The sequence below is a fragment of the Protopterus annectens genome, chromosome 3.part1 (genome assembly GCF_019279795.1).
Source record: "Protopterus annectens isolate FY-2018-M chromosome 3.part1, PAN1.0, whole genome shotgun sequence".
Classification (NCBI taxonomy): Eukaryota; Metazoa; Chordata; order Ceratodontiformes; family Protopteridae; genus Protopterus; species Protopterus annectens.
This window is the reverse complement of record NC_056732.1, coordinates 531,885,538-531,957,626: the sequence shown is the minus strand read 5'-3', so window position 1 is coordinate 531,957,626 and position 72,089 is coordinate 531,885,538.

Genomic DNA, 72,089 nt, shown 5'->3' with positions numbered 1-72,089 from the left:
TTCAAGGTTAACAGGAATGCTTTAGGTAAAACAGAAGGAATTATCGCAGCATGAAAATCTGGTTGCGATAATACGTAAGTACCCCTACTTTATACCATCAATATTATCTCTTAGACACTAATACATCTGCCCCCCCTGTACTGCCCCTCTCTCTTTACTGTCCATCCAAAACCACCCACAACTCTTAAATGTTTAGTCCAGTATCTAATGCTCATAATGACGTTGCTCCTTAAACTAAAGGCCACCTCTGTAGCTGTAGACTATCATCAGACTACCTAAAAATGGCCACAGAAGTCATAACCTTCCCTGTGTCTATACTAATTAATAAGTCCATAGCAGAAAGATATGCCTCATCGCTGTGAAAAAAATCCTACATCATACCACTGCAGAAAGGTGGCACATCTACAGAGTTTAATAACTACAGACCGATAGTGATTCTCTCCACCCTCTCCAATATATTGGAGAAGTGCATCCATATGCAGTTGATGCAATACCTAACCTCAAATAACCTGCTCTCAGAAACACAACATGGCTTTAGGCCCCAACACAGCACCACTACTGCTCTACTACATTTTACCAATATAATAAACCAACGTAGAAACAGTGGTCTGCTTGTGTTCACCATGTTCTTAGGCTTTCCAAAGGCATTTGATATGTCCTGCACCAGCAACTACTCATTCAGCTCTCCTCAACAGATCTTTCACAAAACTCCTTGTCATGGTTACATAGTTACCTATCTGGAAGGCAATAAGCCATTAAATGGCAATAAACCTACTCATCCTTTCAACCAGTTACTACAGGTGTCCCTGAGGGCTCTATCCTGTGCCCTCTTCTATTTAATATGTTTATTAATGAACTTCACACCTCCACTCACCATGCTAGTTTAATTCAGTGCACAGATGACTCAACATTAATACGTGCAGCCTCAACAATAAATAAGACATTACCCAAAAATCTTTCTCCTCTGTAGAAACCTGGCTCAAAGTCTCAAACCTCCTACTTAACCCCAAGAAAACTAAGATAATGCTTTTCACCTCAAAACGTTGCCAAAATCAAAAGCAATCTTTCACCACAAAGCCAGCAAATAATACTGTCATTGAAACTGTAACTCACAGTAAACTTCTAGGTGTTATAACAAATGACAGTCTCAAATAAGACCACCATATACTGTAAACCGTTAAATCTACAAACCAGAAACTAGACTTCCTTTATAGCAGCACTGGATTCCTTACAGATACTGCAAGGACAACTGTAGCCACCACCTTCTTATTGCCAACTCTCTTATATGCCACTCCTATCCAAGCAAACTTAAATGATACTAAAAGAAGGACACTCACCTCCTGCTACAATAAAATAACTAAATTTGCCACCAATCTCCTTCATAGTACCCACCATTGTCATTGCTTAAAGGAATTAAACTGTCTTGAACTGCACAACTACATAACATATTCACAACTAACTACAGCACACAAACTCATTTATTATCCAGGAAAAATGCCCTACACCAAAAAACATATTACTGCCCTATTGTCCAGCAAGGTGTCACTCTTCTTCTGTACATTAAGAAGAGGTTGAGGCTTGGTGTTCATTTAAGTAGTTTATTGTATACAAATACATCAGGATGGACAGCAGGAACATTAAACTTAAACTATCTGACTGACTACATATTTGCATGCTCACACTCTAGCTGCTCATGCAAAATGGCACTCTAGCTTGCACATGCTCAGTAAGTCCTGGTCCTGCACATACTCATCACCAGGTTAAGACTGTGTTCTCACCATAAGATACTCACCAAATACTCTCCTTAAACAGAATACTCTCAGCCTCTCACTGAAATGACAAAACACTTTTTATACATAACTGCTGCCTGTACAATCCACTAAGTTGCACGTGGGCTTTTTCTGTATTAACTTCTACTTCTATATAATCTTAGATTGCATAAATGCAACTACTGCATGTGTATAAATCTAAATAGAAAAGTAGCTACTCTGTGTTTATCTGCTACTAAGTATAATACAATGTAAACAAATGGAGCTTTTCTCCTGGACCTCTGCTAAAAATAGGTATTACTCAGTCTGACCTTCTTGGTAATCAAAGATAAATAAATGGATGAATAAATAAGTAAATCAATCAATCAATCAATCCCCCCGCCTGACTTTTTCTTCCAGTTAAGGCAAAATCAGAGGTGCTCTGCAAAATCAGGATCAATTGAGACACAGAGCTTTGTCCTCTGCCCGAGCACATGCACACATATGCACCTACACACACACACACACACACACACACACACACACACACACACACACACACACACACACACACACACACCAAATGCACTGCACATTTAATCATCACATCCACATGGCAATTTCTTCAACAGTAGACAGCACCATTTTTAAAGACCATGTCATTGCTGAATTACAGGTATTACTGGTCTTTTGACTGGGACAATTCCCAAGAAGTCTGTCTGTCATTTGTTCTACATTAAAGCCAATAAAAGAGAATAAACTGGAGCTGTCAAATTGGAGCAGCATAGTGGACCCAGATTTAGAACGTCATCTTTAGAAGTTGTGAGGTATGAGTGTGACACTTTTCTTTTGTAAGAATACTGCACCACTGCAGAGCCAAAAATCTAACTAGCATTCCCAGTGGTGGCAGAAGTTCAGGAGCAGTGCCCAGAGTAATTTAATTAGTATTTTTTCACTATACTTTCATCAATAATGCAATTATGTAATAATAATAATAATAATAATAATAATAATAATAATAATACAATAGTTATGGGTCATTGCTGCAGCTGTACTGCCAGCTTTGCACTATGGCCAGTATGAATTAAAATTGACTCTGTGTACAGCAACAGCAATCAGCATGCAACTAAGTGGAAGTATATAGCTTTAGGGTATAAGTATATGCACTTTATTATCATTAAAAAAAACATTTTAAAATAAAAAGTTGTCAACTAACTGAAAGAATTCCAGCACTGTATGACTTTGACATGTTTAATATCTTTGAGACTACTGGAAACTGTGAATAACGCACTGAAGAACATTAACTTTCAGGGGACAGGCCATTATCAACTGACAATATGAATAGGCAGGTATTCCTTATTCTGGTCAAAGGAGTATTTGCAGCCAGGCATTGGCTGTGGGCATACTGCAATGGCTTATACCTTTTTAGAGGTAGCAAATAGACCGCTGGCAGGGCTACACCTGTCACAAGAAATTAAGTAGTGCAGGTTACCATAATGTTGCCTTTTATAATAAAACAACAATGGCAACACTTTGCTAGTAATAGTCTTTTCCTTCTTCAGTTTTGTGTTACAGAATGGGAAAAGATCGATTTAAACTGCAGCATCTGTCATAGGAGTCTGATGTCCCATTAACACATATGTTACTTCTGTCCTTAATTAAGTTATTACCTAATTTCAAATAAGTAAACAACTGCATTTTGTTAAAGATTTCAACTTTCTTCCTATTTTATCTATCTTTGCAGATATTGAACAGTATGGGGCACCTTGGCTGCATCCATCCATGCCAGCCAGTGAGTGGTTCCTCTGGGTCTACCTTGTCAGGGGAAAAGTAGTGTCTCCTCCATGAAGGCAGTCTGAGGTGCAACTGATGTCAAGAGGGCTATTGAGAGGCAGTTGGAGTCCATGCAAAAATCTCCTGCTATGGGTTAAGACTAACGGGACTACTAGGCTCCAACCATTAACCCTCAAGAGGACACTCCCTCAGTACTGGGGTCTGCCTGCCCAGCTACACCTGGTGTGAGTGAGGCTCTCTGAGTCAGTATGATAGTTGTAACAGTCTCATATCCCCACCTCATCATTTCTGTACCCACCCTATTGGGCCACAGCTATTCCACCATCACCATGTAACCATTCTCTGTTTGCCTGGCTTTTCTTGCATTTGTGAACCAGACCTATTGAGTGTTCTCGTACCCCTGTCTCACTTGTCTATTTATGCTTCTTGTCAAAATCATCTTTCCCTTATCTGTCATACCTTTCTCTGTTTCTTCCTATTCTTCACCCTCTTCCCTTATATATTAAATAACAAAAGAGTCAATTATTCCAACTTACCTGTCCATCTCCCTTTCTGCACTTATAAATGTAATAAGCTGGTGTCCATCAATGAACATCTGCAGAATAAGGCTGCTGGCAAACTGGGGCTGACCACAGCCACTGGTTCTCTGATCAATGACATGCAGCATCTATAAATGAAGTCTCACTATATTAAAGTGGTGCTTAATTGTGAACTTTAGCAATTTATGAGGATACATCAAAACATACAAAGATACATCAAAGTAAATGCAAAATAAATAAATGCACACACACACACACACACACACACACACACACACACACACACACACACACACACACACACACACGTACGCACACGCACGCATGCACGCACGCACTCACACACACACGCATGCGCACACACACACACACACACACACACACACACACACACACACACACACATACATACACATGCACAGACGAACACACACGCGCACACACGCACACACACATACATTCACATCTTACTGCATGTTTCTTTGCCACATTTATTCACTTTCATCGCTGTACACTTTGCTTGGCCAGTTCTTTGATGGTTGCATATATCCAAAAAACAATGTTGCTGATTTTCACCTATTACTTTAGCATATTGGCAAAATGGCACTTTTTACTCATTTGCTTTACACTCGAACAGTGTGGGATTGTAAATACCATCCACTGTGTTTACACAAAGAGGGTTATTTCCTTACATATGCATGTTAACAGAACATATACAGTGGTTAAATATGAGGAAAACTGAAGGTTTATAAAATAAGACTGAACAAGTATCAATTTTTATATTGTAGCATTTTTGTGGAGTCGTGACATAGTAAAATATGTAAGGATTAACAAAGATGAAAAGACTCTTTTGATCACTGAATTTCTCAGTTGAAAGGAATTCAGTAAACTACTTAGGAAATGTTCCTTGGTTTATTTAATGCCAGTAGTAACACTTGGTTTATAGTATATAACTTCCTTAACAAAATGGGAAGGAGATACGTTTTTTGGTTCCTTTGCTCAAAGTTCACTTAAAATTATATCAGCTAGACTATATATTTGCACTTGTCTCAACCACTCCTAGTTTTGTAGAAGTGACCCATATCATGGCTAACCCAAAATCAGTTGGAATTACTAAAGGAGGGTGTCAAAGGAAAAATATACTTTAAAAATGATCAATACACAGTACGTTCAAGTTAAGGCACTTTAATCTTGCAGCAAGGAGACAAAAACGTGCTAATACAGAGTTTGTCTGACTAGAATCAGGAAATGCAAGCATTTTTATACATTTTCTAATAAGACATTGCCTACCAAGCTGACGTAGTAAATCACAAGTTTTAACATCATCATTTCGTAGTGATTGTTTTTGTAAATTTCTGCTTGTACTATCAATTTTTGTGAGAAACTTCCTAAGAAAAACAACGTGGCCTTGGCTACCACCGGTTAGATATATGCAATGTTACCATTCAAGGTACTATGGCTAATTTGAGCACAAAGCAAGTATAGATTGCAGTTCATTTCTCCAACAGTCCTTTGTCTGTTTTATCTCTTCCTTCTGCAGCTGTGCGTGTTCTCATACTTCGAACAGAGCTAATTGTTCAAAATCATTACATTATAGAATATGGCATTGTTCATTCATTGCTTCCTGACCTAGCAGATAATCACCTGCTTCTCAAGTACATTTCCAAAAGGCATAAACATGAATTTTGCTGTGCTAGCAGTTACTAGGTCAGAGGGCACCTTGCAAGTTTCAGAAAGCACACTGCAGTTTCAAAAGCATCTTTTAGTCTCATATAAAACTAAGCTGTATATAAAGTAGTGCATATAAAATAGAATGAAAAACATGTTAACTCATTCAGTTTCTAATTAACATTAAGCACACATATTAATACATATTTTTCTGACATTTCCCCCTGTTAATACTTTTTAATTCTATTTTCAAAAGGATAAACAGTTTGCTTCTTCTCCTAACCTCTTCCATTCAAGATTTGCAGTTAAGAGAGTCATTCAGTTTAAACTTATGAAAGTGTTTCACTTTTCAACAACTCTTCAATTTCAGTACTTTGATACAAAGTCTCAGAAACTGACATGTCTATAAAACCTTTGATTAACTTTTTCATGCAGGGAATACCACAATAAATGCATGCTCTTAATAGGAGTAATCCTACACAAATGGCAGTCAGGATGTTCATTAGGATGGAACCCCACCCCCCAAACAGATTCTGGAAAAAGTCCATCAGTGGGTTTGGGCCTGGTTTGGTCATGGTCGACACTTGCTGGATCTCCTCAACATGGTCATTTATCTCATGCTGGTTGTCAGGAATATACGAACAGCATTCTTCTTTGATTAAAGTGCACGTACCACCTCTCGCCGCTAGGGTGAAGTTGAGAGCCATGCGGTTCTGAAGCACCACAGTTCTCATAGCATTCAGTTCAACAGTCACTAATTCGAGAGCAGAAAAAGTTGCATTGCTCATAACTTCAAGAAGTTTAGACAGTTTTCTCAGCTCCCAAATCGATTTCACTGCTGCATATGCAGGGGCTATGCCTGCCCACGATATAATGGTGTCACTCAAGTCCATGTGTGTCAGTTTATCTTTGTTTTTTATGGAGTTATGGTTTCTCCACCCTGCTTTGATTCGTCCCACTGGATTCTCAGGTCTCTTAATTGGACTTCTAGGTTTACTGCTGACCTCTCTGATGTTTCAAATTTTTCCTTGAGGCAAAGCTGCAGTGTGTCATATGGCCGGAACCAGGTAACCCAAAAAACAACTGCCGGACCAATTCTCAGGTAGCCATTTATATGCTTTTTTCCCACAAACAAAATAACAATTCTCTACATTACAGATATATTATTGATATAAGCTTGCCCTGCATGAAACATTTTCTTATCAATAATAGAAAGCTGCTTTAAAAGAACAGGATTATGTTGTATCTCGTCAACATTTCTATGCATCTTCTCAAAATATGCATCATAGTTTGTATCACAAATAGTTTTAGTCTTACTGGCTTTAATATAACATTTATAAGAAACAGTCACATGGCAATTGCTCCAACCCACCTGAATAGTGTCATTCTTGTAAAAAAACATACAATCCCTTTTTGTGTGACAGGTAGGTACAATGCTATTTTATCTTGTGATTTCACAGGTGTAGTATCAAAAATCAAGTTTTCCCAGGTCTCATTGACCCCTAGGGGGACAGCAGTCATTAATAATCCCCCGTATGCTGTTGGTATAGCTGTGCAAATCCAGCAGTTCGAAACATTAAAAGTCTCAGCATACACATATTTAATTGCTTGGTAAGTGTTAAAGTTTGGATGCTAGTCTATGAGTAATGCATCATGTTTGTTCAGCTCAACTCGTGTGGCTGGGAAAAGGAAAGGCCACAGCAAAAAGATCAATGTTATCAGTATAGCTATCAGAATAATCATGCAAATTTTCTGAGGTTGTTCTGCATCTCTGTTTACTCTATACCTGGTCATTTTGTTCTCGTTGTACAACAGTAACAAGGTTTTTGTCCAGTTCAAAGTTCTTAACCAGTTTGCAATGTGTCAGATGAATCCAGGACGCTTGCTCTGCGATCTTGACTGCAGTGGGTGTCGACAGTAGTACCTGGTATGGTCCTTCCCACTTCGGAGAACTCCAGTTCTTTTTCTTCACAACCTTCACCCAGACCCACATGCCTGGGGCTATTGCTGCTTCCGATGGTCTGGTTTGTTCTTTATCTGAAACAGAATTTAACTGAAAAAGTTTGTTATTCAAAAATCGCCTCATGTACTCTGCAAGTGAACTGTCAGCCTCCTGCTCTGCAGGCATGAGAGGTTTCCACTGAGGTGTATAATATGCCCTCCCAAACAGAATTTCAAAAGGAGTTAACCCTTTTACATTTGGAACAGTTCTCATGCTCAACAGTGCCAGAGGTAGACAGTGCACCCAGTTCTTTTGTGTCTCACTAATCAATTTCCTAAGTTTGTTTTTCAAAACCCCATTGTGCCTCTCTACTAATCCTGCAGATTGGGGGTGGTATGTGCAATCATTTTTCAGAGAAATCCCGAAATAACGGCTTATTTTTTGTATAGTTTGATTTACAAAGTGTGTGCCATTGTCACTATAAATCTAGTATGCCAAATCTAGGAATAATTTCTTTAATGAGGACTTTTGCAACAGTAGCTGCATCTGGATTTTTAGTTGGACAAGCTTCCACCCATTTGGAAAACATATCTATAATGACAAGGCAGTACTTCTTATTTTCGCATTTGTTCAGCTCTATAAAATCCATACAGATAGTATGGAACAGATACGGTGGTGTAGGGAAACTCCCTTGCTTAGGTTTTAATGCCCCTTGTGCATGATGCTTGTTACAAACATGGCATGCTGCACAAAATTTTTTTGTGTAGTTTGTAAATCCATACGTCGTAAACACTCGATTCACTAACTGTACCATCCCCCCTGTTGAGACATGGCACTGCCCATGGCTCAACAAAGCTGCATATTTAAACAAATTAGATGGCAAAATCGGTTTCCTCTCTTTGGAGATGTACAGTCCTTTCTCAAGGATTGCTCCTCGTTTTATCCACTTTTGTTTTTCTACATTTGTAGTAAGTGTCTGCATTGTTGTCTAAAATCTCAGATGGTTGTAATTCCTCACTCAAAAGAAATACTTCTGAAGCTGAAGCTGCTTGTTTTGCAGCTGTATCAGCCCTCGCATTACCTTTTGAAATTCTATCCTGTTGCTTGGTATGAGCTACACATTTGCAAATAGCTACTTTCTGAAGTAACTGAATAGAGTCTAACAAATCTAAAATAAATTGCGCATGGTTAATTGGTTTACCAGTAGATGTTATCATTCCTCTATTTTTCCACTGCTGTGCAAAAACATGTACAGTAGAAAAAGCATACTGGCTGTCAGTAAAAATATTCACTCGTTTACCTTTTGCCAAGGTACATGCCCTTGTTAAAGCAATCAATTCTGCTGCTTGTGCAGATAAGTTGTGTGGTAAAGACTTTGCTTCTAAAATCTCAGTATCAGAAACTACTGCATACCCCACCAGATTCTGTCCTGTAGGACCCCTCCTGCACGAGCCGTCCACATAGTATGTCACCTCGGCATCATCCAAGGGAACATCTGTAAGATCTTTTCTAGGTAGTGTCTTTTGCTCAATCTCCTGCAGGCAGCAGTGTGGTTTGCCATCTGCAGGGGTTGGGAGCAAGGTTGACGGATTCAAAGTTGTGCATCGTTCTATTGTCATATGAGGTTGGCTCAACAGTATAGTCATACAGGAAAGATGTCTAGCAGGAGAAAGATATGCTACTTTTTCTTGCAGTAAAATAATCGCGACTGCATGAGGCACTCTCAATGTGAGAGGGTGGAACAACACTACTGAGGCTGAAGCCTGCACTGCCATTGCAGCTGCGACTATTGCTTGTACACAGTGGGGCAGGGATCACACCACTGGGTCTAGCTGTGATGAATAGTAAGCTATGGAGTGTTGTTTGTACCCATGCTGTTGTGTTAACACTGATGTCATATAACCTTGCTTACAATCTACAGTTTGGAAAAATTGTTTATGATAGTTTGGTAATCCTAAAATTAATGAAGAAGCTATCAGTTGTTTCAATTTGCAGAAAGCTGATTCTGCTTCTGGTGTCCACTGTAATAAATCTTGTGCTGCCATAGGCCTTTTGAATATCAAGTTGGTCAGTGGAGCAGATTCCAAGGCATAGTTTGGAATCCAACTCCGACAAAAGTTAGTAGTACCCAGGAAGGACATCATTTCCTTCTTGGTAGTTGGTTTGGGTGCTTGTAATATTGCTATTTTTCTGTCTTCATCTAATATTCTGCCTTCTTTGGATATTACATATCCCTGGTATTTTACCTGTTTTTTCCAAAGTTGCAGTTTGTTCTTGTTTACCTTGTGTCCTTGAGTGGCTAAAAATTGTAGTAATGCTATGGTGTCCTTTCTGCAGTCTTGCTGGGTGGGGGCTGCCAGCAGAATGTCGTCTACATAAAGTAAAATCTGACTGCCTTTTGGTGGGATAAATCCCGCCAGGTTACTTGCCATTTCCTGTGCGAATATTGTTGGACTTTCACAATATCCCTGTGGTAGTCGCGTATATGTATACCTTTTCCCCTGAAAAGTAAATGCAAACCAATGTTGGCTGTCAGGGTGTATCGGTATTGAGAAAAATGCATTGCTAATATCTACCACAGAAAAATACTTTTGTTGAGGTTTCAAATAATTTAATGAAGTGTGTGGATCTGGCACCATAGGTGCCCTAGGTATAACTGTGTCATTTACAGCTTGTAAATCTTGGACCATACGCCATTCTCCGTTTGCTTTCCTAACAGGAAATAAGGGTGTATTACATGGTGAATCAGGAGATTCTATCAAGACTCCTTCCTTAAGTAAGGCTGCTATTATAGGTTTGATTCCTATTTCTGCATCCTTTCTCAAGGGATACTGTCTCTTTTTAGGTCTAAATGCTGATTTTGGCATGATAGTAACTGGTCCTGCTGTACAAATAAGTCCTACATCTGATTTCCCTGTTGACCAGAGAGTCTCTGGTATGTCTCGTAAGGCTTTTTCCTCTTCCTCTAGTAAGAGTGCTACTCAGCTGTTCTCACTTGCCTGCGAGTGTACAGCTGGGTGTGTCTGTGTTATCCAATTCAGTTTCTGCTTTTGTACTCCCTGTTCGGAAAGTTCTAATTCTGTCTGCTTTTCCCACTTTGTGACTTTTTCTCCTAGGTCTGCCCACTTCACATTTTTATTTTTAGTCAAACTCACATGTGGTAATCGATTAGATTTGTAAAGTGCTAAGAATTCCTGGGGCAATGAACAGCTCACTACACTGTTTCCTTCTGTGTCCCAGTACAAATTTCATAATACTAATCTGTTAGCATGGTTCATAAACAGTTCTTGCTCATATTCTTTATCAGGTCCTGGTTTGCTGCAGTAATATAGAGTGCAATGCAACAAATGCTGTTTATCAGTGTCAAGGGAGGGGGATTTACTGATGGCTACATTCATCAGTTCTTCGGTTACTGCCCCTGGACCAGTCGTAACTAGGTCCTGGCTGTACCAATAAAATGTTTCACCCTCCGGTCGCACTACAAAAGTATCCATTTGTCGCTGTGCTTCCATACCCTGCATAGTTGGAACTATGGGTATGCCAAATATCTGCATTAGGTCTCTGCCCAAGAGATTCACTGGGCATTTTGCAGAAACAACAATTTTGCTTTTCTGGGTCATCTCTGAAACTGGGTCAGTTATCGTTATGTTGTGGGAGAGTGGCTCTCGATACAGCTGTCCATTACCTGCTTTCACTAATATGTAGTCAAGTGATTCTGAATTTTCTGGTAGTTTGGAAGGATGTATCAGGGTCCGTGAAGCCCCTGAGTCACACAGGAATTTAACTTCCCTCCCCTCTACCAGAAGTGTAACTTCCAGTTTTGTGTCTGCTAAGTAGAGCTCTAGGCTCAATAAGGCTAAGTCCAAATTTTCATTTTCTTCATTATCTGTGATTTCATGCACATCCTCTATTTCTTCTTTCATGTCCTCTACCCCTTCTGCTACATTTGCACTTGTCGTTTCTTGTTTATTCCCATCCAGTGATTCTTGACTATCATATAGTCAGTCCTCACCCTCCTTGTCTTCTGTGGTTACCTTTTTATTTTGCCTGCAATTCCTTGCTAAATGTCCATTTTTCCCGCATTTAAAACATCCACCCCTTTTCTTTCTCTCTTCAAAGTCTTCTGATCGTTTATCAGATTGTTTGTTTCCCTGGGCATTTTTCTTACCCTTCTTCCCAGTTTGTACTACAAAGACTTCTGATCCATTTTCTACTGCAAATACTTGAGTTTTCTTTTTCTTTTTGCTATTAAAATGCCTTTTGGCATGTCTTGCATATTCAAGTAATGACTGTAATCTACTTGTACGATGATCTACCATGTGCTTTGTAATAAAGCTGCTAATGGGTGCAATACTGCCTTTCAAAAATGCATTCTTTAGCTGCTGCTCATATGGGGAATCATGTGTTTGGTCTTCAGGTACCTGCATTCCACAATGGTTATTAAAACATTCTAATAATCTGGCATAATATCTATCAACAGTTTCATCTTCTTGTATGCATTGCTTAATGCAAGTCCAATCAGCCCTAGGCTTCCATTTCTCAGAGATTCGGTCTGTCAGACCTTTCACTCTGTTATCCAGTTCTGCGTTACTATGTGGGAGTGGTCTAAGCTCTGCATCACGAGGATTCCAGTTGCCACTGATCATGTGCCAATCTGGACCTATGATTTGTCTGACTACTTTCTCTACTTCCTCTTCATTCAAATGGTAACTTAACCTCATGCCCTGTAAGTCTTCTAAGAATTTTCTAAAATTAACTTTTGGATGGGGAATTCCCTCTGTGGCTTTCCGGATGTCTTCCGGTGTCCACGGTCTATATACTAGAAGAGTTGTGTCCTGTCCTGCCTGTGGATTTGGTACTTCTATGAGTGGACATATCTCTTCTTCACTTATAGCTTGTGAATTTTTATTTATTTCATACAATTCAATATCCCCTCTTAAGTTGCGTGCTTGAGACCTGGTCTCGATAGGATCTCTGATAAACGGCTTTGGTTTTGCAGGAACAGCTGGGTATAGCGGAGGTGGATCAGCTTGCCCACTCGCTTCATATTCTGGTAAGGGAAGCGGAGGGGGTGGAGGGGCTGTTGCTATTACCAAGTTATTGTCTTCTTTATCTAAAAACATTGCTTTTGAATTTTTAATCTTTTGTTCCCTGCGGTTTGCTTCCTCAAGCCACCTGTGTGCCTGAGGGACTCCTAATTGTTGTTGCTTTTTTAGCTGACCTTTTGCATCCTTTTTAAGTTGTCTAACAAGTTTAATAAGTGAAGGTTTATCTAAATTACCATCAAATTTGTATTTATTAACCCATTTTGTATAATACCTAACATTATCGGCACGCTGTATTTGCATATATTTCGCGTCTTCGGTTAAGGGTGGGTCTCGGGAACTTTTTGTGCACTGATTTCCCATGTTGCCTTAGCTAAGTTAGAAATTGTTACGTAACCCTTTTTATCACGTGGTACCACAACTTACACTTTTTCACAGTTTATCTAGAATAACTGCCTACCTATTCTGTTTCCCTGATCTATGACAAGACAGCAATCTTTTTTGTCCCTGATCTGCACTTGCAAATCTCCCTGACAAATTCAAAAATACTGTAACAAGTCCCTGATCTAAAACAGAAAAAGGTAAATTCCTCCTTACCTGAGCCTCCGTGTTTTGATCCCACCGGAACATTGACTCGTCCTCCAATCACAGATCAGAAACAGTGGCTGGCCTCTTTTGAACGACAATTCAGTCGGAGGTCTTTCAAAGCAGAAGAACCGATGTGGCTTCTTCCCCGTATGGCTTCATGTCACCAGGCCCATCTGACCTGAGCTAGAGTGAGAGATATAATTTCCGGCTCGAAGGACCAATCTGTCAAAGGAAAAATATACTTTAAAAATGATCAATACACGGTAGGTTCAGGTTAAGGCACTTTAATTTTGCAGCAAGGAGACAAAAACATGCTAATACAGAGTTTGTCTGACTAGAATCAGGAAATGCAAACATTTTTATACATTTTCTAATAAGACATTGCCTACCAAGCTGACGTAGTAAATCACAAGTTTTAACATCATCATTTCGTAGTGATTGTTTTTGTAAATTTCTGCTTGTACTATCAATTTTTGTGAGAAACTTCCTAAGAAAAACAATGTGGCCTTGGCTACCACCGGTTAGATATATGCAATGTTACCATTCAAGGTACTATGGCTAATTTGAGCACAAAGCAAGTATAGATTGCAGTTCATTTCTCCAACAGTCCTTTGTCTGTTTTATCTCTTCCTTCTGCAGCTGTGCGTGTTCTCATACTTCGAACAGAGCTAATTGTTCAAAATCCTTACATTATAGAATATGGCATTGTTCATTCCTTGCTTCCTGACCTAGCAGATAATCACCTGCTTATCAAGTACATTTCCAAAAGGCATAAACATGAATTTTGCTGTGCTAGCAGTTACTAGGTCAGAGGGCACCTTGCAAGTTTCAGAAAGCACACTGCAGTTTCAAAAGCATCTTTTAGTCTCATATAAAACTAAGCTGTATATAAAGTAGTGCATATAAAATAGAATGAAAAACATGTTAACTCATTTAGTTTCTAATTAGCATTAAGCACACACATTAATACATATTTTTCTGACAGAGGGAATGGCTTAAGGTAGACATGAAGAAGCAATTCCTAAAAAATAGAGTGGTACATAACAACTATAACCATCTTGAACTGTTAACAGAATAAGACAAAAAGGGCAGGGGAATTCATGCAAAATACAAATACTCAAACATTATCATATGCTAAAAAAATTAACCAAAAACTTATAACAGACACTGGGACACAGAAATGGTCTCTGTCATGTTTGCTAACACTGTCTTACTTCAAATGACTAGATTATATTGGCCTAGATTATATATGAAAAAGGACAACTCCTCATATATCGTAGATGGTGACTGCCATTCTCTTACATTCCTGATTAGGTGGCATTTTTTTCAAAGGAAGGGGCAAGATTAAAAATGTACATGATAAGTGAACACAGTTTCATAATTTCAAAGTTTCTATGGTTGTTGTGTTTAGGCCTTAGGGCCAGTGTGGAACCCTCTCAATCCAAAGGTCCAACCTTCTTTAAAATACAGTCAGGGAATCTGAGTGCCTACTACACATCAGGAGGTTGTCCCAGTAAGTGGCAATCAATGACATATACATCTAAACTTTCCTAGTAGTCTTTATGATTGGATTAGGGGAAGTAGTACTGTTCTCTGTTAACAGGTCTTGCCTTTTCATGTATTCCAGTCCTAACAAGATCCAAATCATAGTGTCAAACAGGGCCTTGTTATAGCTTTGCTAGTCTCAGCTTGTCTGATTTATGAACAGAGGCCAATCATAGAAGTTTAATAAAAAAAGGAGCAGGCAGGTATTTTAAACTGAACAGTATTACCTTTTATATGTATCTACATTTATTTTGTTACTAAACCACATGCTGGTAGGCAAAGCCAATGGACATTTTGTAGTAATGATACAAGCATTACAGATTGATAAATTAAATGGCATTACAGATTCATGGAAGCAAAAATGACAAAACTGATATTTTCATAAGCCATTAGTTTTTATTTTCTATAGGGTATGTTGCATTGAAATGTAAAGCAATACAAATGGAAAATAAAACCAATATTCAATGCAGAATGAAAAACATCTGGCGTATAACAGCAGATTGTAAGAATAATATGAACCATATGGAGCTTTAGACTTTTATAAGCAGAAGCCTAGTGTAACCATTACATTATGCTCACCACAGCACCTCAACTCTAGCAATTTATTTAAGGAACATGTATAGAGAGTACAGTTTTATATGATTAAACAGAAAAAGGGGGGCTGTGTGATGCATGATACGAGTCAGACAAAAAGAATGGAGAATAATATTGACCTGCAATCTAAAAGTTCATATTTGTGGAGATACCCCCAACTTCATTCTCCAAAGCAGAGAATAATGTTTTTTTTTTTATTTTTCTCTCTGTTTATGAACCATAGGGCATAACTGTCCCCAATTTTGCCTTGTATCTTTGCCCTATCTTGTAAAATGTTTGATTTCCTAGAAAATCTCCTGGGATTACATTTTAATTAATTAAATTATTGTATTTTAATTGCCTTAAGTTGCTGGGCAAGTCTGACTGGTTTGGCATTTATTTATTTTTTTAATTTAAAATGTGTTTACTGGGGTAGAGCACTGATCACAAGTAACCAATTTCAGTCTCAACCTGGGAGTACAATGAAAGTCAGAATTACATTTAGTGAGGAATAGCAAGAGTGTAATGTAAATGCACGTCAGTAAAATACCATTAGCTAACAGAAATGTAAAGAGTATCTACAATCACAATAAACTTTATTTACAAAAATCAAGATAAATGTCATACAGAAAGTATGGCGTCTGTGTGACAATTACAACAGTATGTTGTTTAAGAGCAAATGATCAGATAGTACAGTGGTCTGAAGTGACGACTGGTGCAATATAACCTGCCTTATGAGGAGACAGTATGAGAAACAGAATGATGTACGTCAAGTTAGGTAAAATGAGGTGTCTTATTTCTGTGGAATACTTTCCCAGAATTATGTACCTATTATAAAGAAGTAATAATGTCTACAAGGGAGTTTAGTTTTGGGGAGTTGCAGAGTGGGGATAGAATGGTTGTGGTTTCTGAAGATGAACGAGGAAGGTTGTCTAATTAATTTAGCTGCTAGGGTAGAGAATGTCTGGTTGACTAGGTGTCCGGATAGTTGGGATCATAGGAGAAGGTCACCCCTTTGTTGAACAAGGAGACATTTTGCTTTTTTTTTCTGTGTTTTACAGTGCTGTCCATTTTTAAGGGACTGGGTAATAAATCCACAAATGTTATTGTTCATTGTCTAAATGGATGTTGAGGTCATTTTTGTTGCTGAGGCTGCACTGGACAATATTCAAGTTGGTAGAGTAGAATGCCTTTTCCCATGTCTATTTTGGAGGTTATAGTAAGAAAAGGGGTCTTATTGGCCGAAAATAGGAGACAATTAACCTTTTTGCCTGTATTGTCAAGGTGGAGGAAGAAGTTAAAGAAGGGGCCAAGCCAAATGCCAAAGTATTTAAAAGAGGTAGTGTTCTCTGTAGTTTGTGTTTTGTGGTTATACACATGCCAAAGAGTGTTGTGTTTTTTTTTTTAAGTTTTCTGTTTGTTGGGAAAAAAATCATAGTTTTGTTGGAAATGAGTAGGAGGCTTTTGTTGGACAGCCAGTGGATTAAGGTTAGGAAACCTGCTTGCATGTCTGTCTGGAGGTAGGGTACTTTGTTATTTTTGAAAAGTATTATCATATCATCTGTATAAAGCAGGACAGGAAAATGAATTTGGTCATGGGGAAGTTTTATAAATATGAAAAACAGTAGAGGAGTAAGTATGGAAGCTTGTGAACAGATTAGGAAAAAAAATGTTGACTGATGAGGAAGTGAAGATATGGGTTTTGATGGAGAAGGAGTGATTTGTGACACAGTCTTGAAACCAAGGTAGGGAACTGGGACTTATGCCTATTTGTATTAGGTAATGGAGGAAGCCATTTTAGTCAATGAGGTTGAACATTTTTGTTAGGTTGCTAAATATGGTGCCTGTGAGCTGTCTTCTAGTCATATCTTGTCATTTGTAAGGGTCCACAGGACTCTGAGTGTAAGATGACCAGACCAGGACTTGCATAATTTAAGGAGAGGAGGCTCTTGGTAGTAATACTCTGGTTTAGTTGAACATATACGTTTTCTTTCAAACAGTTTGCCATGAGTGAGAAGCATAGAGATTGACCTGTGTATGGAAACTTTGGTGGAAATGGATTGCTTTGGAATTGGGATGACAACAGTTATTTTCCATATATGTGGCATGATACTTTGTGTTAAGCAGAGAATGAAGATGCACTGCAGGGGGGTTATGAGGATGTCCCAGCAGTAGTATATTAACTAGGGACAGACGCCATCTGCAGCTGGTGGGCTTTTTCCATATATGTGGCATGATACTTTGTGTTAAGCAGAGAATGAAGATGCACTGCAGGGGGTTATGAGGATGTCCCAGCGGTAGTATATTAACTAGGGACAGACGCCATCTGCAGCTGGTGGGCTTTTTCCATATATGTGGCATGATACTTTGTGTTAAGCGGAGAATGAAGATGCACTGCAGGGGGGTTATGAGGATGTCCCAGCAGTAGTATATTAACTAGGGACAGACGCCATCTGCAGCTGGTGGGCTTTTTCCATATATGTGGCATGATACTTTGTGTTAAGCAGAGAATGAAGATGCACTGCAGGGGGGTTATGAGGATGTCCCAGCAGTAGTATATTAACTAGGGACAGACGCCATCTGCAGCTGGTGGGCTTTTTCCATATATGTGACATGATACTTTGTGTTAAGCAGAGAATGAAGATGCACTGAGTTATGAGGATGTCCCAGCAGTAGTATATTAACTAGGGACAGACGCCATCTGCAGCTGGTGGGCTTTTTCCATATATGTGGCATGATACTTTGTGTTAAGCAGAGAATGAAGATGCACTGCAGGGGGGTTATGAGGATGTCCCAGCAGTAGTATATTAACTAGGGACAGACGCCATCTGCAGCTGGTGGGCTTTTTCCATATATGTGGCATGATACTTTGTGTTAAGCAGAGAATGAAGATGCACTGCAGGGGGGTTATGAGGATGTCCCAGCAGTAGTATATTAACTAGGGACAGACGCCATCTGTAGCTGGTGGGCTTTCATTTTTTATTAGTTGCAGAAGAAGCTCTAAGTCTCTTATTTTGACTTGTTTAAAATAAAACTGAGAAATGTAGAGAGGCAATAATTGAGGGATGAGGCAGTTTGAATGTTTGATAGGGTGGGTAGAGTGCAGAATTCAGACAGAAGTCAGAGGGAAAGAATGCAGGAGTAGTTGCTGCTGGGTTATTTTAAATACCCTTTCTGTGAGCTGATTCACTTCTTTCCAGAAATGTTTTGATTATTTAGCTAAGGATGTTTGACATGTTTTAATATGCTGGCTTTTATGTCATTGCATTACTTGTTTTGAAAGGTTTTTGAATTGTATGCATTGTTCCTTATTGCTATGGGTTATTTTTCCAAGCCTGCCATGTATCATTTCTAAGGTTTAAAAAGGATTTCAGTTCATTTCAAAAATTAGGCAATCATTTAATTTTAGTTTGTAGTGTCAAAACATTATACAGAAGACTGTGTCCTGGAGCAATCTGATTGTATGGGAGAGAGCTTTGCAGCAAGGTTAGGGTTGTTTAAGTTTCATATAAAAGACCATTCAGTGATGGAGTGGGCTTCTCTAATTTTTTTGATGTTTGAGTCTGTCTTAGGCCTAAATGAGATTTATATAGGGGTGAATTTTTGTTGTGGAGATATGAATTGTGAAACTTATTGTGCAATGGTCACTAGAGAAGGAGGGTGGATGATAATGTTTGAGATTAGACTGTGGTTGTCAGTGATGACATGATCTGGATGAGAATGATTGTTAGTGATGACTTTACGTCATGTGGGCTGTTGCAGTAGTTGTTTAAGGTTGAAGTTGAGCAGGATTTAATTGATGCCATGCTGGGTGGGCTGAACCATATTTAAGCTGAAATCACCTAAGAGGATGTAGTTGCTTTTGTTTAATAAATGTGTTGTAATTTCTTGAAAAAGTGCTCGGAATTTGCCAGGGGTGGAAGGAGGAGGGTGCATTAAGAGGTAAAGCTTTCTTTGATTTTTTTTTTGTTGTTGTTATTTTTAGAAGTAGCCAGTTAGGGACAATGGCAGATGACATGTTAGCCTGGACCAGGAGTTGGATGTTTAGATGAGTTTCACAGAGTGGGAGGGTTCTACACCATTTCTTGGGCTGGGTCTATCATCTAGAAAATAACTGTTATGTGGGGAAGAGGTGATAAGTGTACATTGCATTTTTTGACCCTGGACTTGGAAACAGCTAGTAAGTCAGGGTAGTAGAATTTAAGGAGACTGTCAGTCTGGTATAGTTTGTTTGTGCATTTAGTCATAGATAAGAGAGTTGCAGTGGACCAGGGTTGGTTTCAGTATTGCTAGTACTGAAATAAATACTGCTTCTGATGAGTGGAATGAAAAGGGTGGGTGTGAGATTATACAGACTTTCGAATAGTTTTATTGCATGTTTGTGTAATGAGGAATTTGCATAGAGGTGCAGAGGTAGGGTATCAGGGTTTTTTGTTGTCAAGCTGGGTGTTGGATGGGTGGGTTGTGCCAGTGAATGGTAATTTGGTGGTGGTTTGTGTGCTTGGAGGGTTGGTCAGGTTATTTGCAAAGGGAATGGCGCTTATAGGTTGTAGCAGTGTGTGCATATGCACTGTTGTCTAATGTTACATTCAGTTGACAATAGCAGACATTAAAGCTTCATGCTTATTATTCTTTAAAAATGCAGGCTGATGCAAAACATTTTGCTCTATTAACATTCTAAGTGAATAAGTGTTATATTTAAAAATGTCCTTGATTTTGGGTCTTTGTTCCCCTTTTTTTTTGGATTATTAAGTAAACGGGAAGAGATCTATGGTTATGAATATCAACCTACAGGGCAAAATTATGTCATATAAAATGCATATATGCATATAAATATACATATGCAGAAAGATATCCCATAGAAAGATATGCAAAGGCATGCATGCATACAAACAACAAAAAATATAATTATGGAGGTTAGAAAAAGTTTTTTATATAAAAACAATGAACACTTACGGCGTCCCTTTTTTAGAATAAATGAGCCTGATATAAAAATGACAAATAAGGCAAAATGCTTTCTGCCATAAGAAAAGAGTGTTTTTTACACAGTGAAGATTTTCTTGCTGTATTTATCAAAGACAAATTCTTCTTTATTTTATCAGAAACATGATGAATCTTAACATTCGAAATGCTTACTGGCTGTCATTTTAACAGTGGTGTAATAGGAAGTTAAAGGTATGCGAGAATAAACTGTGTGGGGTATGTTTCGTCCCACCATATGAATGCACTAGTTGCATGATTGCTAAAGTATTGTCATCAAATGTTATCATATCTTACTTACCTGGTAATATTCATTTCACATGACAGCTTTGCATTTCCTGAAATGTAGCAACTGGCCACTTATCTGTCATATACTGTCACTCCATGCAAATTAATAGCAGTTAATTAAATACATGCACCTTTCTAATCTGATCATATTTTCAGGTGGCACACTGAGATCCTGCTTCTGATATTTCTAAGTGAGATTTTTTTCTGACCAAACCAGATTCATGTTTTACTTTCCCTTTCATCTGTGGTGTGCATTAGTTGCCCCATTTTAAATTTACCCTGTCTGTCAACACTACTGGACAGCTGCTTAATGTTTTGACTATCTTCTCACAGCATGTGCTACTGATCTGTCACTAAATTCATCACTGCAAACTTTGGCAGACCCTCTTTTCTACACTTGAAACCCTTGACCCAGCAAAGCATTTCAGCACCTAGAAGTCGAATTCTGCCTGTCTGTACATGCGAGTAATCTAATGCAAAGGGTAGCTGTGAGAACACAGCACTGGTGCACTATTTTTCCTTGTCGCCTTATTCTCAGGTCTTGACATTTTTTATGGCTGTGTGTGATTCACCATGATTTGTGCATTGAACTACAGATTTCACATCCAAATTAAACTTCTATGTAAGATATTGAATTAGTAGGTTGACTTTTAAAATGATTAACATTTTGTGTTGCTAATCTGTTCAGAATGGCTTACCTAGGTTTACTGTCACTGATGTGACATGAATGGATTGTTTCCACCAGCTGATTCTAAATAGACTATGTTATCTTAAAAAGAGCAGCTTTGTGACATAGCAGTAATAATTGGCTTAATTCGTAGATCAGGAAATCCATGCTTATTTTGCCTCTACAGATGTTATCTTGTCTCCAATGACTGATAAATGTTTTGCCTTTTTTTCATCTCTGTAATAGCTGAAGTCATCGATACTTTTAACTTGCAAAACAATTGCATTTTGATCAAAATATATGATGCTGTTTTCATGAGAGCATAGTTAAATGTTCAGTCCCATCACATTTGTTTTGATTTCATTTTTAATAGCATGCCTTCCTCACCATCAAATTGCTTATCATCATCAGTTACCTGCCACGATCATGAAAGTTTCTTTTCTTCTGAGTTTTTAAGTCATTCTTAATGAACAGGTTTAAGTTAAAGTATGGCCTTGCAATGCCTGTTTTGCAAACCCAACATGATGTTATTTGTTGTGCTAGATGTTCATGCTAAGAATTAAGGTCATGAACGTTTTATGACATGCTGTCTGTAATTTAGGATTTGATTCTCACAGCATCCATTTCCCTACTGTGTAACTCTGAGCTACTGTATGGGAGGATTTCCATATGTTTACAAATACATAAATGCTTTTCCAAAGGCTTATTTATGGCTTCCTGATGTATTTCTAAGACCTGTAATTGCAAATCTGAGTATTATGAAAAATAACAGAAAAACTGAAGGAGTACAGTGAATGTTAATAATCTCTGATCCCCTTTATGTTTACTTTGTAACGGGGTGACATGCTCTCTGCATCCCCCCATATGGGGAGCTGCATCTCACTCCGCCAACTATTTACATATATTAACTTTGAGATCACCATGTCATGGCGAAAAAGGAATACTCCTAGACAGAGCTATTTCACGCTTAGTATACATTAATCCCCATTTTTGCCCATTCAGTCTGGCTAATCCAACACTTGTGCTTTTGAGTCTCGATATTTATAACAGTTAACCTTACTTAAAATCATTGAATGCTTGGATGTGCTATCCCATGATGTCAGGTTCCTCACTGAATAAATAGAACACACGCTTAACACTTCATGCATTAGACAGATATTTTGTGCAGATCTAGTGCTGCACCATAGCTGCCACCATAGCTATCCACTGAAATTGCTCATCAATGATAGGCAAAGTCATCAAAGTAGCTTTAGCTTAACTTCCTGCTTTGTTAACCTTTTGTCACTGCTTGCATATATTGTAGTACTGTGTTACATCTTTTTTTACTATCCGACTAATAGAAATTCTGCATAATCTTTCTTTTTGTACACTTTATAACCATATGTCCGAAAAGGTAATATCATGGGCTACAGACAGAGTTGTTTGCCCATCATTAGACACCTGGCAGTACCAGCTGTTATGTCACTTCTCCCTCTCCTTTACTCCTTCAGCAATCCATTTTCTTTTCAATAACTTTCTGTCTCAGTATATGGACTTCCCTGATACTTGTGGATCAGGGGCCTCCCTGGCTTCTTCCTTCAAGTACACAAGCTAAGGCCTGAGAACTGAGATTGTCTCAACTTGTTCTCTGTGACCCTCTTCATTTCCACTCCTAAAGTAAGTCTGCTATCTTTGGATAGTACTGTCTCAAGTTCTGGCTACCACCTGACTCTCCCCTTGAAGTATTCCTTTTCAAAGGATGTCTAGTATCTTTCAACAGCTGTGTCTCAAGTTAAGGTTCATTGATACTAATTTTCTCTCTCCCCTCCAGAAATAACCACATCACCAGCATTGGATGGAGGCATTGGCACTGGCTGGTTGTTCCACTGTATGCCTTTTCCTTGTGCTTGTTTTTTTTCTATGTGCAACTATATTTACACAATATAATCCATTAACAGAATATATTTTAAAAAATTCCCTGAGATATCACCAAACACTGACATATATTTGTTTTCTTGCCTCCCTTCCCAATCCAATTTAACTCTCGGCAATGACACCTGAAATGTGTCCCACCGAAGACCCAAACTGGATTGAACTGCCTGGCCAAGAATGATTCCATTTTTATCACAGTAGGTTAAACAATAGGTCTGTAGGCTTGTAGGCAAGTACAAGGCTAGCTGCCCTTGCGGACCATTTTAAGTGTAGCCAATTTCCCTTTCAAAGATGAGAATCAAACCTTGTACCTTTTGTCTGATTCTGTATTTCTCTTGGAAAAGTCTGTTTCTTTCTAACAGGATAGGGTACAGACTATTGTGGTAGTCTGGAACTGTGGTTATCCCTAGACAACCCATAGTCTAAGCTCTACTTGCTGTTTTTTGTAGCTTTTAATCCCAGCTTCTATCAGTGGACATTACTACCATACATGCTTCATCTAGTTACACTGAAAACATTTGAACCGAACACCTGAGCATGTACCTAAACTGGTGGCTTTCATCTTTGCTTGTGGAATTTGCTATTATGACTTAGGCTGTCTCTATGCATTCCCTTATATCCATGTGCAGTACTGGATACTCCTTATTTATATTGTCATGACCTACTAGATAGCTAGGTGTCTCCTTTTCTCAGTGTTGCACTCCGGCTCTGCCAACCACATTATCATATCCTAGGCAGAGTACTGCGTGCTTCCTTCCTCATCAAAAGATTTGCTACTATTTCAAACATAGAGACTTGACAACCACTCACTCACACATAACTATAAATGTTTATGTCAGTCATACAATCACATCTACTGTTATCTGCCTGTTTTTTTTATTTGAATTTCTTTGTGTACACTTTACGAATCAATTTAAAACATTCCAATAAATATTGTTTAACTTTACCATAATAATTCAAGCAAATTGCATCATTCATTTTTGATACAGTATATGTATTGTCTTCTCCATGAGCACAAGTGTTAATGACTTTATCCATTGCCCTTGGTCAATATGGCATTGGTTATATACAATTTTAAATGCCCATATAAAACTATCATTTCTGTCCTCATGGACAGTTGTTTGAGTGGACAAATGGAATCAGCAAAAGAAGCAGAGTAGTATTGATGGAACTTAATTCATCCTCAAGTATTAGTGAGTAACTCAACATGGCGGGCCCTGTTTTTACAAAATCTGACCAAAATGACACTGATAAAGGGGGACCTTCCAAGATGGCTGCACACTGATCAACAAACTTCAGATCTCACAGTGTTAAAAAAGAAATTAAGACATAAGAGTCATGAACTCTTTCACAGTAGTGACTTCAGTTACTGGCTACTGAGTGCACTGCCTGAATGCCAGCAGAAAAGGAACTAAGAAAGCATGAAAAAAATCTACCAGTAAAGGTGAACATAAAAACACTGACTGGGAAGAATCTGCAGCTGTTCAGCAAAAAGCAGTTCAAGCTCCAGCTTTGGTACAAGATATGACTGCCTGTAATCTAGAGGAAAAAAATAAGGCAAATGTGCTCAGAGCTGATTAAAATAAATGAAATATTGATGGAGTATATCAACTCAAATAACAAATGGCTGGAAAAAATATAAGCAGATCTTCAGATGAATTGATAAAACTCCAAAAACCTGAGATCAAAATGAAGAAATGGCTGGTTGAATATGAGATTGCTCAAGAAGAAATGTTTCAAAAAGTGGTAGAATTAATAGACAGCGCTCACAGGGAAAACATGTGATTGATTTTCTCTTGTACCAGAGAAACTGGAAGGAACAGACTGTATTTATTTTACGAAGGCATAAATAAACAAATGGACTGGTATTCCACAGCAGGATTTGTTAATGAAAAGAGCACATCATGTGTTTGCACCAAACCTGGGCATGAGAAAGAATCCAAGACCTGTTTTAATAAAGATGCAATACTACCAGCAAAGCAGAAAGCTACAATTCAAATGGACAGAGATGATGATGAAACAGGGGAGAAATTCAAGACATAAGGAGACAGAGAGTAGGATTTTGGATGCAGATCCTTGAGGAGGATAACAGGAATTATACAGAATATTATATTCATAAAGTAGCTGAAAATATTTTAAGAACTAAGCAAACACAGGAATGGAGAAGGGAGATTCTGACAATAGGGATGACTACATTTAAGGGTACACAGAATAAGCAAGAAGGGGCTTGAATTTACTGGAGGAAACTGAGAAAGAATCAAGGTATTGGGAACTAATAATTAGACAAGGAAAAGGAATGGGAGGAGAACATGCCAACATATGCACTACAAGCTAGAAACTACCTTCCCTATCAGGGATTAATATCAGAGTGTAGGCAACGAGAAAGGAATATGAAAATCCTAAGTGAATGACCTGGACTGCTAGAGTTTTAACTGAATCTATAGCAGAAGCTGCAGTTACAAAATGGATAATTAGTAGGGGATATAAAATACTGCATGACAGTAACAGGACTCGGTCAAAGAAGGTTAGAAAAGATTGTGAAGAGAGACTGGATAAGCAGTTCACAAAAAAACCAAGGGAGGACATATGTATGGCTGCCAAGTATGCAATAAAGTCTAGATGATTTAGGATTTTTGCTTGGAGGTGTTTGTATAGGTATTTTTATACCCTAAGCAGATTCCAAAGAATATTTCCTCAGGTAGATGGCAGGCCAGCCTGAATCCCCCTCCCACGAAGAAACAGGGAGTCCTGTCTAGCCAAAAGATTTTACTACAAGCTCCAGAGGTCACAAACAGTAACAGATATTCAACTCTATGCTAGTGATTTTTAAGTACAGCAACAAGTAAAAAGAACAGAGAAACAAAAAGGGGACAAAGATCAGAACAGAGGATGTTCATCAAAGAACAGCTCATAAAGACATTTCTTTCTAAGATTCATCGTGTGATTTTTGCTGCGTGTTGGTGTATTGTGGATTATTTTGAAATGGCCATACAGGTGTGACAAAGGTCAGCCATTTCCCCTTGTGCTACTGATCACTGCATGGAGTTGGATTAATGGTGTGGGTTTTGTTCAACGATTCTGTTTGTATTTGCATTTTTTTCATGAAAGTATTGCAGTGTGGACTACTGTGTCATAATAGGAACTTCTGTGCTTCAGGTACTGTGTTTTTTCAGTGCAATAGTGGGGAATTCAGTATTTTAGTAGCTGGTAGTCGCTTGTTTGGCAATTATATTTTTAAGCCTGGACTAGGATAGATGCCATTGGAGCTGGCTTTACTTTTATCGGGTATCAGATGCAATTTGGATTATCAGTTTGGACATACACGCAATTGGACTTCATTCCTGGTTTAATTTATGGTGCAAAATCAAGAACTAGAGCTTGAATACTTAACGGTGTGACCTTTTGGTCTTGGTTTGAGTACTTTGTGAACTATCTTATGTTTTGGGTGCCCAAGCATTTTCATATAACCTTGTTATAAGGGGTACACTAATATTGGGAATTGTTCTCAATATAACTAAGAGCTTTCTTAATTTTATTTATCTCTTTGAAATGTTTTCCATACATTTTCATGCTTATAATTCTTCTATATTCTAAGGGCCATTTTATTGGTCTTTTGGTTACTACTGGTTATATATAAAAAACAAGTCTATTTGAAGATTTAGTGATTTATGATTACTTTTGCTAGGACATACTGAGATTAGGTGTTCTATCATTGCTATAGTTCTTTTATATTTTCAATACATTCCAGTACATATATGGTATGTTTATTTTATTTATGTACATATAGGTTGCAATGTAACATTGGACTGGTTTCTTTTTGGTTTATGGAAGACTTTTTTGACCAGTGACCAACTATATTTAATGCAGCTAAAGCAAAGGGTAACTGGTAAAGGCAGTGGCTATAGTAAAATATATTAGCTAATTACTTCTGACCACACTATAGTTATTAATTACACCCTTTTACTCTCCATTAACCTCTGTTATCACATAGCCTAGTATTTAAACATAAATCACAGACAGCATGTATATCACACTAACACCTCTCTCACTATTCCTCACAGCACTAGCCTACATCACATCTATACATACTAATATATCATTAGACAACTTTACATTTCACACAACACATATTTCCACATCTACTAAAACACACACAAACATTTTCAACTCCTCTAAAATACTTAATGATACCACAATAATGTATATACACAAGGCCTACTTACTAAGATGTAGTACTAGAAAAACATCTAAATTCAGCACAGAACTAACTCACATAATCAAACACATTTTATCTTCTCTCAGGGGATATACACCCAAACCCAGGTCTGCTCACAGCTATACTCAAATCTAAACAGATATCTGATTTACTAATTCTTAATATCAACATAAGGAGTATATCTAACAAAATACTTGACTTGCATGCATTCTTAACCCACTACACTCCTGACATACTGACCATAACAGAAACATGGCTAAAACCCACTACCCAAAATGAAGAAATCTTTCCTGCAGGTTATAATATCTTAAGACTGGATAGAGTGGGTAGAAAAGGAGGTGGAGTTGCAATTCTCTTTAAAAGCGCACTAAACCTTAAACCTCTTCATAATCCTGTACCTAAATTTAATAATGCTGAAACCCTTGCGTCTGTCCTGTATATTAACAAAAAAAAAAAATGAACATTCTCTACTCTTACAGCCCTCCAGGAAATAACTCTCCTATAATTGAAGAAATCCTACAATGGACTACAGATAATCTCCCACATGAAACAATCCTACTAGGTGATCTGAATACTGACTGGTTGGCCTGTAGTTCTAATAGCACCACTAACCACATAAATCTCTATGGGTTCTCTCAGATTATTCAGGAACCCACTAGGGTAGACAAAAAATCCCAAAAAGAATCCATCCTTGATGGGACACTAGTCAATAGCCCTTAGCAAAACTACCAGACAGGCTGTCTACCAGATAGTATTAGTGACCACCTCCCTACATTCCTGCTACACAAACATACAAACATACATAAGCCCATAACTTATAGACAAATCCGTAATGACCACAACCTAAACCCCAAGGATCTAACCACTATTCTAAAACAATGTAACTGGGAGCCACTACTTTCCCTTGGTTTAGACCAGGCAGTTGACTACTTTAATAGCACCTTCACTGATGTTCTTAATAGAGTCGACCCTATCAGGAAAATTAGATGTAAGACTAATTATGCACCATGGCTAAGTAGGGACACAAAACCCATACTGAAGTCCAGAGATAAGTCTGGAAAATCTTGAAGAGGGATAATACCATCCAAGTCAAACAACACTACCAACAGCTTAGGAATCATGCCAAAATACAAACTAAACTTGATAAACAGAACTACTTTCTTACTGGACAATCAAAACACTCAAAAAATCCTCAAAAGTTTTGGCAAGCTATCAACTCCCTAATTAAACCACGCAAAACTACTACTCCAGCTCCCAACTTCACCAGTGACAACATGGACATAGCCTCTCAATTTAATCACCACTTTGCAGAATTCATAATGGCACTATCCAACCAATTGTCTGAAAACAACCCTTCATATATGGCAGCCAAGTGTCTAGATAACATTTTCGCCCTTACTGTCTCACCTGTTCCCGCCTCCAGTATTAAAAAAAAATACTTTTAAAATTAAAACCTACCACCCTTGCAGCTGATAATTTACCTGCCAACTTCCTAAAACTTGCCGCAGAATCATTATCCTACCCCATTTCTATCCTCATAAACCGCTCCATAAAAGAATCCTACATCCCTCAGCTGTGGAAAGTGCCTTACATTATTCCTCTTCATAAAGGTGGTAATTCCAATGATGTCTCTAATTACCATCCTATAGCTATTCTGTCTCCCCTCTCCAAGCCGCTAGAGAAGTGTATTCACTGTCAAGTCATGTATTTCCTGAACACACACAAACTCCTCTCCACCACACAACATGGGTTCCGGCCACACCACAGTACAACTACCGCTCTTCTCTCATTTACCAATATAGTAAACCAGCACAGAAATGACTATAACTATACATCTGCTATATTTATGGATCTATCCAAAGCATTTGATATGGTCTCACACTCCCTACTATTAGAGTCACTAGTGCCCCTATCCTTTGCCCCTTGTACTATTGCCTGGTTCAGGAACTATCTTACTGATAGGCATCTGTCCGATGGCAGGGGGCACTATCTCCCCTACTTTCAACTTTCATATGCATACCACAAGGCTCAGTACTGGGCCCACTTCTCTTTTCTATCTACACTAACAATCTACATACCTCCACCCAGCATGCCACATTCATACAGTATGCAGATGATTCAACTTTAATCTGCTCAGCCCCCTCTCTTTTTCATTCTCCAACAACAGACCCAGGAATCCTTTAACTATGTGGAAAGTTGGATCACAAATATCCAACTCATCCTTAACCCTAATAAAACTAAATTGCTTTTATTTACCCCCAACAAATCAAAGTCTGCTCCTCTTTCATTTTCTATTACTTCCAAAAATGGTAATATCATTTCTCCTTCTGCCCACACCAAACTCATTGGTGTTGAGATTGACAAAAACCTTCTCTTTGATGTCCAGATCTCTCAAACCATCAAAAACGTTCACAAATAAATGAGCTCATTATACAGACACAAAAACTTCCTTTCAGATCAAGCATGGATTACCCTAGCCCAAACTCACCTACTGTCCACACTAATATATGCAGCACCGGTTCTTACCTATATCAGAAAACTTGACCTTGACAAACTTGAGTCATGCTATAATAATATTGCCAAATTTGCTAACGACGCCACCTTCAGATCCCGACATTGTCTAGCTCTAAGGGACTTCAAATGGTTAGAATTTCCTCAACTGCTAAATTACCACCAACTGGTTAGTGCCTATAACATTCTGAAGTATCCTGATAAAACCCCATCACTAAGTGACCTACTTACCTACTATGCAACAAATCGCATACTCCACTCTAGTGACAAATCACTTCTATACATCTCTAGGGTTAACAACACTGCTGGAAAAGCACTATTCTCACACACTGTTGCTAAAAACCTGGAACACCCTCCCCCCATCACTGACCTCTATCTCTACCACCTCACATTTCAAAAACTCTTTAAAATCACATTTCATAAGCACCTGGCTTTGCCCATGCATAACCTAAAAACACTGCTTAAGTTCTGTGGAAAGTTGGAAGGCTTATTACTTGACTAATGTTAATGCTACAGTTGTTTTTTCCCTTTAATATAGGTACTTCATGTTAACATGATGTATGTCATGACTGTCAGTGTTAAATGTATTTAGTCTGTTCAGCTGCTGAGTTGTAACCTGTCTGTTTTATATTTTGGTCTTACTAGCTGTATTTTTGCTGTTATAATGTGTTAGTATCAGTTTTTTACTACTATGTTTTAAATTCTAGTATTTCTGTTAATATATGTGGAGCTCTTCTCCCCGAGCCTCTGCTGTAAATGGACCTGGTCCAGTCGGACTGTCCCGGTTAACAAATGTAAAATAAAATAAATAAATAAAATAAATAAACGTTGGAGGTAAGGAAGAAAGATGTAACTGGGAACAGATGCATTGGTAGATTTTAAAAAATTCCATACAGAGTACTCTGCCAGAAATACTGAGCTAGGAAATGGGTGTAAATAAGCTTTTTTGAGCTAGGATGCAGGATCAGAATTGCCTAGACATAGTACAGCCTTGTTAAGTTTAATTCTTTTGGCTGCCAAAAAAAAGCAATTACTAGAAAATGGAAATCAGTGTCTAAACCAATCATATTTGAAGTAGTTAATATTGTAACAGGGATAAAAGAACTGGAAGTGGGATCTTTAGAAAAGGGTAGGAGCAAGTTACATAGAAGAAATGGAAATTATGGCAACTATACATTCAGAAAAATGTTTTGGAGGAGGAATGAGGTCTAAGGGAAGGCCAGAACTGACCAATTTATGTATAGAAGAAAATATGTGATGCATAATGTTTTTAACTGTGATGGTTGTTTTCTTTTATATAAATGTAAGTTTGGCTATGTCACAAGTGATAATTCAATAAAGGTGTTTGAAAAAAAGGATGACACTGATGAAAAAAAGATGACACTGATGAAAAAGGATGACACTGATAAAATACTGTATGTTATATATTATGAAGGCAAGTAGGTTAATAAATAAAAAAGAACAGTGAGTGTACAGGTGTCATGATAAAAACATGCCCACTCCTGGTGTACACACTGGTACCAACACTGGAAAAACAGTAATGGAGAATCTTCAGAACATGGAGACATTCCTGCCACAGGGCTAAGCCAGGCTCAAGGTGAAGTTGTCCCTGTTGGTCTAGAAGACAGTAGTCCACAAAAAAAAGAAAAAAAGAAAATAAATAAAAATGATAGACCAAGCAAGAGGCATAAAGACATTAAAGTGGACTGCTACATATAAAGAATAGATTATATATTATTTCTGTTACAACCCCCCCCCCCCCAGAATCTCAAGGCAAATTACATGTATTAAATATGCTACCAATGTATGTAACCCCATATGAATTGCAGAAGAAAGCAATTCTGGGTACATTCCTGGAGCAGAGAAGGACACTCTTGGCAAACAGCAAATACTGAAGCAATACTAAATTTATGAACTTTTAATCATAACCTGATTCAGTCATGGAATCAATTTTTGTCACAGCATTGGAACCAAAAATATTTGGAGAAATTGTAAAAAAATAAAATAATCGGGTACTGACTTCAACATTTAGGATTCTACTTTCTTCTTCCTCAATACTTGAGTGACTTTTTGCTCAGGGCTAACATCACCTTTCATCCTGGCAATACTTTTCTGTTTCTTCTGCTTGCTCTTGTTCCATTTGCACCTCAAAATGTTTCATTTTCTTAGGTGCTTCACACTCTAGATGTTTCCTCTTCTGTTCATGACATTTTACTTCCATCTGGGTCTGAAATCATCTTGGGATGGGTTCAGTTGTCCTTTTTCCACATGATTTCTACCCACTGCCACTGACTGTCTCTGTATTGAGGACATGCATTTCAGCTGCACACAAGGTTGCTCCCATGTCCTCTTTGGACATATGAAATTCCTACTTAGCCATGACACTGACATCTTAGCATAATCCACAAAGCTTATTTCTTCTTGTTTCCCAGCTATTCTAAGTAAAAATTAAAGAACTGTTATGCACTCTATATATCTGAATATTTATTTTGTAGCTACAAGAATAAAACACATTTGATGAAAAAAAAATATTTCGAAAGCTAAACACATCTAATTACAATTACCTCACCACTGCCCCTGATATAGTGGCCAGCTACTTTTGCCCTTGAATTTGCTTCACTGCCTACAGTAATCTAATGGCAAGCGGGATCTGTTGCCTCATGATTCACACCACTGGGAACAAGCAGATTGAAATACATAAATGTGCACACAAATGAATATCGATTCAACTCAATGAGTTAAGCTTGGTCTCAAGACCATGCTGGAAACATACACTGTTGCCCTTGGATATGAGATTACACCTTCCAGACCCAAGACTAGACTTCAAACTGACCACCCACCAGTCAGAGTTTTGGGCCTAGCTTCCCAGGTCCTTTCTCCATTTCCTTCTAGATTTAATGTCTTCCACTGCTCCCTTCCTCACAGAAATTATACTTTGAATAAACTACCATATTCTCCCCAGACACAAAATACTTTCCTGGGTAGGCTGGTAATATTTCTCAGTACTCCAGCTTTCTGTTCAGGCCCAAGGTAGATCACTGCCATCCCTCCAGATTACATGACTGGAGCCAAATAACTCTACATAGTACCTCACTTGAATTCTGGGATATGAATCAGTTCAGATGAGGACACATGCATCAGTAGTGCAGTGCTTCATAAACACATGTGCTGCTTTCCAGGTAACATGGATTCAAAAATATTTACAAGAGTAATCCTTTTGGTGGCAGCCCCCACAAATGAGACACATACATGCAAGCAGTAATGCTCTTCCCCTCAAATTTAAGTTGGTTTAGTTGATGATATGCTTACTGCACCATATAACTATATACAAGGTTAAATAAGTTTGATGATAACTTCCAAATAACTTAAAAATACACTAGCAGTAATGCTCTCTCATCTTCATTATGTTTCTTAAATGGTTTTAGCTGATGGTATACTTGTTGCTTTTATTTAATTGGGTTTATGAATGTTTTACTTCTATTTCAGTATACATTAGTATTCATGCAGGGTTTTACTTTGTTGTACTGAATCTTTAGATTTACTTGTCTGTTAGCTCAAACAATGTAGTCTTTCTACATAATTTGCTTACATGCATGTAATCTGATTCCTACTTTAGAAAGGCTGCTGTCTGTTGCTATTGTGATTGTATTTGCTTCTTGATATTCCCTTCCTATCTCTTCCTATTGTGCTTCCCATAGCTGACCTTAGACATAGGCCAACAAGGCAGCTGCCTAGGGCGCCACTCTTTGAGGAGCACTTTTCCAGTATTTATTTGGTGTAGGTAGACTAGGATGGGGGCACGGGATGGTGTAGTGGGGGGCACCGTGGAGCCCTTTTGCCTAGGGCACCAGCTGATCTAAGGCCACTTCCTTTTCTGTTTCTGGAGTCTATGCTTTCACTTTCTTTGAGAGAGTATGGCTTTACCTTTTTAGGTGCCTTTCACTTTCCCTAATTAGACAATCCCTTAGATTCATAAACAATTGTGTAGGCTTCGTGTGAATTCTACACGATGTTTACATGTTAGCACGATGAGCAGCAGCACTAATCGCATGTGCATGTTGCTCATCACACCTACAGGAATACAAGCAAGTTTTCCTAGCCAGCATTGCTGGCCTGGAAACTATGTGGATCAGTATGAGCACATGCAGTAAACAAACAAGTTTGTCTATGGGGGTGTCTATATTATGTGGTAAAATGTTTAGATGAGCGAACACCTAAACACTGACCACATAATATCGAAGGCAAAAAACAGCAAATGGACAAATTAATGCAGGGAAAGATTTTCCTTGGCTGTTCACTGTGTTTTGCCATTTTCTTCACTGTAGAGTGATCTCGGAGTTGGTATATTTAGTTAGGGGGTGTGTGGGGGGGGTGAAGCCCCCACTTAGTTTGGCTGTAAATTTCCTTTTTTTTTTTTTTTTTTTTTTTTTTTTTTTTTTTTTTTTTGTGGCTGACAGTTCTGTTTCCCAGCGGCATTCTCAGTTGTGGGGTTCAATATTATGTGGTCGATGTTTAGGTGTTCGCTCACCTAAGCATTCGATCACGTAATATAGACCCGTCTATGGGCAAACCTGTTAGGCATTTTCACATGGACAGCACAAAGTGTTATATATGGCATATAATGCATGCTGTACATAGGCAGGGAAAGTGTACTGTGAACATAAATGAAACCTATGAATACCATAATAAGTAAGAGGAGATGTGAAAAGGCAAGGGCAACTACAATATAGGAGTTACCACACAGGAAAAGTATACTGAGGGCAATGTGCACAGAAATCAAAAGGATGTATACAGAAATATGTAAGGGAAGAAGTGTAACTGTTCAAATTCTAGTATGATAATTGATGTGAAGGTGCTTATGTCACAAAGAAAAATTTGTAATAATAACATTTTGGAATATGTATGTCAGAATAATTAATGATTATCACACTTCCTGAGCAAATGTAGGTAAATAAAAGCAGAGATCATATTATAGGATGTGACAGCTACACATATTCATACTGTAGCAGAGGGAATTTCATGACATATGAATGTCATTGACATGCTGAGTTGAGATGACAGTTCACAAAGACAGTACATAAAGTATGGGATATTCATGCATTTCATGAATATATCATGTTGGAAAGTACAAATGGCTCAGAAGCCACAATCTCCTTTTGCAAGAATCAAACCCATCCCTTCAATGTCACCACTGACCTGCTTATTAACTGTGTACACCACAGAAAGAGGCCTGACACATGTGCAAGGAGGATCACCCTTGAAAGGAATTATTCATCTCAATATTTAAATGGTTATGCATCTCATATTAAGGTGTGTGTGTGTGAGAATGCCGCTGGGAAACAGAACTGTCAGCCACAAAAAAAAAAAAAAAAAAAAAAAAAAAAAAAAAAAAAAAGAAAGTTTACGGCCAAACTAAGTGGGGGCTTCACCCGCCCACACCCCCCCTAACTAAATAACTAAATATACCAACTCCGAGATCGCTCGGACATTTGTAACACCACACAGTCATTGCTCCGACAGAAAAAGCAGATGCTAATACCACATTATGATGCAGTGTATTCCACAGAGCTGTGTATTGTCAGTATTTGCCACAGGAGGTAGCAATGGGTATTGTAACAAAGAAATAACTTAACTAAACTTCAAATTCTAGTATGATAATTGATGTGAAGGTGCTTATGTCACAAAGAAAAATTTGTAATAATAAAATTTTGACATATGTAACTAAATCTTAACTAAACTTAAGCCCAACAAATTAGCAGCAGACAACCTCCCAAGTGAATACCTACAAATCGCAGCTGATGCTCTGACCTACCCAGTATCCATCTTGATTAACCGATCTCTGTCAGAAAGTTACATTCCCACACTGTGGAAAGTATCACATATAATTCCCCTCCATAAAGGTGGACCCTCCACAGAACTAACCAATTACCGTCCCATAGCTATTCTCTCTCCACTCCCCAAAATACTAGAGAGATGCATACACTCCCAGGTCTCAGACTACCTCCTTACTAACAACCTCCTTTCCAGTACTCAGCACGGTTTCCGACCAAACCATAGCACCACCACTGCCTTACTCTCCTTTACTAACACTATCCTTCAGCATAAAAATAATGGCTATCTCTCCTCTGCTACCTTCCTAGACCTATCTAAAGCATTTGACATGGTCCCACACAAACAACTCATTTCAGTACTCAATAACCTATCCTTCTCTCAATCAGTCACCAACTGGTTTTAGAGTTACCTGTCTGTCCACCAACAATCCGTTGTATGGCAGAATGACATATCTCCCCAATTACCTGTCTCCATAGGGGTTCCCCAAGGATCCATCCTTGGACCCCTACTCTTCTCTGTTTTTACCAATAATCTAGCCTCTGCCACCAATAATGGCACACTCATACAATATGCAGATGACTCAACCATCATCTGCTCAGCCGAGTCCCTATCCAAACTGCAAAAAGTCACACAGTAAGCCTTTTCCTCTGTTGAAACTTGGTTTTCTGATGCCCAATTAATACTCAACCCAAACAAAACTAAACTACTCATCTTCCAACCCACCAAACATACTTAAAACAACTCTCACTTTAACATCACAGCAAAAGACAACACCACTATATACCCAACTGAACACACCAAATTGCTAGGAGTAGAAATAGACAATAAACTAAAATTTGACATTCACATATCCATGACCATAAAAAAGTCCACAAAAAAACTAGGAGTGTTATACAGAAATAAGCAACTTCTCACCAAAGCAGCAAAGATTTCAATAGCAAATTCCCACCTTATCTCCACCCTACTTTATGCCTCTCCAATATATACCAACCTAAGGCAATGCAATCTAAACAAGCTAGAGACCAGCTACAACAAAATCAACAAATTCGCCACAGGGGCATCCTACCATAGTCACCACTGTCTCTCACTTGCTGAACTGGGCTGGCTTGAACTCCCTCACCTCCTTCAATGGTATCAACTCTCACTCGCCCATAAACTAGTAAACCATCCACTAAATGTCCCATCCCTCCAGAATCTACTCCAACCCTATTGCACCACCAGACGACTAAGATTCAGCAACAAAATTCACTTGCAGATCACTAAAGCCAATAACTCTGCTGGTGAAGCACTATTCTCTTGCACCATAGCCAAATTATGGAACTCCCTCCCACCCACAATTACCTCCATACCATCATGCACCCACTTCAAAACTTTACTAAAAGCACACCTAAAACCATGCTGGCTATGCCCTTGCAACTCCCACTCTACTATCACCCACCCCATCCAACCACTACCTTTCTTTCCACTCCACTAACTACCTTGATTATAGCAAGCTCAGATGCTTATAAGCCTAGTACTTATTATACAGCAGGAACTTCTTATTGTAACATTTGTTAATATCTGTTAAGTACTTTACAGAAAAAGATTCTAGTTGGCTACTGATGTACTATGTTCTTCATCTGTAAATATGTTGTAAGTAATTGCTATGTTAAATTGTTAATCACTATGTAATCCAATGTAACTACTGCCTGTTTATTTTTAACTGTGGAGCTTTTCTCCCTGGGCCTCCGCTGAAAATGGACCTACATCTAGTTGAATACTCCCGGTCAACAAATGTAAATAAATAAATAAAAATAAATAAATAAATGAAAATAATATGTAAATTAGGGGAGGATCCCTAAGAATGAATGCCACATAGATCTTGTTCATAGATTAGTACTAGGCTAACTGCCCTTGCGAGCCATTTTAAGCCTAGCCAATTATCCCTTGTGAGACTCAAACCTTGCACCTTGTGTTTGTAAGGCAAACACCTTAACCATTAAGCCACCCTCCCAACATCAGTATGTCACACTTATAAAAACTCTGAGTTGCTAATGTTTATCTAACCTAGTGACAAAATTCAGCTGGGACCTCCTCTAAGACTGCAGTTTTTATCTAGAATTACTACTAAAAGAAGACATTACTAAAAATACTAAAAATAATATAAGCAAACACTACATTAAAAAATGAAACTATATACCTTCCCTGTAAGCTCTGAATATTGGTGTCTTGTAATTTGCTTAAACCCTGCTCCGCTCCCCGCCCTTGGCCCCAAATTCCACCCGCCCCTACTGTTGCTAAACTTATCTCGATCAAACCAATCCCCAGCTCTTCTAAACCAATCAGCAACAACCTGTACTCTAATCCACATCATCTTCTACCTGCTCTCTCCCCCTCCTACTTCTTTTGCTGTTGCTTCAGGCCTCAGTCATATAGCAATGCTATCACCCAAAATACTACTATTTACCCTACAACCATCGCTGTTTTTCATCCCATATCCCCTTTCTGCTTATGAACACCAGGGTTATCTGGGCTTCTGCTACCCTAAATTGCAAACTTCCACCCCACCAGTAATAAACAACTATGCTCACCCCCCCTCCCTAGTGCCCTACTCCTCAACCCCCAAAAAATACCTCCTTATTAGATGAAGCTACCTTAGTCTAGCCCTAGACATTACCAAAATATCCAATTCAAAATCAGGAAACTCATACTCAGGTTAAAATATAACCTCACATTGGATGGTGACATCCACCCAAACCCTGGCCCAACCCCACCTGTTCATCCTTATTCCCTCACTAGCTCCCCTGTCAACATAGCTCCATCAAATAGACCTCAAAACTCCTTGCTGGCTTGCCACCTAAACATTAGAAGTATAAATAATACAATTCAGCACCTGCATGCCCTCTTAGCTGTTCATTCACCTGATATACTATGCCTTACTGAAACATGGCTAAAACCAGCCATCAAAGACAATGAGTTTCTGCCACCAGGGTATAATGTGTTTAGACTCAATCGTACCTCTAGGAAGGGTGGTGGGGTAGCCATAAGTCTACCTTATCTGTCACCACGGACACCCACAACCACCCCAGGTCAATAATGCTGAAATATCCATCTCAAAACTACAAATTAATTGCAAGAAAAGTATAAACATATATGTGTCTACATTCCCCCTGGGAAGATCACAGATACCCTAGAAGATTTCTTATATTGTTTATCCAATAACTACCCCCAAGAAACTATTGTTCTCAGGGATTTTAACATTGACTGGAATGCCTGCTCCTCTGAATCCCCCACAGCCCATGTAAACCTCCATGGGTTTACTCAGACCATATCCTCCCCCACTAGAACTGGCAAACCCTATAACAAAGACAGTACTGTAGATTGGATACTTGTCAATAACCATCTACAATATTACACATCAGGCACATTACCTGATGAATTAAGTGATCACTGTCTCACCTATATAATCAAAAAAACTTCCCAAACACTGTCTTCCAAGACCACGTGAATAATCCACTACGAAACCTGCGTTTGAAATATTTATTTAAGCTTCTCTTTAAACATGCACTTTTCGTCAGATTTAAGAATCCAACTTCATCAGAAACAAAACTTTAAGTTAACAATCTACTAGAGCATTTTATAGCACCCAAATCTCATTGAAATCACATTGAAGTCATGCAGCACTACACATGTACTACGCAGAGAGCTCACCCTACTGGTGAGACTTGCAACTACTAGTTAATTATTTATTTTTTATTGTTTGTTTTTTATATATTGTTTAATTTCTACCTATATAAAATCTCATGTACATGCAGGTCGCAACTCGGAAAATATAATGCTATAATGAACAATGATAAAAAATATTATACTAACAAATATAAAACAATATATATAAAAAATCTCCAAGTAAAAAGTCCTTGTTCTAACCCTGACTAGTATCTTTTCTATCTCTTACTTGCCTCTAAAGTTAAATGTCTCTTTTACCTTCTACCCTCTCCATATCAGGTATGGTAATTGTATAAACTGTTACTTATTGACTCATAATCCTGAATGAATAAATTTGATACTATTAGTATAAATACATGTACTCCCATGTCTGTATCCTGTATGTAACTACTATTTTACTAAAAGTGCTATATGTCTATGTGTATTAAAGTGCTATATGTCTATGTGTATTATGAACCTCGGAGCTTTTCTCCCCGGGCCTCTGCTAAAAATGGACATATATCCGGTCGGACTATCCCGGTTAACAAATTTAAAATAAATAAATAAATGAGTATGCTCATGTGCACACAACTGAGATCAGTTCTGCATCAATGTTCTATAGTCAAGGAAGGTTTCTCTTTATGTCTGTACACATACCACCCAAGAACTGGAGCACACTAGTGTACACGACAGAACTCAATGCATGGGCCAAAGTAGTACTCTCACCACAACATTGGCAGAACAAATATCTACTGCCTTGAAATTCAAAGCTAGATTCACATGTGTTCATGTAACATATCAAGGGATAAGACAGACATTATGTAAGGTTTCTTGTGTGACATTAGTACAGTCACACAAAATGAATCTCCATGCTATAATTGAACATCAAGCAGTACAATTCCTTCAAATAACAATATGGCTATTAATCAAATTTGGCACAGTGGAACTGTTGTGACAACTGTTGAACTCCACCTATGTGAAGTCATTCAATCAACTGAACTTTATTTGCCCGTAATTTTTATCTACTAAAATGGATGGAGAGGCCTTTGCCACTCTATACATACAAAGTGTAATCGGGGTGCATGTCTTTCCTGCAGAACAGTTAAGGACACAAATGCTTACAGTCATTCAGTGCTGGTTTAGAAAACTTGCCTAAGTGTTGATAAAATCAACACTATAGTGGGATCAGTGAATGTGCCATGATATAAGTGCATCACCAATTGTCATATTGTGGTTATGTGAAAGCATTACAACATGTGTATGAATCAAGGAATATGTGTCCCTGTAATTACATAGAAAGAATCTTGCTTATGTCGGACAACATTGCCTGATGTTAGATATACCCAAATACACCTATAGCCCCCTGCTGTTCTCACTGTGATGGTAGAACAATTACATACAATGTGGATATAACCCTGTATTGGAACACATGCCTGACTTAGGTAACAACAGACATTACATTGTCTTGTGTCTTCAGTCCTGAAGAGGAGTCTCAGTACAACTGTGATGGAACAACAATCTATTCAAATGACAGCATCAGTCTGTAATACAGCTTTTCCAAAGGAAATACAGAATAAACTTTTGTAACAGGAAACATCATTTACACATGACCATAGCACATGTGGGTGGCAGCACTGTTAACAACATGTACACTGATTGTAAGCAGTGAGATCAGATTTTAAACTATATACCTAACATCACAAGCTAATGAAGGTTTGCTGAAACACAATCATAAATGCAGATTTATTTGATGACTGTGACACTGCACATTTCAAGGTATGACATCACCGTTGTGTATTACCTTCACATTTCCACTAAAAATTGGTTGCACAGCTCAAGCACACTTTATAGATAAACATCATATATGTATTTGTAGCCTGTTCTGCAGAGTAAAAGGAAGATATACACACTCACACATGACAATAATTCCTGCATTTAAACTCTCTACCTATGTAGTGACACAATCTACAAACAAGTGTATTATATGCACACACCATAGGAGAAGTCTGATTGCATGCGAGTCACACTACATCTTTGGGAAGATGACATAAGCTGTGTCATGCAAAGGAGATGTGTGTACAAAAATTACTTCTACAGCTATATGTAGTTTTAAATGTAATCAAGATGTAAGATGTAAGAGATGTAAGATACTCCTGTATCTGTTTGCATTTACACACACACACACACACACACACACACACACACACACACACACACACACACACACACACACACACACACACACACACACAAAATCAAGAGTCTCACTGCTGTATTCAAACTCCTTAACTATCGACTGACACAATCTATAAGCAATTGTATTATACGCACACACAGCAGGAGACTTTAGTGGTGTGAGACTATGTTATTGAAATGATGATAGTGAGTTTCAGACAGTATGCATTTGTGGGCAGAGTGAAAGGGGATGTGGGACCGTGAGAGTCAAATGAGCACACCTATTGAATTAATTCTCCAGTGATACAATGGACCCACTATCACACAAACAAGTTGATTGTTGTGAGATTAGAACCCCCTATCTATCTAGCTATGCAATCTAGAAGACACAGTACTTAATGCAACCTGACATTGATGTAGCTTCACCCTTCAGTGTAAAATTAACTCCAGGATACTACTTTATTGTGGGCAGCAGTAGTTAAGGTTATATTTACACAACTTCATACACACACTCACAAAAGTTGACTGCTGTGAGATTACAGCATACTACCTCTCTGTTGACACAACCTAGAGGGCACAGTACTTAACACAAGCACCACTGCAGAAATCTGACTTTTACACTGTGACAGTGCAGTGTAGATGGGATTGGCATTTCATTCTGTGTCAGAGAAGATATTGTGATGTTGAAGGTTTTGTGCAAATCCATAGTTGTTGATATGACAGAGTAATGGAAATGGTATGATTAATAATGTACGCATACTGCTGACTTATGTCAGCTATGCTGTCACTAATATATACTGAAAAAGTAAGAGTGACATGCATCCACCTGCCTTGTCTATATGAGACACAGGCACACTTGTTTAACACAGGATGGGCATAAATAATTCATGGATCATCAGGTTACGATGATGGCATGTAAACTTTAATGAATGGTCTTGATATTAGCAATGGTATATGCTCATGCAAGGGCAATGTTGACTATCAATACTAAGCAATGCTTAATGTTCCAATGCAGAAAGGATAAAAATGATGATGTAAGTGCATCGAGGCTCTATGTAGTTGTGGGTACCTATCAAACCATCGACAACTTAAAATAACGAAACTGACTCCACCGACAACTGAATTAACCGACAGCGCAAAAACGGACATTTACAAGGTAAGGGGTGTAACTCCACTACTCATGCCTACCATGGTTGCATGACACTGCCACCCTTCCTAAACCATGGTAGGCTTGAGTAGCAAATTTACACCCCTTACCTTGTAAACATCCGTTTTTGCGCTGTCGGTTAATTCAGTTGTCGGTGGAGTCAGTTTCGTTATTTTAAGTTGTCGATGGTTTGATAGGTACCCGTAGTTGTATATCATTTGTAAGTGTCAGTGTTGCAGTGCAGGCCCAGCTATCCATAATGTAGTTATCAATTAACCACACGTTCACTGCATTTCACATGAGTACATTAAGCAAGTTCTATGTAATGAAGTAATATAATTCAACATCAATAGCTGTTTTTGTTCCACATCACTTCGTAAAGCATAATGCTGATAATCATGTTTGTGCGGATGTTGGTAAAGTGTTAGTGCATGCATGATTTAACTTTGAAGTGTTGAACTTGGATTGTGAAGTACCAGTGTTTAGTGGTGTTCATTGGTGCTTCCTGCCAATTTTGCACAAATAAGAATCACAGAGGAAATTTGACTATGACTACATTTACAACAGATCAGTTTTATCTTTACATTTTGCATACATATACTCCTCATGTTTTATTATACATTTCAATGTTAGCTCCAAAGCTAAATTCAGAAATGAAGGGTTGTGCTTGCCTTCCTCATATGCATGATGGTACACTGTGAGCAAACAGAGTTCTCTGCTGAAGGAAAGTGTGAAAAATGTATTTTGGTGTGCAATCTACAGTGCAAACAAGCTTAGTGGTGATGTGGGTGTGGATGTCCTTCCTGCAAAACAATTAAAGGCACAAATGCTTACAGGCAAGCCACTGAGGATGTCAGTGTTGACTGTCTGAAAAAGTATTAATATGTTGACCATCACACATGGCATATTTCACTGCCATGTTTCACATTTTCTTTGCTGTTAAAATACCCTCCACTTTGTTTTTATAAATGGTGATGTAACTATAATTAGGGTGGTTTAATAATTCTTCCTTATGGACATGGATGTGTTTGTAAATGCTTTTTTTGCAATAGTATTCAAAACCTGCTCATGAAAGGTTATCACTGGATAAAATTTAAGATGTATGTCATTAAATAAACATATCATAGTATATCATCACAATAAGAAATAATGTGAAATACGTCTGGGCTTGAACCCTTGATGCTATGACCAAAACCTAGTCTTCAGACAACTAATTTATATCAACACTCAAAAGAGGAAGGTGCATTTCACTATATCTAGTAGTCAAAGACTGGTTAGAGTAACTGTTGCAAACTGTTGCCTTTATTTTGTGTTTACTCTGTATTCTGATAGGTCAGCATGTTTAAGCACCTTTGTACAAGGATAATCAAACTACTTAGGGAGATGACAACAAGTGACCAGGTTTTGTCATAGGACATGAACAGCCATTCACTGTCACTTGGTATTGCTGTGGCATAGCAGCTCTCACTATGAATTGGCATCAAATTCCAATCTCACATTTAGCGGCTAGTGCAGAAACACACACAGCCATGCCAACTGTATTTGCACAATTTTAAGAAGCAGGGACAGGCATTTGTAAACAAAGCCAAGAGTATTTTATCAAACAGCAAAGAATGTGTGAAACATGGCAATGAAATTTGCCATGTGTGATGCTCAATATATTCACATATTTTTCAGATGGTCAAGACTGACAGCTTGAATGGATTGCCTTGTTATATTTTGAATGCTAAATAGGATGACTTTGCACATAACTTTCTGGAATTACACACTGTAAAAAGTTAGTTGATTGGTGTGGGAATCAAACCTAGGGAAGAAAAAAATTAATAATTTCAGTCAACATGATTATTTGTTAATGCTACAATAGAACCCTTTTACAAGCATGTTAATTACAGATAAACTACAGTCAGTATGAAGGGATATTACTCCGCATAGGCCTAAATGTGTATGACTTTAGGAAGTTTGGTGGAATGCATTTCCATGAAAGAGGCAGTATTTATGTTTGTAAATGTATGTCAGATAGAGAGACTTTCAGAAGCTGATTAATACAGATTGGGGTATGATACATAAATACCTCACTATACATACTGTCCTAAACACAGAGATGGCTTATGTGAGGACAGAAGATGGTTTTAACTTAGGTATGCTGCCCACCATAAACATGCATGTGCATGTTTATTCCATTATCAAGAATATCCTGCTTAAATAGTTGCACAAACATATTCAACTATGTTTCATAACTAAATCAGCAATGGCATATGCTAATTATAAAAATTAATTTATCAAAGCATTAATGGGACATATATTGCAATAAACATAATTATGACAGTCATTTGTATTTGGTGTTACCTTCTTAAGCAAAATGTTGTTAGAAATTGCATTCTGACTACCTTTTAAGTGTTATCTGCATTTGAACCCTGGATCACCTGTGTTCTATCTCTAAAGTCAGTGTACTTATACCTTGTGTCAAAAAGACAGTTACATAGCAAGTGGATGTTCTCAGCTCAGTTCTGTCTGGGGCGCTGATGTTTACACATGCCACTAAGCCTGGTTGTGCTATAGAAGATGACCCAAATAATATTTTTCACTTTTATTTTTATTTATTTTATTTTTATTTTACATTTGTTGACCGGGCTAGTCCAACTGGATATATGTCCATTTTCAGTGGAGACCCGGGGAGAAAAGCTCCACACTTCAGAAAGAATCATGATAACATAGGTGCATTATTAAGATTTTTGCAAATTATAACAGTACATTACATTTTAGCTTATGAGTAAGGAAAAAAACATTCAAGTTGCATAACACGTATGGATATACATACAATGAAATATAAGGTAAATGAAATTGAGCACTATTTGAACTTTAAAAAGGTTATACACACATTAATGTTAGTAAAATTGGTCAACTGTTTATAGTGTGTTTGTAAGGATATTCACTCCTGAAGGATCCCAGATCAATAGTTGATGCTCATATGTAAAAAAGTTTGTTGTCGACTAAAAAGCAGCACCTCACTGCTGTTTGGATAGTTCGCCTTTCAGCAGAAAGCACGACTCCGTTTAAATCACGCTGGTAAACTCCACTTTGGATATAAGCTGCTGCATGTGCGGTCATTACCTCCTTTTATATATAGTATGTAGATTAAGTACAGTCTAATAGTTTTAACCATTTTACAGCTATTTCTGGACCAATAGTAAGATCCAAATGTGACTTAGACTGATACTATTCGCATGAATGTTATGCGGTATAAAGAAGCTAACCTATTTCCTATAGCACCTCGGAGCTGTTTTTCTCAAAGCGGAGTGCATGTTATGCCTGCTTGTCTGGTGGTTATAACCTTATGCCTGAATGTGTCTCACTCTGATTGTATGCTTATTTCTAGGAAGCTTTCCCTCTAAATAATAAATAAGAAATCTTTACCCAGAAAGAAGAAACTCTGAACTCTGTGTCCACAGACCACCTACCTGGGGACTGATCCACTTTGCTTAAGGTTAAGACATGAAAACTGTATTTATGTTATAAATACTGTATTTTTGCGCTCTGGGTCTAAAGGCACCTCTAGTTTGTACCTCATAGCTTTCTGACTCCCTCTAAATAACTAAAACCCAAGGAACTGCCCTAGCATTTTAGAATGCTAATACTTAACCCAATTTAATCTCTTGCACATAGTATTTTCCCTAGGTTCTCCCTCACTATACAGTCTAAAACCCATGCACCATTACAACTGAAAATCAGGTTAAGAATATAGTTCTACTTTAACTTCTATTTTATTGATAATAAAATAAGGACATAAATATTACATAAATAAGTAAACATATTTTTATTTAACACAATTACTTACCTTAGCCCACCACTTGTTTGATTGTGTGAGCTCTGCTCCGCTCGCCCTCACTGCATTTGGGCTCGCTCCGCACCCCTCCCTGACCCCAATTTCCACCCACTCCCAGTACCCCTACATTTATAGGTACTTAGCCACACCCCTACTACTACAACCTATCAACTTTTTCATCATTACTCCCTCCCTCCTGACCTTACTCCCTATCATCTTTCAACTATCACTACCTCTCCACACACCTTACTTCCTTTTATACTTATCCAATCTTCTTCTGTTCTTTTATTTTACAATAGTTAACCACCTAACTACTCACTGCCGTAATGTTATACTACTCCTTACTACCCACCCTCCTTGTAACCTATGTCCGTACTTTGCATGAAAATCAACAGCTCACCAGGTATCAGTTTCCTGCAGGACACACTATACCCCTAGATGAAAAACTACCACCTACAATAAGTTTCTTGAAATTCTAGACTCACATGCCCCTGCCCGCCTAAAGCGAACAAAAGGTAAAAACGTACCTTGGCTTTCTAAAGAGTCAAGACTAAAAATAACCTGTAGAAATAAACTCTGGGCTAGCTGGTGCCTTACCAAAGACCCCCATGATCATAATAAATACAGGCATGCTAGGAATGAAACTAAAAGACTTGTCTTACAAGATAAAAAACATTACTATTGTAGGTTACAGATGACTAATCAGAACAATCCTCAAAAGTTCTGGGCTGGGATCAACAAGTTACTTTATCCTGGTAAAATATCTACACCTAGCCCCGCTGCCACTGCTAATAAACCCCCAGAAGAGGTCGCAAATAGTTTCAACCATTTCTTTACTGAAAATATTCAAGCTCTTGCCACCCAACTACCTCCTAGTACCCCTGACTCTAATACCACTAACTCTAATAGCCAAAGCTTGTTCAGCTTTAAGCCTGTGTCAACTTCTTTTATCCGCAGTCTCATCAAAAAACTAAAACCCACCACACTCTCTGCTGACCAACTCCCAGCTGAATACCTGCAAATGTCAGCAGATGCCATTGCTTATCCAATCTCTATTCAGAACCCACCACTGCATCAACCTCAAACAGCTTGGCTAGCTGAAATGTCCTAATCTAATCAAGTACAATCTGCTGATAATGGCTAACAAAATCCTCTACAACCCAGGTAATACACCAGCCCTTAGAAACTCTATCCTCCCCCATAACAACACACGACTGCTCCACTCATCTAATAAGCTACAAATACAGACAACTAAAATTAACAATGCAGCTGGCATGACCCTATTTGCAAACTCTGTAGGTAGAATCTGGAACATACTTCCAGCTGGCATGACCATGCTCTCCTCCCTATGCCAATTTAAAGCCACAATTAAACATCATCTGGCATTAAACTGGCTGTGCCACTGTGACAAGCCTGGCTAAGCCATCAACATGAATGTAATTTACTTATCTAATAGCTATTGTTAATTTCTCCTGACTATAACCAGGGTAATTTCTATCCTGTAAACTTGTCTAGTCAATGCTTAACTATGTACTTTTGGAAATAACCTACACGTAAATTTGTACTATTTAGTCTGAATGCATTTTTTATCTGCATTTTTATTTTTATCTGTATTTTTATTTCATATTATTTTTTATTTTTATTTTCTACATTTTTGTTTTGGTACTTGTATATGTTTGGAGCTTATCTCCCCGGGCCTCCGCTGTAAATGTACTTTGATTCAGTCGGACTATCCCGGTCAACAAATGTAAAATAAAAAATAAAATAAATAAAAATAAAATAAATAAAAAAGAATAACTATTTTTTGTGAGTGAGAAGATTAGTGCCTGGAGACAGTGGAGGTAGTAAATCTGGGTTTGCACAGGGGCGTAGCCAGTGCGATTTAAGGTATGGTTTGAGTTTGGATTTAAAGAGGGTAGTTGAAGGTAAGCAGGTTAGATCAGTAGGGAGGGAGTCTCCAGCCAGATTGTTGGTTTTACTTATCTTTACCATTAATTTATTTCATGAGCGCAGGGTCTTTAGTTTATTGTAGGGGGTGATTAGGTATAAATATTCCTTTTCTCCATAAGCAGGTAAGACTGTTTGCATGCCACATAGCAGTGAGCAAGTGTGCAAGCCAAGAAACAGGAAAAAAAGCATATGAAGTTATGATGACAGTGATTTCTACATTGAAAGTAATAATTTTCACAGTCCCTTCACACTTTGTGTTAAAGGGCCAAACACACTGCATGTGCAACTTCTGCCACAGAAACAGGTATACAAAATGTGCACATCACTCACTTATCAGAAATACCATGCTTTGGTACCAAACATGTTTGCGCTAATGAAAATTACAGAAATGAAATTGTTGACTGGTTCCATCAACTGTAAGTCCTGCTTGTGCTCTTCAATGCAGTGTTGAAATTATGCAGAATGTAGATAGCAATTTATATTCCACGCAAGAAATCATAAGCTGCATTTTCACATCTGCTGCAAACATTTCAAGTAGCAAATGGTTTCAAACCCTGCATCCCCTTTTGCATTTCTTTAAAATCATTTCATTGACCCGTGTGCTACAGTGATACGTATAGTAGCTGTAATGTAGAATTTCTTCTTTCTCTAACTTCTGTTCAAAGTGCTGTAGCAACGCACACCAGTGCCAGTGTGAGGTGTACTACTGACAGCAAGACAAATTTAATGTCTTGGGGAGTGTACTCTCGTTCACTTCTTTATAATGCTGCCACTCAAGAGTGTATTCTGCCAAAACATTCACAAATGAGAAACAAAAAAAGAAAAAAAAAAAAAAAAGAAAAGACAATTGTAGTAATAACTAATACAGGGCAATACTAATGAAAAGGCAGGATTGTGAGTGTGGTACAATTTGATCATATGCTCAGAAAATACGCATTAACTCTGTCAGGCAGCACCCTGTCTGGAATTGGACCTTCAACTCATTGCAATAACAGCATACAAGCAGTTGTGTTTCTTATCCCTCTTTGCCACCAATTCAGGACTACAAAATGCTACCCTCTGATTTGCTTGAACATGTCCAGATCAATGTCATATTGACCAATACTTTACATCAATAATAGACCACACAATTTTAATATTTTTGTGCCAACACTGCCAGCTACTTATTTTCTGAACATATTCCCATCCGCTCAGCTTAACTAGAGAAATGCAATGTCATAGCTAATTATTTGGCTCTGTGTTTCAATGTGTAATATAGCTGCTCATAGTTCAAGGATGTCAGTGTTGTTAAGGTTGTTGTCATGGTTCTCAAAGTACTTACCCCTTTTTTATTGTAAGTCTCCTCTGCATGATACAGACATTTCAGAGAGAACAGTCACTTCAGTATTGCTTGTTGTACTCAGGGAAATCAGAAACAGTTGCAAGCCATCAGCAGCTAACAATCGCAATTGATTGCTCCTCTCTGCAGTCCTAGGATGTGTCCATGCAATCATGTAGCTAGGTATATTATATTTACATCCCCTGCACCAAGTGATTTTTTTTTTTTTTTGGTATTCAGGTATGCTGATTTCATATCACATTTGCATCTTCACAGAGCTTAGAGGGCTGAATCTACACTGTAAAAAGGTAACTGTGTAGCTAATGAAGTGGAAGGAGGAGGGACTGATTGGACACAGACAGAGCATTACTGCTAGTTACTTGGAGTATATTGTTCTACAAATCACTGCAATATGATATGCTTGTCCTCAACACAAGCAACTTACATGTTCATATTTTGAATGTATTTCAATATGCAATGGAAAAAAGGATTTTGCAATGTATGCAATTTTTAAAATGGCACTGCTGCTATACTTCAAATTTGGCAGTTTTTGCTGTGCTGTCCATGTTAGTATGGGTACTTCACAGAATTTTGTTATCATTTGATATTGTATGACTGCCTCACCTGTATGGTTGACTCACTGGATAGAATCAGTGACACACTGGATTGGACAGTGTGCTTGATGATGTGTCTGCTGGGAAGGGCCGGCATCCACGTGCCTGTGGTGTTACCCCTGGCCTACTGCACCCCCCACCCTGTGAGAATGATGATGATTGTGGCATGTGCTTTGTTCATTTGCATATATGTCTGAGGAACAGAGTTGATAAGTATGAGACTGACAGTATTCAGGTAGTTCACCTTCTTACATATTTGTTTGTATACTACAGGTTCCACACTTACCTTGACATTACTGCAATTATCAGTCATGTGATTTGGGGCTGTCTCTGTCTGATGCTATCCATACGCAGACATTATATGGGTAAGTAACATTTATGGACATCATCTGGCATGACTTTTTAACATTTGTATGTGCTTACGTTGTTATGTGTATTCCTTCACTGGTGAGTGTGTGTGTTATTATTTGCCTGTTAGTTGTTGAGTGTGTGTGCGCTGACCTTTTGAGTCTTAGGAGATGAGTGTATGCTATCCTTTGCCTCTTAACCAGGGCAAGGGCATATTTTGCATGCCTATATCTACTGGCTACCTATGCAGCTGGATGTTATTCCTCAGAATCCTTGTCTGTATGTGCAGGAGATTCTGCCCCTGCCTATGGTCCAGGAATGTATGGTCCTGGCCCTTGCTGTCTCTGTTGCAGCTGTTTCCTCAAGATGATATTATGCAACATTGCACAGATTGTAAGAATTTCTATGCAGGTGCCTGGGTCATACTGCAGGGCACCCTTGAAGTATCTAGACAATGGAATGGTGACTTCAGCATACCAAACAAATGCTCTATGATGCTTCTAGTTTGAGTATCATTGTATTATTCTTCTGTGGGTGCATGTGCATTTCCAAAGGATGCCATGAGCCATGGTACTAGTACATAACCTGCATTACCCCATAGATGGCCTTGAGGAACATCACCCTTAGCAAACCATGTGCAGTGAGGTGTGGCACATGTGTGAGTCATGATAGCTGCCTAGGTTACCTGCACAGACATTGAGGATGATCCCTTTAGAATTACAGACAACTTTGCAGCTGATTGAGTGGAATCTCTTCCCGTTGATGAATGTCCTTCCCTTTCCCCAGGTGGAACCTGAAGCCTGTGACACCCCTAGCATATCATCTGTGGGTTTCTGGTCTACCAGTAGCTAATATCCTTAATGTTACCCATACCTTAGCTTCCACTGGTACAGGTTCTCCTTGATTTTCCTTGTGTCTGATTTGGGATCGACAGAGGTTGCAGAATTCCTGTTGTGTTTCCCTACCAACCTTGTATTGCTCTACTATTTCAATATCATGCAGTCTATGGGAACACACTTCTTTTCCATGCACATGCAAGAGAGCAGCAGCCCCTAATACTGCTTTTTTCTAAGCATGATTGTGGCTTTATTCCAATATGTTTTGTTGCTCATGGCGAAGGGCTACACCGTCTCTACATGGTTACTTTATAGGTTCCTGAATTGCTCTGCCATACTGGATTTGTTCATTAGATATAATTCACCTGATTATGCTTTCATTAGCATACTCTGCTGCTTATGGTGTGGCGTGATACCAATGTGAAAATTAGACATTCCTGAATCTGGCACAATATAGTTAAATTTGAGTGCTAAGTGTTTATATTACTGTAAAGTGTGTTTCATTTGTATTACATTCTTGATTCCTGATTCCTTCTGTTTCTGTTTTATTATATTTTATCACACTTAGTCACTTATATGAGTTGGGGATGCATTTCTGATATTTGATGTTAGATTTTATTGATTGATTTACTGTATTTTTTTGTAATATTTCTGTGTTTGACAGTTTTCCCACTAACTAACATTATAAGAGTGTGGCATTTTGCTAGATTTTGAAGTCTCTGGGGGAGTAGGGATCTCTGAGTGAGTGAGTGAGTGAGTGAGTGAGTGAGTGAGTGAGTGAGTGAGTGAGTGAATGAGTGAGTGAGGCCTTTTTCCCATACATGGAACATAAATGATGCATCGGTAGCTAAATATATGATTGGTCAGAATAATTTGCTCATTTTATAACTATGTGATAAACTTTCAGAAAATTCAGCATAGGATGTAAGGCCATATTCTTTCCAAAGGTGAATTTACTTTTAAGATAATAAATTACAATGAGAGTAGTAATATGTTAAATAGTACTACTTTATGTATTAAATAATTTCACTTAAGTTTTAATGTTAGCATGTTCCAAACTTTAAACTTTTTAAATAACCTTTTAGTGTTAATAAAGTTAATCTGAAACATCAGTTTGTTTGTGTCTTTCGGCTTTTCCCGGTTAGGGGTCGCCACAGAGGAACTCCGGTCCGCTAATGATTGGCAGTAGAGTTTTACGTACTGGCTTGCCGGGCCTAACGCACAACCTTCAACGAAGGAATACCCATTCATGCATGTCACCACACAGAAGATGCTTTAACTGAGAATCGAACGGGCAACGTCTAACTGTGAGGCGACAATGCTACCGCAGCACCACTACCGCAGTATTAATCTGAAACATCAGTACAATGTTAAAATATAATCTTATAAAGATTGTAAAAGATTTAAATGGGATGTTGGTGTTTCCCCCCTGAGTAACTGTATTTTTACATTTTATTATTTATGTTTATTGTGAATGATTAGTGCAGACTTTGCTGTACTGGTTCTCCTACAAATACTCAAGCTCCGTGCTTGAAGACCATTGCCTCACGAAACCAGGAACTCAAGTGTCTTACAGCTGGTACAGGCTGCCATGCACAGTCACTTGAATATGAGTTTGGACTAGCAGCTGCTGCACATTATATGAATTCAAATGAGTTATATGTGGCAGCCATGTGGAGAGTGTGTGAGAGGGTGAGAGTATAGATTTGTGTTGTGATCATGAAAGGGATTCAAGTTTCGGAAGCAGGAGTAGAGTTTTTTCGGTTAGGTAGTGGGAGGGAAGTTTTAGGTTTAGAAAGCTGGAGATGAGTTCAGAATTAGTGAGTAATCATGGAATTTGAGTTTAAAGTAGGCTGTTGGAATTTTAGGTTTATGGAGTGATTGGAGGACTTTAGTGTTAGGGTGGGTAGTGGAGTTTTATGCTTAGGAATCAATCAGGGAATTTAGATTGAGGGAGGATAGTCTGGTTTAAGGGCTATGGAGTGAAAACACAGGTTAAGAATGGGGCGGGAGTTTTAGGGTTAAAGCTGTGGCTCTGGTAGGGCTAAACAGTTGGCTTTGGTCTTAGGAAGGCTAAAGAGTTAAGTATGATCAGACAGAGTGGGAGAGAGAGCACTAGTCATTTCAATCAAATGGCACCAAGCAGGTGTGTCAAGAGCTAATAGCATATGAGTACTTGTAGGGGACTCTTATTAATAGCATATGAGTACTTGTAGGGGACTCTTATAGAGCATTTTCCTTCTGTTTCCCCAACACTGAAAGTATACTGTAGCATGTTGATGGTGGAATACTTCCATAGAACATGAGCACTAATGTCTACTGAAAACAATGCAACTGTTTCAAATTTCTGAGCAAAATAAACACAGCTTTATATAACATTCTGTGATTCCATTATATAAATGCCAGGGAAAACTTATCATTAAAGATAAAGTGAATTTCTAGCATTTATTCCCTTATGTTAACCTTAAATCACACGCGTACACACACACACACACACACACACACACACACACACACACACACACACACACACACACACACACACATACACACACATATATACACACGCACACACTCTGAATTATGTCTAAAACATATTTAGGTATGGGGAGTTTGCAAAAGTTTACCTTCAAAGTCATCTAGGGGTCTGCTGCCAGTGTTGTATGTTAGCTTGGCTTAATTTGTCTCTGAAAAAATTGAATAAAATTTATATTTGTATCACTATCATTTATTCTGGTATTCTTGCATCAGACCTCCCGTCATTCTCATCCTAAAGACATTTACAGACCAGACACTACAGAACAGAAATTAGTATCACTGCAGTCTTATCAATTTAATTGTTGCACTTTAGTGTATGGTGTTTTTTTTTTACACACTTCTTAAATGATAAGACCTGTAGACACAAATGTCCATTTTGGGGGTGTCCTAGGAGTACTGTGTGGTTAAGTGACTTGCTCAGAGTCACATAGTAGGCAAACTGATGGAGAGAGAGTCAAACCCTGTGTTCTGGACTACTTGGAACAGCTCATAAAACAGCTCAAATCTTTAATCCCCTGTGCTGTCAGCCAAGTATTGGATTTTACTGGACACTGCAACAGTTCTGTTGTTATGGTGGACACTGCAGGTGTTTTATGGCAATCATAGAATGTACAAGGCAACTGTGCCATGTGGCCATCGATGCCTTGCATTTACCCACCCTTAGACCTTACCTCCTTTTCAAGGAGTGCTATATTGTCCAGTCCTACAGAGGTGGATTTATGAATACCCATTCAAATTACTAGTTCTTTCTTCAAGGAAGATAGTGTGTCACACTGCTTGATATTTAGAGGATATTTGTTCCACAGAACAGGTAATCATTGTGTGACAAATCTCTATCTCTACAATGATTTGTTGGTTTGCTGACGTAGGTTCAGATTTCTGGTTCTGTTGTTTACTGGACTGTTTGATTTGTAAAGAAAGAAGATGCCCTGGACTGCTGGATATGTAATGACCCAGAATGCAAGGCAAAGATCTCCTCTAAGGAGTCTATAGAACACTGAAAACAAACACAAGGCCTCTAGGCTCTCTAGGTAGTTCAGGTCATTTAGGCCCATCATCTTTTTGTTATGAACCTTTGGGATTTCCTGAACTGCTTGATCTATTTAGTGAGATTCTTCCCAAAGGAGACATTGTATTCAATGATGGGCCTGATCAGCATAGAATATAGTGAGGTAAGGAGTCTTTTATTTCAGAATAAATGCCCTTTCTGATAACCTGTACCAGATAGAAGGATTCCTGTAGCACAGGTACAACATAATGATGTGAGCTTCAAACCCATTTCCATGACAAAGGTCTTTCTCAACATCTTTGCTTTGGAGTGAGATATTTTCTATCCTCTAAGCTGGGTGAATTTGCCAAGTGCAACAATACAGTATTTTTTTACTATTTATTATTAGTATTAGTATTAGTTTTACACCATTTTCAAAGCACCAGCTATTAACATATGTAAGCTCACTTTGTATTGTCTGTATATCAGAAGATAATTTAAGTGTACAACCTAGTTTACAAGCAAAGATCCTTTGCAGTGATCTGTGCCTTGCCTTTGGGGCCATGAGGGATTTGGCATTGCAAGACCTCAATTTTTTCCACATATCAACCAGAGTTGCCTATTTTTGATTTGGAGCTCAGAGAAGAATATGCAGAATAGAAGCGGTCCTAGCATAGATTCCTATGGTGCCCCACTGGTTGCTTTCATGGTCTCTGAGAACACACCTACCATCTTCACAGTATTGGTTCTGTCCCTCGGTGAATTAGCCATACATCTAACCACATAGGGATCGGTTTTGAGTGACTTGGTGATGCCAAGGTATGATGTATGGGCAGCGTGACCACTGCTCTTGGCTTTCATCCTAATTTAAACACATTCTGGAAGAATGTAAATAATTTATTACAAGCACTTTTTTTCAGATAACTTCATATTAAACAAATCTTTGGTTATATTTAATACACCCATTCCACAGTGTGTTAGAAAAATAAAATAGCCATTTCTCTGGACCATACTAGCGGTGGTTAGAAAGACCATAACGAAAAATTGGATTTCTAAATCTCCTACTACATTTCATGAGTTCACTAATATATTAAAAGATGTATGTCATTTACAAATAAAAAACATAACTTCTAGAACAACTAGAAGGACATATGAACATAATTTGTGGGTCAACTTGCAAAATCTGCTGGGGAAAAATGAACTTACTTCATAAAGGTAATAAACTCTTGTCCTTTTCATTTGTGAATTATATTGCAACCTGATAACTGTAGTTTAATCTAAACAGGAATACTGGATGTCTTTGTATATACTTTAGTTTTTATGATTTTGTTAATTTTACTCATATATCTCTATGGGATAAATATATGCTATCAATCTTTAGATTTGTAGTATATACTCTCTTGTATAACTTTATGTGATTGCTTATAAATTTGTTATAATTAAAATTAATAAAACTGTTTAAAGATTTTTTATATAGTAGTAATGACCCATCCAGTAGCTTTGCAGATAAGGCTAATCAGAAGTATAGGTTTGTAATTTAAAGCATCATTGGTGGTGCCACCCTTGCAAAGTGGCATCACAAAATAGCTGTGTATGAAACCCCGAGGACAGAAAAGGTGGACAAACTCAAGTTGTAAAGCTGTTGGAATGAAAATTGTTGGAGTGAGTCTACCATCACATGTTTAGTGCTAATCAACAAGTCCCATAGAAGATGCATTTTTTTACGTTTGTTTTTGAGTGTATTTTTAACAAGGATTCTTTTGTGATGATAGGAAGTTTTAGGTCCTTGGGTATATGTGGGTTTTGTATAGATGTTTCTGGTCTGAAATTTGTACTGCATTTGTTAGCTAATATATTTGCAATATTCACTGAATCAGAATAGGTAGTTCTATTATGAATAAGTGCATAGCAATGTTGTATGTTATTTCATAACTTTCTGACATAAGCAAAGAAGGATTTGTAATTATTCTTAGTTTCCAGTGCCAGAGTGCATTTATGGGAAGCCTTTGTTTTTTCTGTACTTTGGACAACCATTTGATATTGACCTTGATTTGTGGGTCTTTAGTTTTGCTATATATTCTAATGAGAATTTTCCTTTTATTGTACTGATTACTTATGCATGCTGACCACCAGGCTGGTTTTCTCTTACCCTTCCCCTTTTTTAGGTTCATAGGTAGTTTTGGTAGGGACTGACAGAATTATATAGTTTTCTACGTGACAGTAAACTTTATTCACATAACTACTATTTGTGTTGACATTGTAAGGGTTACAGTTCTGCTTGAACTTACAGACTTCATCGCAGAATTGTAAGAGGATTGTACATCTGAATTCTATGAACACTGTGATATTGGCATCCACTGGTTTATGAATTTTGAAAGAGAAGATTACCAATCTGTGGCTAGACTTGACTGGAAAAAGGTAAATCACTGGGATAGTGCATGTAGATGCTATATTTGTAACAACCAGGTCAATAACATTTTATCATCCAGTGGGCTCTTTGACATTTGATCGAGGGAATTGTGGTTTATGAGATGGAGAAATTTTGGGGCATAGCCTACATTTGAGGTATAGTTTTCCTAGTTTATAAATAGGTAAAACTCTTCCAGGATGATAGAATTTTTGTCTAGTGGAAATTTATCCAGTATATTTAAGAAATGAACATGGTTTTCAGAGGTAATTGAGGTATATATTTAAGAAATGGACATGGTTTTTGGAGGTAATTGAGGTGGTCCTGTAACATGCTATTACATAATTGTTGGTTTTATTTACAGTGAGTTTAATCTCAGTACGTTTGGTTTGTGGGGCTCAGGGAGGATGCCTCATGGTAATATAGCCTTTAACAACATGGGTACTCCACCATGCTTACCATTGCGTCTAAAGATGTGTGATGCACTAAATCCTGATATACGTAGAGGAGTTCTTTCTGCCCTTTTAAATCAGGTTGCAGTAATAATGAATGTGCTCCAAGTGCAGGATGGCTTAAAGATTAGGCAAGTTGTTATTTATACTCCTAGAGCTGAGCAGCCCACGATTGATATTGTCCAATGACTTGTTTTTTATGTTTTTTAATGGATCTACTTCAGTAGATCGAGTTAACATAAGATTGAAATGCATAACATCGAGATGAGAACATCGAAAAGGCAAAACAGGAAATGGTCACAAAGCTGAAACGTACAACATTGAATAACCAGCTGCAGATGTTACAGATAATTTTTTTAAACCTCATAGTTTTTGAATGAAGATCGTGGTACAGTGAGGATTAGGAAATTCACCCTTTTCCCCATTGTAGTGGGATCTCAGAGTTGGTATATATAATTTGCAGGGGGTGTGGGGGGTGCAGGATGGCTTGCCCCCCTGCAAAAATGTAAAAGAAGGTTGTGAAGGTAAGTAGAATATCACTTACTTTGTTTTATTGAAAGCATTATAAGTCAAGATGTGGTTTTTGTATGGCACAGACGTTCACGCACATCGCAGTGCAGTTTAAGGGGACAGGTTTCTATTTGTGTTGAATGTTTACTTATAGATGTGAAAATGTGATGGAGTGAATGTGTGTGTTTTGATGTTGCATGTTTTGGGTTTGTGACCATTCGTTGTTTTTCCTTTTCGATGTTTTCGTCTCCATGTTATGCATTTCAATCTTATGTTTATTTGATCTACTGAAGTAGATCCTTTTTAACATACTTCTGCACTAGCTTGTCTGTCTGTCTGTCTGTGTCAGATAAACCTGGAATATCAGAGTACCGCCTGGACTAAAAAGCACTGTATCAGGTGATATGGAAATACTAGCCATACCAATAATATATATTAGCTGTTACGTTAACTTCACTTCTGGTCAGCATTACACAGAAATCCTTAAGACATGCAAAAAGCAGTTTGAAAACCTCAAACTGCAGAGGTATAATAAAATGTGTGGAAGGTATCTATTTAGTGTATGTGCTGGTTGTGTCTGACTTTTACAAACAATGTAGCAATATGAGCACATGAAACTTCAACCCAGCTTTCCGAAGTGCTGTAATGCAGTACTGAGGACTGGCAGAGAAGAAAACCATTAGAAGGCAGTTTCAGGATAATCCCTGCTACCTATGCTGGCAACAAGGTTTGTATCTGATATCAGCCTTCTTAAATAAAACAACCTTCTGCGATATGTCCATAGTGAGGTCCACTGTCTGTAAATTCAGGCTTCATCCTGAAAAATGGGCAATGAAACATCATAAATATATATAACTATATAAAGCATTCCCTCATCAAAATCAGAATTCCATATTTAGCAGAATATGTTAGGCAGTGAAAGACTGAATATCATTCAAAATGTATATTTTCCATGTCCAATAGAGGTAATGAAAACCTTCTAATCAGTAAGTAAGTTTAGCAATGTGAACACAGTTCTTGTCTCTTTTTTTCAAACTAAAGACTGTAAGAACAGCATTAGTCTTAAGTTTTCTATAATGGTATACATTGGCTATTTATACAACAGTTTGTACTGTCGTTTACTTACTGATTTCTTCAGCAAATGACATCCTCTTGTTAGCATATAATTTCCATCCATACGTGAATGGTTATAACAATGCATTTTGATTTTAAACCAGCAATCACAAGCATTACGTAGGTGAAGCACTTTATTTGACAGCAATGTTCTATGAGGAAAGAATTTCAATGGTGTAGTTAAGGTACATTATATTGACAGTAGTCTGTGCTATGATAAAGGTTTGTCAGTCCACAGTTGAAGTATCTGCTTTAACTCAGACATTTTCCACCTGAAGATTTTAATTTGTTTATTTATTAGCCAGCTAAGTTTAAAAATGATTTGTGGGCCTTTTTCTACCACAGCCTTGGTCATAAAGACCTTAATAAAATGATATACATAGGGGCTGTACAGACTAGCCAGTCAACCAGCCATATTTTAGGGAGCAGGCAGTAAACAAGTATACTAAGACAAAAACACATGCAAGCACTATAAAATATGTAAAACCCACATGCACTGTGAATGTTGGTTAATCTGATTGTCCATCATGGTACCCTGACCACATTCAAATGTTAATATGTTTCACTGAGGGAATTTATTTTGGATAAAGAAAACATTCAAAAAGAATCATGCTAAGTACTAAATTAAAAACGTTTAAACAAATAAAAACAGAGATGTATAAAGTCTGTTTTTCTGGTAACCAATAAAGTTTTGAATGGTACAATGATGTGTTCGTTACTGCCACAAAGTGTTCATAGAGAGGATGTAGGAATAGAACATACATGTCAGTGTGTGCTAATCAGGTACTTACGTTTCTTTAAAATTTCATTTATGTTTCTATGACAAAAGTGGGGAAAAAAGACAATAACCTCCTCAAAAGAGATGGAAGAATAAGAAAGTATTTACATTATAAAAAACAAGTATCAAGCATATTTAATAAGTAGAAGCATTTTCATAGAGATGCTAAAACAAGAGTTATATAAAGAGTTAATCCAGGTAAAGAACTACAGACAAAGGATTTGGGTTGTCTAGTCATTTTGTTCGTCCACAGTGCACCTTCTTGTCTTCATGACTTGTTTCCTTCACACCATTCCGTGCTCTAAGCAAGTACTGACTAGTCACTTGTATGAGGGAATGAAGTGCTGATTTCAGAATGCAAACAAATGTGCAACTGTTAATAAAATGACAGCACCATATAATAGGCACATAACAGACAGCCCTCATCCAGTTTCTAAGTGACTGCATGTGTTATACTCATCAAAGCTGCATGATGTCATTCATATGATACGCCTGTTGCTAAAGCCCAGGAGCCAAGTAAGGTCTTCTAAGTAAGGGAAGACACGGGAAAACATTATGCTACCAGCTCATTTTAGAAAAAAGTATGAAAGAAAAGAGGCCAGCTAAATAGCTTAGCAATGTGGAACTGATTTTGTTCATAAATCAGTTGCTAAAGCTGTCTAAATGAAATGGTACTGTTAGTATAGATCAAAAAGCTATAGTCAGAGTGTCAGTGTGAGTATGAGGAGCTCAAAGAGAAATGCAGACAGCTAACCTGAGTAAAAATGTGAACTATAGCCTCAGAAACAATAAAAGGCACAGCACTTATCTCGCACACATGATATAAAGCAAGTAGTTTCAACTTACTTCAGATGAATTTCTCCCAGGCTTTAAAAAATATTAAGTTTTTTATTTTTTTACAGTCTCCTCAAGGGAATTTTACTGATTTTATAAATGGCAAGACATAAACTGCAGGAGCTTTTTCTGCCTATGTTATTTAAACAGGAGGACAGAGAGCCTTTCAGTTTTTCTCATCTGAAATCATTATCCGCTCCTTTTTTCCCATTTTTACATAGGGGTAGGGTGTCACTTCAATATTCATCAATATGAGCAAATCACCTAGAGAAATTGTTTACACTGCCAGGTGACTAGCCCTGATAAGAAAATATTATTCATTAGAGCATGGGCAAATTGTATGTCAGCACCCTGATTGGAGAACAAACATTCTCCAGCAGGGTATTAATGTAGAAGTAATGCCTGCTAAAATGAGTCCAACGATTCCCAGCAGCATATCAAGCTGCCATGGAGCTCGGACAGAAAAAAACTAATGGCCACCATTATTGTTACCCTCACTAAGCAGTGGTTCTGCTGTTTAGAGAGTATAAAATATATTAAAAAAGAAGAAAATGAAAAACAAAAGTGTGTGCATGTGTGTTTATGCCTGTGAGTGTAATTGTATGCATGCATATAAGTAAAAGCAATATCAATCGAGCCATTATTTTACACTCACCAAGCAGCACTTTTGCTGTTTAGTGAGTTTAAAACTAAATATAACAAAAAAAGTGTATGTGTGAGTGTGTGTGTGTGTGTGTGTGTGTGTGTGTGTGTGTGTGTGTGTGTGTGTGTGTGTACGTTTCTGTTTCTGTCTATGACTGTCTGTGAATGCGTGCTTCCATGCATAAAAGTGAGGTATGTGTGAGTGAGAGAGGGTAGGAGAGTAGTAGCAACATTCAGGAGGTTTAAATATCTCTTACTTCTTAGATCCGGTTAACTGAATAAAACCTGAAAAAGGGGGAACAAAGGCTCAAAACAGGAGCGTATTGCTGTTAAAAGAAATCACAAAGTTGCTTCAATAATAGGACATGTGATAGCATGCATTTTCTGAAGTGCAAGTGTGTGTGTGTGTGTGTGTGTGTGTGTGTGTGTGTGTGTGTGTGTGTGTGCGTGTGCGCGTGTGCATGTGTTTGTTGGGGGGTATCTGTGTTTCAGAGGGAGAGACAGTGAGATCGATGGACACTGACAGCAGCAGATAAGAGGTTTGCATACCTCTCAGCCTTTTAGCTCAATAAATCTGAATAAAACCTTTAATAAAGGGGGAACAAAGGCTTAAAAATAGGAATAGATATGACATGTTGTACTTAAAAAAATGAAAAAGTAAGTTAAATAACAGGATTTGTGTTAACATGAATTTTCTGAAGGAAATAAAGTCTGAAAGACAAATGTATGTCATTATTTAGTGACTTCAGTCCCCAGTGACTGGTAAGAAACCATTTTAGCAGTAATGGGCCAAAAAATAAAACAAATTAGATATTTTTTTAAAAATGATATATTTTGGATGTAAAATGTTTCCTCTAACACCAAGTATTTATACTACAGCAACTTAGAAACATCTACATCAAATATATATATATATATATATATATATATATATATATATATATATATATATATATAAATTAATAAAAAATATAAATAAATAAGTTAAACACAACAATTGTACAGAGAGCCCATTCTCTAAGTGCAATAATGTCCTCCAGGGTGTGTGTTAATGTGTAATTAATGCTCTTCCAGGGGTGTAGAGGCCCAGGGCGGGGCACTAATTACACATTGACAAACACCCTGTCAGGTATTATGCTTGCTTAATACACTTTTTTTTGATTGTGCTAATCCTGTCCTTAGGATTCAGAAATATGATCAATGATATCATGCTGAGCTATCCTTTATTTACATTCTGGGTACAATGTGGTTCTACGTTCATTAATGATTAACAAAGCTAAAAAAAACACCGGAAAACATCAGCTAATTAAGAAACTCACTTCGAACAGAACAGGTCCTGTGGTGAGGGATCATATTGTCCAGTGGCACCTAAGTACTTAAATCTCAAGAGCATGACTCATGTACTCGCACTGGTGCTCAGCACATTTGTGCATGCACATGAGCTGAAAGATTAATTAGGCATCTCTAACCCATATAAGGCTCATGCTAAATCTATTTTTGACAATGCTAAAGGGTGAATGTAGGAATATAGGGTAACAGAAAAAAAGGGTAAAGAAATGAAGAAGAGGGAACACATATGGGGAAACAGTTAAAGAATTAATTGGATAGGGCAGAAAAAGGAAAGGTAATATTTTTAGTGGATAGATGTATATTTTCTATATACCAATAAGGTAAAGTGGGGGAAGAAGAAAGTGAGAGGAGTTAAAAGAATGGCAAGAGGGGCAAGAGGGCTAGAGTAGGTAGCAGCAAGTGTACAAACATTGAACACAGACAAGATGGACAGGAGACTTCCTGGCACAGTGAATGAGGGGGGATGACAGCAGATTAGGAGATATCAGACAGACAGACAAACAGAGTGAAGACATTGATAATGTGGGGGGTTGGGTAATAACCCTAGGAGGATAATGACAGAGAAGGGAGTGCAACACCAGCATAGGGGATAAGCTGGGTATGACCCCCAGTAATACCCTGCCTGTGTCTGACCCCATGGGAATCTAGACACCATCTTGTGCTCCCTCACCAATGGGTACTGGTCAAATGTGGAGCTGCCAATGTTGGGCAAGGATGCACCTCTGCAAGCCACAACAGGAATCTTTGCAGGTGGTTGATGTAGGTATTAAGACGCTGGTCCATCACCTTAACCAACACCTCAGAAAGCTGACTCTGGGTGGCACATTGCTTATCACGGGCAGAGACACTGGTGGGAACAACAGTGTTCCACCTCCTGGTGAAGGTCCCCCATAAGTGCAGAGCTAGGAGGCACTAGCAGTCTCCTGCAAGGATGATAGTGGGGAAATGTCACTGGCAGGCTCAGCTGTAGATACCCTGGGCGGTGTTTGCCTGAGTCTTTGGTCTGAGGCATAGACACATACACTGCCATTGCTGCTGTTGTATAGAAAAGTAAAATAAATAGAAAGAACAAAATAAAAACAAAAAAAAAATGTTAAAAAGAAATAATAGCAATGGAGGGGAGAAAAAAAGAAACACGGAGATAAAATGAAACACTGTACTACATAATTATAATAACATAGTAGTTCGACTAGAACTGTAACATTATTATAAGAAAACAGAACTGAGATTCACAAGGGACTAGTACAAGTTCAGAGATGTATTCTGATTTCTGTGACCTTTGCACACTGAACATATTATATTACCAATTGTATACTAACTGCACTACCTGTGATTGCCCTGTGTATTTGTGTGCTCTAAGTAGGACTAACTGCACTAATCTCAGTGCACGGGGATATCCTTCCTTGTCTTAGGACAAGCTCTGAATATGGTACCCAGAACATTTTATGTATCTATCCTTTGCTGACTGACTGGGTTAGTTCCACTAGGCCAGTGATCTCTTTCAGGGGACATCTGAATTGGGATTCCTACTGACTATGGGACATTTGGCCAGAACACCGAGTTGCATACCTTACTCTTTTTGTTTAGTATCATAGTATCTTTTGCATCCATTGAAGATACTACCATCCCAAGCAGATGGTACCTCTTTTGAATGTCTTATCTTAAGGACAGCACTCTCAGGAGATTTGCAACCCCCCCCCCCCCGACATGCACACACATTATGCTGAACTACAATTCTAGTAATGGAAAATGAATCAAAGCAACTGGTTTGGGAATACAACCTGCAACCTTCTGATCTTTCAGTCATGAGTGTGCCATGTGTTGGGACAGTGATACTATTTCTAAAGCCAAGCACCTATCAGTGAAGAAGAATACAGAGGAAATGAGTACTGTTCAGGCATAAGTGATTTTAACAGCTGACAGGCTATCAATGGTGACAAAAAGTTGAAAAGATTTCATCCACAATTAAGGTGCCTAATGCATCTGTAGTGCTGTAAAGGTCACATATTTCAAAGGCAATACTAAGGAAAGGATAATTATACCTCTGAGTCTGTGACAAAAACAGGCATAGTCTCACTGGCACCTGGAAAGGAACTTCCTCTGGTACTGCAGGGAATTCTGTATTATAACTTCATGGCAGTGGAAAAACTAGAGATACAATTACTGCACATTCCATACTGTTGGATAGGAAATATACAACATATTTACAGCACGTCAGGTGTTCTTGCTCTGACCTCTTCTTCCAATTGGTTGAAATGGTCTGGATGTTGCTTGTACAGGTCACTGTAATGGTACCAGCACTGCTTACCAGTACAGGGAATGCCAGTGACATTAGTAACCATCCTGGTGAAACCGTGCCTGGAATCCTATTGTGTTGGGGACAATCATAGGAATCCCTATGTAAATGGTTCTGATGTTCTCTATACAGTAAATACAGGATGATTTTTCCTCTGCTGTGAACACTGCCAGGGGGCACTACATGAAGCAGTGCCATTGCAGGCTACAGCTGTTGTCTGTGTTTCATATCAGAGAATCATGGCTGGCACCTACTAGTCACGTCCATTATGAGAACTGTCATACAACACAGAACAATTGAGTAGCATGGCCAGTAGTAGGGTTTAAAACAGACCAGTCCATTATGAATATGTTTAGAACAAATAGTTCAACTAGTACAGAGCCAGTGTGCTTAAACAGAGAAGTGAACAGAGCCCCCTTTTGGCATGAAGAGATGTACTCATACTCAACTCTCCTCAAATTTGCTGTTTTCAGTGTATTAGGTATGTGCATATTCCCACCATTTCTAAAGTAGTTTAGAATCACTGGATGAGTAAATAACAGTGCCCAGCTTGCAGTCATCAACTAACTTGGTCAACCTAATTTCAGAGTAACTGGTTTGGACGTCTGCAAAATAGATATCAAACAGGAGAGGACCCAACATGGCACTGATTGCTGTTTTACCCCACTAGTTACAATTTTATGATTAGAGAGGGTACTAGCAGTTATCATGTCATGGGATCTGTTGGATATCTGGTTTGAGTTCCCGTGGACACCATAAGAGCTTACTTTAAGTTTGTCTAACTTTTCAATAATACCAGCATGGGAGGTAATGCTAACCCTTGTTCAGGTCAAGATAAGCAGTGTGCACAGTGTTCACTGTCTATAGCCTCTGTCTACTTTTCAAAGAGGTTTACTAGGTTCAGGATACAACACCTGTCCTTTACAAAACCAAACTGATTGGGTCTAGAGCAGTTAAATTATCTAGGGCTGAAAATGAGTTTTGCTATGAGATATTCCATGGCTTTGCATACAAGAGTGGTAAGGCTAATTGGCCTATAATTACTTGAGAATGTAGAGGGGCTAACTTTGTGTAGAGAAGTCACAGTGGCTGTTCCTCAGGCATCAAGGTTACACTTTATGGATAGGTGTTGTTGGATAGTTAGGCAGGGGCTTGGATAGTTCCTGCTTGGCATTGATGAGGATGCAGCCCGGTATGTTATCTGGTCCCATAGAAATATTATTTTTAACACTTGACACAGTTTCTAAGACATATTTCGAGGAGATTATAGGGAAATTGCATTTTCAGTGATAGTGTCCACAACAATGTGGGTAGGTAGTGTAAACTTAATACTAAATTTGTTTACTGATATATTGGCTATATCCTTGAGACTGGAATGTGTAACATTATTATGGATGAATCACAGTTCATAGTTGAATACTATTTATTCATTTCCCAACATAGCTGAAGTAGTTTCATTTGGTATCTGAGCAACCTAAAGTTTGTGCTCTGCTTTGTATTTTCTCATAGAGGTCTTAACATTTCTTACCAGCATCTTTCAGTATGGTCTTGAGGTAGAGGGACTGGGGTTTCTTACAACTTTTCATTAACTTCTTTTTTATTATACTGTTTATTAATACATGAATTCTACCAGACAGGTTTATTTTTGAATTTACCATTATATTTAGGCAAAATTGGTACAGACTTTTCTAAGCAGCTCTTTAGATTAGGGGTTTTCAACCAGTGTGCTGTGCCTCAAGAAGTCAGCAGGTGTGCAACAAGATTTTTTAAAAAGACAGTTAGACTTTTAAAACTTGAGGGTTACTTCACTCACCTGCTGTTGCTGCCACTGAAAATCTCCATCCACAATGCGCCAAAAGTTACTTTGCCTCCATTTTATTTTGAATTAAGTAAATACAAGAATTATCATGGAGGCTAGGTACTGTGGCACAGATGCTCCGACTAGCCCAAATAAACATGGGTACAAAACATGACTCTGCCATCTTGGCTGTGCTCAAGGACAAGAGCCCCCTATTGGTGGAGGGACTAGCAATTGACATAACTTGTCCTGCATCAGTATTTGTATGGATGGTGCCCACTCTGTGTCATGAAGTGTAAAAGGATTTGATGTTATGTTGTCCTATCTCACCTTCATTCTTACTGGATGGGTTCAGAGTCAATCCTCGGCTCTGACTCGGCTGAATACACTAGCTCGAAGTCTCTAACTTGGTTCGTGGCAGAATAGGTATCCCATCATGCAGTGGTGCACTTCCCCAGATCTCGTTTGCCTCTTTACGAGTTCGGATGCCCTCTCCTTGGCCGTGGCTAAGTTCTTTAAAAATGTATATTTTTCCCTTTATTTAGGATTAATATTACTTATTAGTAGTTTAGTTAGTGGTTGTTCTGTAGTTTAACTGTGTGCTGTAGTTATGAGTGCTATTTAATCTTGCTATTGTGTGGTTGTATGTTTGTCGTCGTTAGTCGCAAGGCCTTTTTTCTGAGCCACGGTGGTGCAGCTGTTAGCATTGTCACCTCACAGCAAGAGGTTCTCCCATTCAATTCTCGGCTGGAGCACCTTCTGTGTGAAGTCTGCATGTCCTCCCCACAGTTGAGTGACATTTAATGACATGCAAGTAGGTGCATGCATGAATGGGTGTGCCTTTGTTGAAGGCTGGGCGTCGGGCTGGCACCTCAGCACCGTAACAATCTACTGCCAATCATAAGCTGACCGGTGTTCTGCTGTGGCAACCCCTAACTGGGAAAAGCCAAAAGACATTACTAGTCGTAAGGCCTTTTTTCTATATTTTCCATCAGTTTTTGTAGTGGTGGAGTTAGTAGTTACAGTAGAATAAGTTATTTAGTGTGCACTCCCTTTCTGTGTATATTAGCTCGAATTAGTTAGAGAGATAATAACCTGTTCTATGTCTCTCTCATTTATAACTCTACTAGGTCCATTTAACTTAGAGGGCAGAGCTGTTTCCCTTGTTTTTTTTTCTTATTAGATGTACTGTGTTATTATAGTGTCTATCTTAACATTTAAATATTTTTGTGTGTGTTAGTTCTTATAGAGGTGTGTTATAGGCTTTCCTATTTATTGTACTTGTGCTGTTTCCTTCTTAAAATGTCAAAGGAAAGTAGAGAGAAGGAACCTAAGCCTTTGGGATTTAAAAAGTGCCAGAAATGTTCTCAGAAGATGTCCATCACCGAAGGGCATAACATTTGTGTTTATTGTTTGGGGGCCATTCACCTCCAAGAGACTTGCACGTTTTGTCATTCTTTCAGCTCCTGTATCTTACAGGAAAGAAGGAACAACCTGAATCTCAAAGGGCTCCTGAAACCTTCCTTTGATGAGGCTCTACAAAGCACTTCTTCAAGTAGGTCCCCTTCCTCTAAAGGTGACAAGCCTACAAAATGGCCATCTTCTGCTTCTTTACCTCATTCGGCGCCTCCTCAAAAATTGGCTAAGACTTCTGATGCATCAACCTCCTCAGCTCCACAACCCTTGGAACTGAGAGAGATCATAGATTTGTACAAGTCTAGTCCTTTAGCTCCACGACCTTTGTAGCCGAAAGAGACTATTTTTCAGAGATGGTCCACTGATCTGTTACGGGTCTCCCCTACTTTGAGATCTCCCATATTGGAGAGATCTCGTTCACCAACCCTCTGATCTAGGTCTTTCAGGAGTTTATCAGATGATGATGTGGACAAGGTGGTGCACAGCATTTTTAAGTCACCGGCGCTGGCTAAATTGTTTTTGGCTCTGACCCAGCCAGTTCTGGAGCCATCCAAGACTATTGCCGCGATGATTACTCCTCAGAGCCAAGCTGGATCTTCAGAGCCAGAATGCCAGTTACCACTTGGTGTAGATTCTTTGGTTCTGAGACCCCTTCAGGAGATTTCAGAAACAGTCCCTGCTCTGACACTCTTGATGCCATCCGGGGTGTCTAAGAGCCAAAGTTCTCTGGTCGGCTCCTGGGGGGGGGGGGGTGCTCAGACCAGAATTTCTTTGATCCCAAATTTACCTCTCAGAGCTTTCAGCTGAGCTTGGCTCCTACATCAGCACTGGAGCTGTTCTCCGTGGAGCCGGGGATTCCGTCTGTTTCCTCAGAACTGGAGGTATCCTTGGAGCCAAAGAGATCTGGCTTCAAGCTGATGAGGAGTGTGCTGTCCCCACCTAAAGCTCTACACAAGGATACTGGTATTCTTCCCCCCAAAGCACTGGCGTCTGTCTTGACACCACCCCATCCACAGGACAGCAGAGATTTAGAGCCTCAAGGAGCCCCACTGGATGAACCCCACTCTTCTGAGACCTCCTCAGAATATCCTTCTGAGGAGGTTCATCGAAAGAGAACATGGAAAAAGATGCATATAGACTCCCCTGAAGTGTCTATCACCTCTGACACTGACCTTGAGGAGTCAGAAGGGTCCCCACAGTCGTCCTCTGAAGTCATCTCCTTCACAGATATCCTAGAGATCCTGAAACAGAGCAATGGCTGGAAATTCATCAACCCTTCTGATGAGGAGTCAGTGTACCTGAAGGCTTTTGGGTCTCAACCTTCAGCCTCCTGGGTGTCTCCACCTTTCGACGAGCTATTGGAGTTGGTTAGTCAAAAGGCATGGAAGTCACCAGATACTATTTAACTAGTCCCCTCGGAAGCCAAATAAGTTCTTGTCAGCACCTTCAGAAAAAGAATTTATCATGAAAGGTGTTCCTGTAGATGCAATGGTGGTGGCAGTAGCCACCAAGAAGGAACTTTCTGAAACATCCTCATCTCTCCATCAACCGAACAAGGATTCCAGGACAATGGACAGGTATGGGAAGTGTGTTTTTTCATCAGTGACTTTTACCCTTAGATCGCTGAACTACCTTACGTACTTTATGAGACTACAAAGAGATCGCCTGAAGGAGTTAGGAAATACTCCCCAAGGTTCATTGGCTATGGGGGTGTCAGAAAAGGTCTCCTCTCTGCTATCTACCTTAAATTCTATCAATAACTCCTCCATGAGACTAATATCCCATGCAGCAGATGGCGCGAGCAGGACAACAGGTTCAGTAGTTTCCCTGAGGAGGCACTCCTGGATGCACTTGCGTAACTTTGTGGAGCCTTTCAAGTCTACCTTTACCAACACCCCTTTTGATGGTTCCTCACTTTTTGGACCTAAACTCAAGGACACACTCACCAGATGTGAGCAGGAAGGGAAAAATCTCTCTGCCATTGGAGTAAGTTTTTCTGTACCTTCAATACCTTACCCTAAAGGTCAGAAGAGTGAGAAAATGTGGTTCAAAAGGTCCCAGGGAGTTTTTCAAGACGCACAAGGTGAACCCTTTCCCAGGGGTAGAGGGGGAGGCAATAATGGTAGACATCATCCTAGTGGCAGAGGGGGTCTGCAAAACCAGGATGACAGTGATTCCTTTCACGACTGGCCCTACCAGCACTGCTGAAAGGAGGCCCATCTGCTCTACCCTAGAGGCAGTCAGGGGGCATTTATCTTTGTACCTAGAAGCCTGGCGAGATATCACAAGAGACAGGTGGATGCAAAGTTTAATATCCAGAGGCTATTCCATTCCCTTTTGCCATCCTGTCCCACAGATCAGAACAATGCCGGATATTCCATCCAGTCAAAGGGAACAAACAACTATAGAATTCAAAAATTGCTAGACAAAAGAGTCATCCAAAAAGTCCCCGCAGGCCAAATAGGATTCAGAACTTACTCAAGATTTTTTTTAGTGTCAAAAAGAGCAGGAGACTGGAGACCCATTTTGGATCTCAGCAAATTAAACAAATCCATGAAGAAGTCCAAGTTCCTAAAGGTGACATTGCAGTCTATTCTTCCCTTTTTAGGGAAAGAAAATTGGATGTGTTCAATAGACCTCCAAGATGCGTATTACCACATAAAAATGGACAGAGCATCAAAGAGTCACTTATGCTTCCAGCTGGGAACCAATCATTATCAGTTTTGAGCTCTGCTCTTTGGTCTCACTACAGTCCCCAGAGTGTTCCCCAAATGTATGGCAGTAGTCACGGCTCACTTAAGACGTCTGGGATTCCATGTATTTCTGTACCTAGATGACTGGCTCCTAAATGCTACCACCAAGCATCTACTTCAGCAGGCGAGAGACACAACTCTTCAAACTTGTTCTCGGTTAGGGATTACAGTCAATTTACAAAAATCTGCCTTGTTGCCCTAGTCAACATATTACATTCATAGGTGCAGATGTCGACACCATCTCCATGATGTCATGACTTCCTCCAGACAGGGTTTCTGTTCTCAGACAACAAATAGCTAACCTTTTACCCAGAAACAAAGTGAAGGCAAAGATGATTTTGAAAGTCCTTGGAACTATGGCTTCAATGATCACCTTAGTTCCCCTAGCCAGACTACATATGAGAATTCAATGGCTCCTATTTGCTTAGTTGTCATTACAAGAACTTCCCATGTCTCACCAAGTCAGAATCAC